The following is a 72089-nucleotide window of genomic DNA, read 5'->3' on the forward strand; positions in this document are numbered from 1 at the left end:
GCAAAGCTAGGTCACTCACCCAGATGTGCTGATGAAGTCTATTTAAAAAAAGGCAATGTGAAGTAAAGCGTCTGTTTGCGTGGTTGCAGCCATTGTAGTTGTATTTACTCAATGTCTTGACCATTTTGAGTTTAGTCCTCTAATGGGATCTAAATTCTCCCTCTTTATGCTGCTTCCTTGTGATTGAGACCACTGGCAGCCAGTGATAAAGAAAACAGAGTGAAGTTGACAGGGACTTATAAATCGTTGCACCTTTTCACCTAGTTTTCAAGAGGACTGTAGAAAGAAATTTGTTTGTGTTTAAGCAGGGGTTTAGGTCTAACTCAGTTAACTGTTTGCCCTGTCAGCTATTAAAAGTCGTTCACCATCAGAAACTTATTGTTACCATCTTCATCGTGCAAGTACTCCCAAGCTTTGTTTTTCAACCATTATGCATATTCTTCGTGTAGAGCACTAGGTATGTGAGCTGATTTGTTTTCCTTAGTGGGGGGAACTGGATCTTTTTTGGTTTCCGTTGTACCATGACAGCCCCACAATCCCACGTGGGGTTTCTAGCCCACAGGATGGGCTCTTAGGCAGGAGATAAATGAACTGTGCGCACATATACTACATCTAAACTCTCAGACATCTGTTGGCATGTATGTGTAGGGTACAAAATACCGTCAGGTAGAAAGAGAAGAACATTGCCACTTTGAATTCCTGCCTAGTATACTTAGCTGTCACTGATGTAATATTTCACCATTGTAAAACTTGTCACACAGTTTGGTTCAAAGGATCAGGTGTTTCCTGATTTCAGTGCAGGATTTATTTTAAGAAGTTTCCGCATGTGATACTTGCTTTACAAAACTTGGTGCTTATCCTCCATAAGCAGAATGCACTGTGTTGTGAATTTAGGACAAACACTAAAAGTCCTGGTTTCATCTTTTCATTACAGGCTTGTTGAAATGTTTTTTAAATGAGCTTTCTTTGCCTTCTGCCCAGCAAGGATCATGCATCTTCATATAGTAGTACACCTCAAATTCTGGATTCTCAGAGCTCAAGCTTTCCAGCTGCGCAGGTGTCTGGAGAAGAAGCTAAACATTTAAGCAGCATAAGTAGGCATAAGTCTTTGAAATATATGGGAAATTGCAGTCTTTATACAAGCTCAGGTTCTGGCCTTTCAAACTTTAGCCTTCAAAAACAGTAGAAAGTTTTCATATAACTGTGGCTATGAAGTTTGTGATGCTGTTATTTGACTAAGTTCCCCCCTCTTTAAATGGACCATGAAAACAATAGTTGGCATTTCTCTGTCCCTTTATTCAAGGGCTTCTATGCATACATACGGGTCAAGGGTACACAAGATACAGGTATTTCTACTCTTTCCATTGCACTTTGTAAGGATTTTTTTGCATTTCATTTTGATTCTGACCTTTTTCAGAGACACTGGTTTATGTTGTGATTGTGATTCTGATAGATGGTGACATTTTCTAAGTTTCTTGGTTGGGTCACTGAAGGGACACCTTCTTTACGTAAACATTATTTATTTATTTATTTATTTATTTATTGCTGTTATTGGTCCTACAGTACACTCTTCCGGAGTGGCTTCCAAGAATGAAGAAACATCCCAAAGCTATCAGAATAATTTTTTTTTTTTTCAGATAGATTAACATAGCTTTCCACTATCAAGTTTCTAACGGATGGTCACATCAACAGTACTGCATCAAGTAATTTATTCAGGCCGGTGTCTGTTTACAATCTGAGGATGATGTCCAACAAGACCCTTCATCCTTCTTTGTCCTTTACAAATTATTCAATATATACTTAATGGACACATCTATGCATTAGGCTATCAATATGTTAGTACCATTGTTTTGAATCAATAGTGCAAAATTTTCAGTATTTTTAAATGAACACAAAACCTATTCCGGACTGCAGACTTCTGTAACCTTGGAAACTATGATATATGTTCATTTTAGAGACAATCGATGTGTTACAGCAGTGTCCAAATGTTTTGGATAGAAAGTGAATTACACTGTTTAATTTGTTAAAAATATATTTATATGACTCATCTGCTGTTGTTGTTATTACTCTTAAATTATTATTAATAGTAACAGCATATTTAATGAACACTTCCCTGTGTTTTTAGCACTTCAGAACTTCATTGTGGAGTGAAGCATGAAGTCTTGGATTCTCTTTAGAAAGAGAGCCGTTGCTCTGGAGAGATCATGCTTGAAGGCCTAATAGAGACAGGTAAAGTTGTTACTTGTTAAATAGATTTCAGAGGGCTTTATAGGAAGGATCCCATTTATAGTCAGCTCATGGGAGGATTAAAACAATTTTGAGAAGGCCGTAACAAGTAAATAAATGTAAAGATAAATTGGGAATTTGTTTTCCTTTTTTGTTTGAAATTACAAGTATTAATATTGCATAACATTGATTACACTATTCTAGAGAGCATACTTTCAAACTTAATTAATGACATTAAGTTTTAGCATTTATTTAAAATGGATGCGTGTGAAAAATCACTGATCTTTTGGAGGAGTGCCCCCATCTTTCAGCGTTACTCATAGTTATGTATATTCGGCGAGACACAATTATTCCATGTGCAGACAAGTAATAATGATAAAAAATCAATTAGCACTCTTTCTGTCTGTTTTGAAACAAGAGTAAAATATATTTATAGTTTTCCTTAGTTGTAATAATGTGTGTATATCAGAGATGGAGTGTCATCGTACTGCTCGTTAGCACATGTGGAGCCACACGCTTCTAAAATCCCAGCATTGGTTCCTCACTGTGCTTAACCTCTCTTTCACAGCTACGTATGGCTTCTGGCAAGAGACTGAACTTTAGCAGGAACAGTAAAAGCAGCTATGTGGGAAGACTGGGGTCTTTTAAAATATTTTAAGAGTTATTTTATAGAGGTTTTGCAAAGCAAGTGTGAACTTGATAAATACTAGAAGAATACAGTTGTCACTAGGTGTACCGTTGTAATAGATGTGCTTTGCTATTCACTCCCTTAACTCCGTGTTTTAAAAATGGGTGTTTTGCCATTGTCCCTAGGGAAGGCTGAGTTGGACAATAAGTTTGTATACAAATGCTTTTGACAAAACCCTCATATTTAATTCCTCTGGAGCTTTTATTGAAAAGTGTCCCTGACACTGTCAGCAAACTTCTTTAAGCTTTTTTCTGTTCTTCCACACAACAGCTTTGATTTGATTTTTTTTCACACTGGACTGAAAATAAAGCATTTTGAATATTTTCTTGCAATAGAATTGTGTCAGAACAGATGCTCTCAATTCAGAAGCCTTGATTTGTCTCTTTCTCTTCAAAAGTTTCAAAAGATTTCTAAAACTTCTCTACTAAAAAAGCATTGTAGGAAAACAAAATGTTTCCATTACAGTTTTGATTTCAGTGGAAGGCTGTAGCACCACCTTCTATGAATTTTGCAAACATTTAAAAGCTTTGCCTGGAACAAGAACTTGCTTCTTGGAAAGACTTAAATCACTGTGGCACAAACAAAACTTCTTCCAGTAAAGATAATGCCAAAATTCATATGGAAAAGAGAAAAAAATTATTATCTCAACATATATTAGTAAAACAAAAATTAGTTATCACAAAGAAAGACGGTAAGGCTTAGTAGTGGGATATTTTGTTGTTTAGTTCAATGTTATTCAATTTATTAAATTCACATCAAATACAGTTATTATCTAGCTGATCTAGCTGAGCATCTTGTTCCTCTAAATTTCTGGATATTGAAACAGGTTTTACCACTGGGAGTAATATGTGACTCAGCCTAAGCTCAGGAAGGCTGCCTGTGCAGCCAAATGCACCCATTCTTTTTGGATTCACGTGTTTAAGGAATTGTACCATGCATTCCTACTGCATGCCGTTGGAAACAAATGCATGAAAGTCCATGTGCCATGTAGAAGACAGAGCGGGAGAAATATTTGAAAACCTCCCTTCCTGTTTTAATATCACGTAGAATCACAGAAAAAGGCAACACACGTGAACAACTTAAGTACTTAATGGTTTTCCCTTAATATTGTAGCTTGATGTTAATATGTCTTGAAATAGCTTTTAATTCTTCATTGTACTTATGCAAATTTTTAGAATACTATTGTTACGTATAAATATTCATTTCCTTATATGAAGGTATTAAGGTACATAGAAGTCAGATTAGCATCCTGCAGTGAATCACAGCTGAGAAAAACAACAGCATAGCTCAAAGTGTTTTTACTGGAAATGGGCAGTGAGAGCCACTGTGGACTGAAAGGGCAGCTGGCATGACAGCATTTGACATCCTGTGTGTAATTGCTTTTGAATGCTTGACAGATTTTTATAATGGTACAGAGGCACTTAGGCCAGCAGGTAACTGCTGGGAATAGATTGAGTGGTGGTGAGCCCATTTTCATATTACTCTTACTTGAGAATCCTGTAGACACTCTTGACATCGAAGATATGTTCTCTTTTAACTTCAAGTGCTTGTCAACTGTTACACCCCTTTTCATCAAATTCAAGGGAAGCAGAACAACTTAAAACACCTATATGTTACTTAAGTGCTCATTGTTAAAGATGAAATTTAAAGTGCAGTTATATATAGTAGGGGTGGGAAATACAGTATTGGCTGGGCAACCAGCCTTTAGATTTTATGTTTGGATTATTTTTGTTGGCAAACCCTGAGCAGAGGATCACTTATGAAATTGATGTCTGATCAACCAGCCCAACAACTACAATCAGGGACAAGACAAGCTGTTACTGTCTGTTGGAAGTGATGGCATTTCTAATATATGCTAAGTGAGCTGATCAAAACAACGTAACAGTTCTTAGCTACTGGTTTTGTTTTCTTTTGCCTTACGTGTGACTGCAGATTTTAAAGTAAATAATCACATCTCTAAGTAGGTTTGATTTTTGCATTCACTCTTCCCATTGTTTTTTTTTTTCCATTTGTGTTCCTGATTGAATGAAAGGGTTCACCACCAGGGTTTTAGAAAAAGGATTAGTGGAATGGGATACCCTTATTCTGGGATACTGAATTTACCACATTGTAAAGGAGTTTGCATTGCAAATAGTTACACATACTGTAGTTTCTACAAATCAGGCTACCTGGAATCAAGCACCCAGGTACTGAAGAGTCATAAATGACCGGTTGCTGTAAAAATCTAGGTCATACGTTTCTAGACTTCTGGTCTTTAAACTGGTGAAAAAGTATTTTGTTCTTCAAGGATATTTTTTTAACTCTGTCATCATTTGGTGCTAAAAGTTTGGCGTTTCACGTAAAGTCCATTAAGGTTTGAATCCAGGTGGACATTTGAATTTGGGACAATACAATATCTCACACAATACACTGTAAATATCCAAAGCAACTGCTATGCTAAATTTAATAGACTGTGCCAAGCATTGTTCATAATATTTTATTAATGGCCGTGAATTGGATCTAGAAAATTTTACGGTGGTTGGACTAACCATTCATCCAAAAGATATAGGCACTTAATTGTGTCTAAGCAGCTGTCAATTTTGTATGCCCTTAAGATGTCCCTTTCTCACTTGGCTGATCACATCACGTTCGGAGCCTCTGAAATGTTCAGACTTGAACCTGAAGGGAAAATTTTGCTTGTGACAAAATTGCAATGGCTTAACCGTTATGGTGTCTACATCTTTCTATTTCTCTGAAAAAAATATTCAGAGTTACAGGAAAGGAAAAAGACAGTTAAAGAAAACTGTCACCAAAATCTAAATATTGCATTTTGTGTACTCGCAAAGTAATTTGCTCAGTAATGAGATGAGCCATTTTGATAACAGATGAGAAGTCCTTCCAAACTGAAAGAACCAGCATTGTTGTGCTCCTTAAAACCCTTAATTTCACCAGAAGTTATATTTTTGAACAAAACAGGAAAGGATGTCCCACTGGTGACCACAATTTTCACAGGAATAGAGCTTAATGGCCTTTGCATTTTAATTTACGAAGTTAATCGGATAATTTCAAGTCTGGCTACCCAGATCTCTTCAGTTGTACAAACCGTTCTTCATTTTCTGTTGTAAAGATCTGTGTGATGTTTGATGTCAGAATAAAGATGCAGCGCATTCTGTCTTGGTGCCATTTGCAATTATCGGGGTAGAGGACGGAGGTGAGAAAATTAAATCAGGAGACAGTCTTGCACTAGAGGAGCATCTTGGGTGATCCTATAAAAATAATAAAGCCTGGCAAAGCTAAAAAGTCATATGGTTCAGCTAGTAACTATAGCAGCTATTACAAATTACTTGAGTGATAATACATTTTTACCTGTTCAAAACTCATTAGTTTAGAGCTCATAAATGGCCACTTAAGTATTGCAGTTAATCTTATCAACTCTACTGTCATCATTTTCTAAAGATTATTTGGATACTAGAGGCTTCTCAACCCATTGGAGATATTTCACTGCCATTAGGTATTTGTTACAAATATCAGACAAAAAATTGATTTAAAATTTCTTCTTTAACACTGAAGATTTTTTAATTATTTTTTGCAGTTACTAGAAATTAATTTTGTAGTAATTTAGGTTCCCTAAAAAAGACCCAGAAATCTCAGCTAAAATATTGCTGTAAAATCCAAAAATCTGCATGACTTGAAGAACATTTATTAAAGAAAATATGTATTTGAGACACCCACTAATCTCCTTTTGGTTTAATGTTTCCATTGTGTGCACAGAAGAAAGTAGCTGTGTACAGCCCTGTGATTGTAGATGAGAAAGATGATGCTCTGGTTAAGCCTAGGAGACAGTGCACAGAAAATTAGCCCAGATTAGCCTAAAATAGCATAAGGTAGATTCGCCACTAAAAGAGTCACTACTAAGACTAAAGAATGCATTCCCAAAAAACATGTAACAATAAATGCGCATAAAAGGCAAAATGTGTAGACGGATGCACTCTAAACTATGTATTGCTGACCTCATTCTTAGCTATTTTCGGCTCTGTTAACATATACAAAATGAATAATTTTTTTTCCCCTTTTTTATAGCAGAAATATATGTATATTTTCTTCTGGCTTTTTATTGTTTAATTTTTTTTCTTTTGTTAAAATCAGGGAAATCTTACAGTTGATCATAAAAGCAAAAAACTGGGACCTACTTGTCTTCTACAGTTAAAAACTGGGAAAATCCTGTGAGCGGAGATACTGTCTCTTGCATTAAAATGTGACAGAGTGGTAATTTAAATTATGAAGGAGGGCCAGTTCCCACTGAAGCCTATCTAAGCAGAATTTAGCATACCTGTCATAGTCCATTTCATTTTCAGGAGCATTATACATCTGCTGCCTCCCAAAAGATAATCTTGGAAAACCAATTTGTATCAATATTTGACTTACATATCCGAAACTTCTATCCTGTCCTAACCACTACACAGACCGATTTAAATATACTCGGTTCTATCAATATTGCAGATGTGCATTTTGGATGATAAAAGTAAAGATTGTCTAAATATATGGCTGCAAAATTTCTCAGAAGCAAAATGAAATGTCCTAGATCTTTTCGAAGTTATTTTCCTTTGCTATCATAAAATGAAGGTGAAGATTATTTAGATCTTATTTACATTTTAAATTAGGTGTAATTTTAAAGGATTTGAATATCCCAGTGTCGATGGGAAATTCTTACATATAGTTCTCTTTCTGTATATAACTATATATGATTGTATTTCGTACAGCTATAGAAAATACTGTAGCTCCTTAAGGGAAAACTATGAGTGCTGGCTCACGGGAAACACTTCAGACCCAAGATAACTTTTCCTCTGAGTGATGTTATGACAGATTTATACTCTTCCAGACACGCAGTCAAATTTCCTGTTTTCCCCAAATGGTTTACAGCTATCATATATGGCCAAAAGAAAGAGTTGAATCCACTTACAGCAGGTGAGAATATGCCAGATAAATATTTATTTAAATCCATTTTAGAAGGTACATCCCATATAGTTCCTCCCATGTATTTGTAGGTCCTGCAGGCTTAATACTGTGAAAGTGATGTCTTATGATTCCAGACGAGTTCTGGTGAAGAGCGGTAACTTCCTTCCAAACGGCCACGTTTTCTGTACTGCAAGACTGCGCCTGTTTCTTAGTGCTTTTGCTCTTGGCCAACGGAAGCTGGAAACTATAGAAATAATAGCTCTGCTCTTCCATCCCTTTCCCAGAATTTTTGCAGAAATTAAAAACTAGTCTTTTTCTTCTTCCATTTGCACCTCTTTGCCCTTAGTGTCAAGGAAGGATAAACCTGGTGTTAAACCTCCTACCCCAAACTCTCTCCTGGTTTTTGTGTCAAGATAAACAAATGTGTAAAACCCAGATCAGCGGTATCAGTTAATTTTGCTCTTTCCTACCTTCTACATGTTATTTTTTTATATATATAAAAAAGACACGCAGTTGTCAGCACTGCACAGGCTTTAGTATTTATGCAGTTTGTATGTAAATAACACTTGTAGCTATATCCATGAATGCGGTTATTTTTAATTGATGTAAACGTTCTGCTGACTAATCCTTGATCTTAGTCGGAAACCTTTTGTAGTTGTGAAATGGAATTTGTTGCAGTTGTATCGGTTGTTATATCAAGGCAATAGTTGCTTTCCCTATAAAAGCTGTTAAATGTTCCCTATCAGAGTGGCCTTATGCCACTCTGGTTTCAAAATTGTTTACTTCACGTGATTACAGCACACTCATTACGGTTTGAGGAAATGTGAATTTCTGCCATGCCAGATGGTGATGGATATCGACGGCTTTTTCAGTGAAAAAGACAGGAAGCTTCTAAATTCCTTTTCTTCCAAAAGTCATACCTTCCCACTGAACTTTATTCCCACCTGCCAGTAAAGACAGATTTTTCAGAAGTTACTCCCTATCTTGTGCCAAAAGAAGCGGCCATATTTTAGCAAAAGTTTACTGTAATGGAAAGTTCACCTTCATTTTGTGTCTAAAGATTTAAAAATCTCTCTGAACATTTTTGGGCAAAAGCTGTTGCCTGTGATTTTTGTGTTTATATCGTGACCCAAGTTGTTGGCATCCGGCTGGTTTGGGATGTCGGCTCTCTGTGGGCAGCCACCAGGAGCGACCGTATCAGCGCAACTCACCAAAGAGCAGCAAAAGCTGCTCCGGGCTGTGCCTTGTGCAGTCCTACTGGCAGTAGGGGAAATCACAGGCTGTAGCAGCTCAGCCAGTCCATACTAGGGTTTTACAATTTGCACGGCTGCTTGCTGCTGTTGTCTGTAGTGAGGGCAGCTCCTCAATGGAGAACATGTCCTAGCTTTGCACATGCTAACTGAGGAGGCCCAAGATGCTCTATGTTAACTTTAGTTTAACATCTTTAACTTCTTCCTATTCAGTCTTTAAGTTGCAGTTTTGACAGTGAAATCTCGTACTTACCCTGAGTGAATCAGAGGCCTTTTTTCACGTTAGTGATGCTGTTGGTGCTGTTTCTTAGACTAGACTAAAGGAAATCTGACCACCTTTGGTATATAGATCAATTAATGTAATTTACTACTACAAGTACGTTTAACCTTGAACATTTGACTTACTAGCATGAACAGTTGTTTAATATCAACATCTGTAGAGGCTAATTTATTTTTCAAAAAGCTGAGCTGTGCTATTGTTGTAAAAAATCTTCAAGCGTAAAGCAGCACTAGGAGACTTTCTACAATGTAGTTTTCATTCAGAGAGAACAAATAGATTTGTGTCTGTTCCCAGAACATACTGGATAGGAAAATGCTGCTTTTTCAGGCGATAAATGAAGGTGCTGTATACTATATCAAATGGTCAAAAATCCAGATGTATTTGGAAAAGTAGCTGTAATGATAAAATAGGACTTCTGGGGGCTGACGGGAGTCTTCAAGCAATGCATGAGTTCAATGATATGCATTGCCTACTTGATTTTCTTTAAAGTACAAACGTAGTCATGCTTCAGATCTTCCAGAATGTGCCGAAATCTTTGTTAAAGGAAATTGTATAATGGGCAGCAGAAAAGAATAAATGTACTGGGTTTTACTGTAATAACCTGATGCTTAAGGTAGAAAAGAGAGACTGTCTTGTTTTAAAATTTGATCGGAAAAAAAAATATCACAGAAGACAGTTACTGATCAGATCTTAAATATCTGTTGAAACTTGATTAATTATGTGAAGTAATTTTAAAAAAAAAGTCACATGGTGAGAAGGGATCTTGAGTTAACAGAAAAGAAAAACATTTCTACCAGCCTAAGATGATCATCAGAACACAAAATAATGGTTAGAAGTGATACTTAATTCACAAATGAGTAGTTTTCCAAAATATTCTTTATCATCACCTTCTTTGCTTTCTCAAATATTCCTAGAAACTGAATCCTTAATTTATTTGTTATAACATTTTTTGTAACAGAGTAACTCACCCCATCAGATTGACTAGGCTTCTGGTGGTTTTCTCCCCATTCTTATAAGCTGTGGTAACTCCAGTGAAATCAAATGATTTTGTTTCATTTATGTACATGTAGTGATTTTGTTTCATTTATGTACATGTAGTGCTGCTAAGTTCTGTGGAGAAACATTGATGCAAGGTTGATATAATAAAGTGATAAATGAGGTTATGAAAGTTAAATTACTATGTTAATTTATTATAAGCAAGTCTTCCTCCCTAAAGGATACAGTACTGGAAATTTTCACATTCAAATAAACAAACAAAAACCCAGCCCAAAGAACTAGCAAATGGGATGGCAGTTATGAGTTTATGAATCAATGGACTTAACCCATTCAACCCAGTAATCTCAGGGTTATTCTTGCATATCTTGATGAATACACCACAGGAGCTGAAATTATACTGTACGCTGTAAGAGTGAGTGTTTAAGTAACGCTTTAGATAAAGTAGCCATTCTTAGTAACCAGCTTTGACCAGTGATCAATAATACTTGCTTTTTTATGGTATGGTTATTCCATTTATTTTAGTCTATTAGTTGTTCATAATTATTTTATTTAAATAATGTTGTTACTGAAAGAAAACTAAAATGTTAATATGAATTCTCTTGTCATTGTATGCACTGTCTGCGTTATTGTTGCTGTTATGTAGGACCAACACGTTAAGATCACTTCTTCTGAACAAGGATATCGCTACGTCAGTAATGACCTTTTCTAATGTAGAAAATGGATTATGCCAAGCAGAATATCTGTTTTTATTGTCTACTGTAGGGGTTAAATGATATTGCTAATGAGATTTATCAGGTATTTTTTGTCTTGGAAAGCAGAGTGAGATCCCTGTGTGGAGTGATGCTCTAAGGGCCGTTTCCTATTCGGTGTGCACATGTTTGACCTAGACAGAAGCCCCAAACTGCGTTAGGAATTTTTGTTTCAGTTGCAGCTCTTCTCCCGAAGCTTGTGTTTGGCAAATCCTGCTGTGGCAGTCACAGTGGTGCTATTGGTGGGATAATTATGCTGCCTTTGTACACCATAGCAGGTATATATTTTGTGCTGATCTTCCACGAGTTGAGTTAATTACAAGACCTGATTACAAGCACACAGGTCAGTTCAAGGTTGTACATAATTCATTGGCATAGTTCACCATTGCGATGGGGAATTCACCTTCTGGGTGGGTGGGAGGCTGAGTAGATGGCTAGGCATGAGTTTGTGCAGCTACCACTCGAGCGATGTTAAGTGCCCAGAAATTTGTTTGTGGAGCAGTTGTCTCTGCGGTGAGCAACTGCATGGACTGTTTGTAATCAGTCATGTGCGGCAAGGCTACAGTTGGAAAAAGCGATGTCTGAATGACCTTACTGTGGTTAAGACCTGACTTTGGATTTTGAAGCAGTCTTGCTTAAGCCCAGCTTACTATAATGTTGAGAGTGGACAATTTTTTTTTTTTTTTGAGTGCTGAATGCACAGAGAGAGATGCAGATGGATTTTTCAGAATACTCACCGGTTTTGTGTGTTATTCTACTCAGCTGTGAGGAGGCTACATATTCTGTCTAGAGCAGTCAGCAAAGGTAATTGTCTTAACTTCCATATGGAGCGTGACCGAAGAAGCGCCAGCACCAAAAGTTTCATTTGTGTGTTGCAAATATTAAGGGCTGTGTGGAACAGAATGGAAGAGTCTGGCTCTGCTGTTACCTGCAAGAAGAATCGCTGCAGACTTTTGTGCAATGTCTGAACTTTCTCACCATTTTTCATGCAAATTCACTGCAGTGATCAATCCTCCCATAGGAAAGAGAACAAAAAACCTGTTTTGTAACAGTTTTGTGCATTGCTGCCCTACACCATTTCCACGGTGAGGAAATGATGTCTAAAGAGTTACTGAAAAGAAGAAAGGAAGCTCCTAGAACTGGTGGTTTCAATTTTCATTTATTTTTTTGTATATTCTGTTAGTACAAGATTTTATTTTTCATAGGAACTGAATTTTAATCAGGAAAAAAAACTGCACTAGGGAATAAAAACTGCCAATGTTCTTTAGTCCTTGAGTTAGGAAATTACATAAGCCAGCAGTTTTACAACTGAATGGGCGTATGGCAGCGTGGGTGGATCTCTGAACTTACAAAGGAGCGTCACTGAAGTCAGGTATAGGATCAGAACAACTTTATGAATGCAGTCATTCCCACTCTTAAAGGCAGTCTCTTAAAATTATGTAGGATTTCCTTCCCACATCCTCCAAGCGGTATTTAAGAAATAATAAATTCTTTCTTGTTTAAAAAAAATATTAAAAAAATATTAAGGAATCAAAGTGGTTGGAATCAATTCTTGATATGTAAAGAGGTTTAAGTCACATGATACTGTATGGTTATAAATTGTATTGTAGACCCATCAGAAGTTGCTTCTGTATATATTCCTTACTCATTGCTAACAGATGGCCAGCAATTTAGAATTTTCTTTTAATGAATCCTTATCCAGATCACCAATACTGATGAGTTTGCTATCAAAAGTAGTGCCTACTATGTTTGAGGGTTTTCTGAGTACACTGAACTTTTATCTATTTCTGACCCTAAAAACTAAATTAAATAATCCATTTAATTCAGCCAGCTGTTAGCCAGCCTCCTTTGAAGCCTAAATGCCATGCACTAATTTTTCTCTCTTAACTGTTGAAATTTGTGAGACCACAGATCTCTTAACTGAACATGACTCCCAGTGGCCAATATTTTAAAAAGTAACCAGCATGAATACCAGCTCTGTTTCTTTTTCTGTCATTAGGAGCTAGCACTGCTGCAGTTGGCATGATGACAGAGCATCCACAAAACTGAGGAATTTAATTACATATGTTAAAGCTGCAAATGTTCCTGAAGAATCAATCTCCCAAAAGAAAGTCCCTAATTAATTCACTACTATATATGTGGGTGGACCTCGCAATACAATCTCCTAAGAGAAGTGCATCCCATGGTAGTCCGTTAAATGCACACTTTAGTAAAGGTCTTTGAAGGACTTGCAGAAATCAAAAAAGAGATGCTTGACCCCCATTTAAACTGGCTGGACGATCTCAGTTATTCATGTGTTATTTATGTACTGTAATGACCGTGTTTGGAATAAGAGGCTCAGCAATATTTGATTTTGAGAATTTCCCCTCCCCTTGTTGGAAGGGGACTCTTGTGAGACATGAGTAAGGATCTTTTCAACCATACCTCTGCCCTCCCTTTATTCTCTGACCGTAGTAGGGTAATTTTACTTCCACTGCCATTCTGACCATATTCTTCTCGGCTTGTCTGTAAAGTCGTGACGTGCTCCACTGTGTTGTCTCTCTTCTTCGTTTTCTCTTGTTCTGCCTCTGTAATCCCTTTAATCCCTAGCTTTAATTTCCCCCTAGTTCTGGTAAATCTAATCTAGCCAAGTACTTGTTTTATTTTCCTATCATTCGTCTCCCTGATATCTGGAAAACTTAAAGCTTTTCAGCTTGGTTGCAATAAAAAATGTGTTTCATCTAACCTGAGTTTGTCCCTGTTGCTCCTATTTCCTGTCTTGTATCACTTCCATTGTGGTAGGAAAGCTAATTTAAAAAAAAAAAAAAAATCAATTTAGTGTTGGAAATTAGGATCTCTTTGGTCACTGTGGTTGCTCTCAGGGTCTGCCCAGTTGTTTCTGTAATCTTGAATTCTGAGGCTTTGGCCAGAGATGATGGTCTGTTCATACAGAACTCTTGAGTTTGAGCAGAATTCTCCTCTGTAGAGAAATAAGGTCTTCGTCTTCTCACAAAAAGCTTTATAGCTGCATTAATTCTTGGAATAACCTTCCATTTCTGTATATCAGTTTCTCTTCCATCTTACTTTAAGTCTAGTAAAATTACTTTCTTCCATTATCATCCTTTCTTGGCTGTTAAAATGGTCAAATCCTCCACTTAAGGACTCACTGATCAAATCAGTGATGATATACCACAAATGAAAGAAGTTTCTTCCCTTTAGGACCTGACATCTGTACCATAGTGAAGGCTGTCATAGGATATCAATGTTTCTTAGAGTTATGCTTCTGATCGCTAAGCTTCAGGTGAAGCTTTCTCAGTACTTGATGAGCCTCAGACAGCTGGAGAACTTTGAAGACCCCCCAGCACTAAAAATGATCTAGCATCCAATACTAGTAAGATGTGTTGATCTCTGCTAATGAAAAAATTACTATAATCTTCTACATTAAAAACAGTTTCAAGGGAAATTCAGAACAATAAAGCATGTTGGTTTTTTTAAAAGAAATTACTTTGTGCTAAGAATTTCCACTTTCAAACATACAATAAAAACAGGATAGCGTTGAGTGAAAAATGTTGTAAAAATATGGAGATTTCTCATATTTGGATCACAGTACTATTTCATAAGAAATTATTATAAGCCTCCAAAATGAATATCCTATTCAGCCATTGAAGGCAAATTAAATGCAAATGAAACTCCTCAAATGAACGCATATTACTTACTGCATTGAGGTTTCAAAACACATTTGTGATGCTGAGTAGAAAAAAAAATCAAAGTTACATTGAATGTACTGTGCAAATGCAAATGTCATCAACCATTTCTTTTTATGCTTTTCTGGTTTGTGTTCTTTGTTTTGCAAATATGGTAATTGTAATGCAATTGTATTAAAATTGGAAGAAGTCATCAAAATTCACCCAGCAAGCATACTCTTCTTCCAAGGTTATTTGGCTCAAAAGTATAAAATGGATTTGGAATTTTAAGTCATCAGTTTTAAAGCTTATCATGTTACATTTATATATTCTACTGGCATGAATGACATCAGAAATATTGACACATTAGTATGGAACTAGGAAAAAAATGTATGTGTTAATGTGTAATTTATTTTTTTTTAATAGGAGGCTGCCTCATGACATGGGTTTTTGGCAAGACAAATGTTTTACTGCATATACTGAGGCCTTTACTTAAAACTTTGAATGGTGTACCTATATTTGGATGTTTATTTTTTCCTTCCAGTATTTTAATTTCAAGAGTTACCTTGACATATCAATTTCTCCATACAAGTCCTGTAGGAAAGAACTTTTTAAGCCTAAAAGAATTACCTTTGACTTCATGCATTTTACACGTTCATTTATCCAAATATCACCCTATCATTAACACTGTATGCTGACGACTTACTGGTCATCAGAGAATATTGGAACAAGCTGACAAGCTCAAGACAGCTAGGATGATTCCACAATGCTGGCATCTTAACATTTATGTTTTTGCACAAAAATAATACATTTCTAATGTCAGATTTCCTGAGGTACATGCTCTGCAGATTGTTATTCTGCACCGGCAATCAACTAGTGAGGAGTTAAATGCTACTGTCCATCTGGAATAGCAAATTAAGTCCATTAAGAGAGAGAAAGCTGAATTACTCTAAATGACTGATGCAGACTTTTATTCTGCAATGGTTCAACTGGAAGATGCTGGAGCACAATAGCAGCATGTCAAGTATGTGGCCTATAGTACTTTGTCAGAGATCCTCAGCTTTGTCAAATGCAAAAATAAAAATAAGTTTGGAAAAAAACACCCAAACCCCACAGCTTGGACAGGTCATAATTAGTGACAAGGTGTGCAGTGCACAAAGCTTGGATAGAAGACTTTGGAACACTGACCAGCACGAAAGGTGATTATCACATAACTAAACAAGAAGCACAAGAAAAAAAATCTTCGTTTCATGCACAATATCTGGTGAAGAAGAAAGGTGGATGGACTTTAGGGAACTGTCAGAAAAAAACCTAAGGGATAGCAGAAGTTAAAACATTTTACTGGAGATTGTATTTACACCCTCTGGTGAAAAGGGCATCCAGTCAAAGAAAAAATACCTGTGTATTTTCATTTTGCAGCATAGCAGCAAAATTTGTTTTGATGTCATTTGTCATGTTAAATGTTTCAACCAACTCTGTATGCGTTGTCTTTATGCCCTATGAGAAACAGATTAAGATCCTGTGTGCTGTTTGTCAAATCTTAAGGTGTGAAACAATGCTCTTGGAGGCTTACCAACTTCAGTTAACCACGGCAGCATTAAGGTATGTGGTTGAGAGGCTGATTGAATATTAAAAGGCTACACACAAAGCAGATCTTCAGTGATGTGGCATTTGATTAGTGGGGAACTGCAAAGAAAAGACGTTGTGTGGCTGCAGTGTTTCCATATTTGCCATCAGAGCCTATAAGTAAAAGGAGCTTGACTTCTTGCCGTACACTGGTACCAGAGGAAAGTATTGTGAACAGTACAGGCTACATCATAATAGAAATATTGCTTGCCATAATTGTTATAAACTACTTAATCATATTTGACAATGAATTAAAACATCAATAGAGGTGATCAGCCTCTCAGCTGATACAAATCAGGATAACTGTCAGTCAGTAGAGTTATGCTAGTTTGCCCAGGTAGACTTTGCAGAAAATCTGTAAAAGCTGATGTGATTTTTGATCTACGTTGGTCAATCTACTCAAAAGCTTTCTGCCTTTTTTTTTTTAATGGAGTAGTTGTTGCTATGTGACACAGATTACAGCAAGCACCAAAAGTGTTTATAAGTGAGGTTAGTTCAGGTGCTACATACGCAGTGGTGCTTAAAGACTCATAATATCTTTCATAACAAATTCTGTCATCAAGTGTGCCAGCTGCATCAATATCAACCAGTAAATCACTGCCAGGCAAAACCAGGTGTTGACCACAAACCAGGAAAAAGTTTGAGGCTATGCAAGCTACGTGCAGGAGGAGATAAGCACTGTGCCTTGGCAGATGCAGTGTTTGCATAACCACAGCCTGATGGTTTTCAAGGAGTCGAGTAAGACCTCTGGCTGACTGTTCACTTTTGATAATGTCTTTGCTTTTTGACTCTGTGTTCCTTAGATGGCTGTTTATGTACATGTCTCTGTCTTAAGGAGCCTGCGCATGTGGGGCCTATAAAAATACATTCAAGGTATGTGAATTATGGAAACTAAATACAGCTGGCCTTTCAGTCCGTATGGGTTGGAATCACTAAAATGTGTAGCTGCTGCAAGTAGCAGTTCTTCAGTAGATGAAGTTTTTTCTCTGAGTCACTGTGCGTTAATCAGTTTTCCAGCGTGGTGGGTTATAATTTATCAATGATTCTGCTGTCTTTAGAGGAGTTCTCATTCAACTGAGATGTAAACATCAGGGGAGTTCAGTGAAAGGTTTACTGCATGGCTTTCCTCTCAACCTTTTTTTTTTTTTTAGTGGATATATGAACGTGCCAGAGGTGTTTGCAAATAAATCTATATAAATATAGAAATTAATGAGATAATTTTTCCTGCTTATACTGGATAAAACAAAGAGCTTTCAGTTTTGTCTATTTCTAATGTTACTATTTTGTTCCGAAATCTGTTTTTTAACGGCTAAATTATATAAAATGTTTTAGGTTCGGTTGGTGCGATTAATTTCAGCAAAATTCCTTTCAGGTCAAGCTGAATCCATAACTTGTCTCTGTCAGATTTATGCGGACTTTATTCATTTTTGCAGTGCTAAACCTGAAGTTGAAACTAATAGAGTTTAAGATTCCTAAATAGAAAACGGTGTGCGCCTGGCTTTATTTAGAGATTTCAAGTCCTGTTTTGCAGGTATGCTGATGTTTATGAAACCGTCAAGCTTTGATCGTACTGGTTAATCTAATTTAAAGACTTTTAGAATTCTTGTTTAACCTTCAGCTTGAGATAACCACCAGTGATGGTTTCAGAGAGAGGGAGTGATAGCATACTCGGGAGAAATACCATATGTGAGCATTTGCAGCTATTACCATTTAAATAGCCTGTGTCAACCTAAACAATACAAAAGGGTTTGGATGACATTTTTTTGTGGGAATTTGATTCCAAAGATCTTTACAGTATGATAAGTACACGATCCAAAATGACATATTATGGAGATATCCTGAGCTGGGGCAAACACAGATCTCAAGAAAGGATGATAGGCAGAACTGAAGGAGTAAGAAATAACAAATAGATGGAAAGCACTTTAAACTCTGTCCTCCAATATGTACAGCACTGTATTGTGACATTCATCAGAGAAATCTCATTTTCCCAAGCTTCTTCCAATTTTCTGCAACCTATTTGAATAGTTCCACTTCTATTAGAACCAAATTTAATGGACAAGTAGAGTTTTTGTTCTAGCTGCATCGGTACTGCCGGAAGAATATCTGTACAAGTCCTGAACTCTGGGTTCCTTGATCTGTACGTTTGCTTACAGGTACATGCCTGAATAAGTCATTAAAGTTAGTGTTTCAAATACAACTAGGAAAGAATTTTCAGGATTGAGGAATAGGGAAAGTTTTATTTTTTGGCTTTACTGCTTTTATTGCATAAAAATCCTCAGTAGATTTTTGAGAACCTCCAGAGGGATACATGTTATAAATAAACCAAGATCTGGAAAAAATAAGGTCCAGGGACTCTGAGTTATGAACTTGCACTTGGAATGTTAGACGGGAACGAAGAACGCTTGCAACCTGCTCCTGCAGTGCTGGGGTGCAGGGACCTGCAAGCACGGGGCTGGAGGAGTGCTGGTGCCCGCCAGAGCCGAGCAGTGGCAAATGGAGAGGGAGAATGCAACTTTTGGTATCAGAATCTGCGCTCTAGGTTGCTTTTTAGAATACTAAGCTTGCATTAAATTACAGCTTAACTTTCAATTGTTTAAGTGGGACACTTTTGTAATAAACACAGGCTGCCTGGGATCATCTGAAAACAATCTTACACATTTGATTCATTTTATTCATGGAGACATTTTTGTGTCATCTGCTGAGTGGGTTTGGCGCTTTCCCCCCTTTTTTTCCAAATCTAGCTTTGAGTGCTTGCAAGGAAAGGAGAAAACAGACACCAAGAGAAACCAAAGTTCTTCATTGTGGGAAGTGTGCCTACAAAATTTGTCTTAAAATTGGGTATTTTATTTTTGTAACAAAGTCTCAAAGATTGAGGAACAGATTTTTCTGCCTGTATTCTTTATCTGTAAAGTTGTTTAGATTCGTTGCTTAAAAAGATTAGTTCTCTCTTAATAAACAGACCAGAATGGATTGGTCAATACTAACGTTTAAGTCATGGCTTCTGTTTGCAAGCAGAAAGTTTTACTTAATGCTCCAGTCACATGAAGGGTGATGTGTGGCATAAAGCAGCATGGGCATCATAACATTGACCTTGCCTTCAGGGTGCCATAGGAGAAAAAATGTGAATGACAGAATTGACAATGTAGTTATATTATTGCTGTGAATTTCCGTAGATGTACTCTAAAGTGATCTATATCTGAGAAGCTCCATAGTTTAGTATATTGTCAGTGCTTTGTTTAACAGGGGTACACACTATTGAGATATATGTATATATACACTTATATAATTGTTGGTCCATTACCTGCGCACAAAGTACTGTCTGAAAAAAGATTCCTTTTACTTCAGTATTATCGATGGAGAGATGATATATGCAGAGATATGTATGTGCACTTACATATGTACACTCATACACACAGTATGTCTGCATCTGTGTGGGCTGTGAGAACGGTAGAGATGGTTGTTCACACTTCACCTACTTCCTATAAACTGATTTCACTTTTAAAAGCTCATTGTAATATAAAATATGCTTATGATGATCTTCCAATTGAAAGCTAGTCTGGCATATACTGATATCTTGCTAATAGATGGTGTATAACACATGTTCAAACAAAAACATGTACTGTTTAAAAAATGGCATCCCACGTTACTGACAATGTTCAATGATGCAACTCCATCAGTTTTGAATCAAGTTAGACTTTATCATCATTTATAATTCATTTGAATTCCTCTCAAGCTCTGCTTCAAGCATCTCCTAGGTGTTTAGACTGCAGAAAGATAAAATGCATAGATGTATATTGCTGCCTAATAAATCTCTTTCATGTTTTTCACTTGCAAAGACAGAGTACCCTGACCTTGGAAAAGGGCTGTAATCTAGTGTCTTTATAGAGATGAGGGAGCAGCTTTGACAAGTAGAAGTTAAACCCTAGATGGTCCAGGACTATCTAGCCATTGCTTAATCTTCTTAATATGGTAAGACAAATCCCACTTTTCATTTTTATATTAACATATTTCAATTTTATTACAGTTTTTAACTCTTGGGCAGAGCTGTAGGAGCTTGAATAGAAATGCCAGGCAAGCACACACATTAGTAAAAGAGAAAAAGAACTCAGCTCAGCAAGCTCACAAGTTTCAAAAAGCTTATTTTAAATGACTGTGAGTGAGGAAGAATTAGGGCATTGAGCAAGCCCACGTAACTACTGTAGAGACAATATAAGGAGCATAAGATGAGAATTAATTACTATTAACAATAAAGTACTTTTATTCTTGGTAGGACTTGCTGTCAAGATAGGATTCCTAAGTGGGCACAGGCTTAGAAACATCCACTTCTGATTGTTACCTGCATCATCAGCAAGTTTCATATTTTTGAGAGCAGGGTATGATTATCCCCAGTTGTTTCTTAAAAGGAACATATAATGTCAAGCTTAATATTTGTGAGGTGACTGCCTGTTATTATAGTCTGTTACAGTGCACAGAGACTGGCCAGAAGGATTTCACTTGAAAACTGTTTCTGGAATTGCAGCTCTCTTCTTTCCCACATCTTTTTTTTTTTTTTTTCATTTATCTGTCTCAAACTAGTATAATAGATATTATTCTGTATTTGAAGAAATTCTCTGCCAGTGAGTGTGTTACACATGTCGGTAAAGCACTCAAGTAACTGAGTCGCATTTGAAGCTGGCCAGATTAATTATGGATATAAATAATATTTTCAATAACCCATACCTTTTATTTGAAGAACAGTTATGGTTAACTTTAAAACATTTTAACTGCTTTTGCAAGCATAGGGGGAAAGAGTCTATGGTGTCTGCTCAGTGGATGCTTTGGATATTTGAAATTTGTGATTTGAGCTGTAGAGTTGTCCCTGTAAGTCATTGTTTGTGGTTGCTATCACTAGATTATATAACATTTTCTAGGAAACTTGTGCACTTCTAGGTTAACTTCTTCAGGAAGAAAATGTTTTTCTTCTAGAAAACAAACCAACAAAATCTACTAATAACCCAAAACCCAATATTTGCAAAGATTCTGTGTAAAAAAAAAAAAAAAAAAAAAAAAAAAAATGCAATGACTAATATATCAGAAAAAGTCCAAATTAAAATTGGTTCTGCTCAAGTGACTTGTTTTGCAAACTTTTCCCTTGTTTCACTAGCTCTAACATTTACAATCCCATGTGGGATAAAATTTTCATAAAGTGAAAGACTTGTAGTCCAAGTCAAAACACCCAAATCAAGCTTTGTACCTTCACTGTCAGGGTGCCACCAATCTTTGGGAACCTTAATCTCAAAGGAAGGATTTTCCATCTGGCTGCTCAGATATCAATTCTATTCAGCATACTCTTAAATAACCTTGGAAAGGGGTGATTAGTGATGAAATACAGGATATCGATTGATTAAATATTTTTGAATACTCAAAAGTAAAGCTGATTCTAAAGAGGTAAAACATGATTTTTATGAGGCTGAATGACGGATGAAATTCAATTTTGGTAAATGCAAAGGAATGCATGTATTTAAGTATGCATTTTTACTTAGTAGTTACTGTTCAGGAGGGAGACTTTAGCGTTATTGTGATTAGTTCAATAAAACTGTCACCTCAACACTAGTTGAAGAGGAAAATACGGTTTTACAAAACATCCAGGGAAAAATAAGAAAAAGAAAAGGATTAGTACAATCTTCTTGAAATCTAGGTTGCATTGTTACATTGAATATTACAGACAAGACTGTTAAAAGTCCCCAAAGGAACAAGAAGAGCTACAAAACCCAAGAACAATAAAGGCATGGAAGAGTTTCTTGCTGAGGACCAATTAGATGGCTGTATACCCTCTACTTGAAAAGAGAGGACTAGGATTGTGGTACAGGTCTAATAAATGACAAATAGTGTAGAAGACGTGGCATTTTTTATTAGTTCTTATAACAAAAGGATGAAGGTGTACTGAATAAAATAATCGTGCAGAAGTTTCAGAACCAATAAAAGGAAATACTTGTTTCATAAATATGTGATTAAATTGTGGAATTCTCTGTCAGAGGGTATGATGCAGATCTGAAATGTGAATAGGCTAATATGGGATTTGATTACATCATGCTGTAATGAATAGGCCTCATTTTGTGTATTTTAAAGAACATGCAATCTTCAGATATAATTCCTGCCTCTGCTTTCAGATATACTATCCTGCTGGAAGGATGCGCCATTCTGTATTTTCCTAGTTTCTTATAGTATTTCTCAACTGTGGACCTTTGTTCAAACAAAGTATGTCTGTTCTTGTGATCTTCAGACGTTTGCAGACAGGATTAATTTTATCACTATAAACAGTTTCTCTATGAAGTGTGATATTAAATGCTTGCATATGTTTACACTTTCATCTTGTGAAGTGCACCTGCAAGACATCCATGCTAAAATGTGCTGTGCTTGAAAAGAACTCATCGATGGTCCATGTGCTTTCTCAGTGTGTTCGTGCATATGAGCTTTGCTGCACACTGTCAGTATTTTTGGCAGTCATGAGTGATTGTAAGGACAAAAGTGCAGGTGCAAATTTAGAGACTGGGCTTTGCTGCTGTGTTGCTGCTGCTGCTTTTGTTTGGAATATTTGCTTCTGGTAATAGAGTCGTAATCAGCTGTCATCTTGAACAACTAACTTTGGACTAAGAATTTTGTTTACTGAAATTAAAACCAAAGAAAGAATAGCATGGAGCTTCTCTTTTCCTGTTTGGGGTCTTGTACTTCTCGCAGCATTCTGTTACCAAGTTGCAGATCGGTCCTCGATCAGGAACTGAAATTTACTCCCTTATGTGCACCCATGTTTTTTCCTTTCCTGTGAAGTGATTGAAATGATTTTGTGATGCACATGCTGCTAGCCTGTTTCACTCTGTGCTTATTAATTTCAGGACCAATTAATTATTTTAAGGTGGTTATTTTTTGTTCTTTGTTTTTGTAATCTATAATAAACGTTTTTTTGCTTTATGGTAAATGATAGAAGTTTGTGGATGTATGTTAGGTCTGTCAGTTTACATGATTCCTTTTCTTGTCAAAAGGAGTAAAAATGGAGCAAAATGGGTTAAGAAAGAAATAAGGTAACAAAAACAGAAGGAGAGAATAAATTCACTGGAATTTTTGAAATAGCTCTTGTGAGAAAATATATAGTCAGCAAATTCTACAAAGTTTTTTGGTACAGAATGAGGGAAAAACATATTTCAAACATATACAGGATGCAGCCCAGTTCCCTAAAGCCTCTTCTTTCTACTTTGGCCTAAATTTGAGATGGCTGGCATGGCCTTCTCACAGCAAAAATCCTGGAAAGCGAAGAGTGGTGCAGCTGGTCCCTGGCTAGTTCATTGCTAAGGGGAAATCTTAATTAAAGCCGCCTTCATTATGTATTACTGTGCCCTTGGAAGGGATCAGATGTTACATAGAATGTTCCATGTTGGGGAAAGCTTTAGAGGACACTGGGCAGGGAATACAAGTTCCTTGGAGGATGGGGTGTTTTTAAAATAGATAATGGTATGTAGAGGTTTTGGAAAATTTGATCTTTGCTTTGGATTTGCAATGGTTTGGGCACTCTGCCTGTAACTGTACACTCACATCCTGGAATTTCTGCCAGTCACCTGCCACTTGATGCGATAACATCCAGATATGCTTCTTGCCAAATCCCACAGGACTCCTTGTTGCTCTATGCTCAAAGATTTAAACCAGATTAAAAAGCAACCATGAGAACCAGAGCATGAAAAGAACCCTTAAATATCTGGGAAGCATGCACTGGCCTCTCACGAAGTCACAGCGCTCTTTGGCATCATACACGTGATGTAAGTACCAACGGGTATCAGCTGAGAGCGCGAACGAGCTGGTGATGCATATTTTGGACAGGTCCCGTGGAACGCACTGGCTGTATTGATAGCTTAAGCAAAATGTTATATTGACTCAAAAAGAGTATTTTCCAATATTCCAACTGCAATATTTCAAGCTGGGATAATTCTGCTTGAAATTTATATATTATTTCAATTTCCCACCTGGCAAAATGAAAAAAAAAAAAGTTTATCAAATATTTCCTTGCATAGAACACTGAAACTGCACTTTTTAGCAATTGTTTTAATAGAAAAATGCTCAACTTAGTATCGGGGAGTTTGAGATTAATATCCTTGACTAAAAATTGTCTCATCATCCAAACAAAATTTTTTTCCCTCTTTAAGTCCCTTGCAGGCTGTTCACATTGGCTCAGGTGTGTATTGACATAAGCGAAGGACCAGTGCTTTTATAGGCTTCTGAATTTATAAACTGTTGATTTATATGGGTAAAAGAACCCCCCTTTTCATAACCAAATCATAGGGGTGAAGGGCTTTCAGTAAAATTTTAATATTTTGCTAGAGAAGCTTTACAGTCTTCACTCCTGCATAGATTTAACTTTGAAGGATTTGTGTTAAGCACAAATGTTTGGCCCCTCTGTTTCGTTTCATGCATACCTAGCAGTGTCTAGAAAGCCCGGTTATTTCTTTCAAATGTATTTTGCACTTCCTTGGGCCTTTTCAGTCTCAGCTGTTTCTAAAATCTTGCAGCTACTGTATTTGGAAACCTTGCCTCATTATAATGGAAGACATGGCCGGTTAAATCACAGAATGTATCTGTCAGGACAGCTGAGTGAAGAGATCATTTCATTGTATACATAGATTTCTCTAAATACCATTGTCTCACGCTGAGAAACTGACTCTAGCCAAATGCATAAACAGATGATGCTATTTACGTGGTGTTTCTTAATGGTATCTGCGGGAATACTTTGCTTCTGTTTTACAAATAAGAAAAGTGAAATTCTTTGCAGAAATATTTCAGTAGCTGTTCTATAACTCAATGACGTGAAACATGCAGTATTTTAATCTGTTTTTTAACTAATGTATCCACATCTCCATAAAAAACAGTCCACGGGGTCTTCCCGACACCATTAACTCTTGTGAGAGTATGCTACGTATCAGCGAACTCAAAGGGAATTGGAGGGAGACAATAGTTACATTTTTAATTTATTCAGATAATTTTGAATTATCAAAATTATTGTATCAATCTGACAGTGCATTAAAATGTTTCTTCTTGAAAATTTTTGCGTATTTGAAAATGTGTTTCTGCTCAAATGTAAGTACTCTTGGCTGTATTTAGCTTATTTTCAGTATCTCCAAGGTCAAGCCAACAGCAACACTCAGGGACTCAAGAATCAGATTCTGATTTGAGCCTCAGTAGTGTGAACCTATGGTAAGATATGACAGTTCAGTGGTTTTACTTTGACTATATTTTTGAGAACAGAATATGACTTGACCAAACAATTTTGAATGTTAAAACAGAGAGGACAAAAAAATTAATAAGCTCAACCTACTTCAGAACCATCATTTAAGCCAAAATTTATTAAAAAGAAATTCCACGGAAGAAATCCTGTTGGCCTTTCAGGCACAGACAGTAATTGAAAAATGCTTTTATATACAGATTCCTACCAACAGCTTTCTGTCCAGCAGGTGACTTTCTACATTAAAAGCTTTGTAGAAGTGGAGATTGTAATAGGATGAACAACCTTGATAAAACACTTTGATTCTTATCTTTGAAATTTTTTCCCTATTACATTTGCCTTAGCTGGTGCTGCTGCTCTTAAGGGGATGTCAATGCTCCCATTGTAAACTCCTTTCACAGCGTTTTATGACTTCATGGTAAAAAATAGCTTTTGTCTGAAATACAGCAGATTTTTTTTTTTAAATAACTCTTTGTTCAGTCAAATAGGGAATGTTAACTTGAAAAAAAACATTTATTGTAAATGAAAGGGCAATCTTCAGCTAAGTAATGTCACCTCAGATTAATAAAAATGACAGTATTTTAAAAATCCAATTTTGTTTTCACAGTTAAGGTTGTTTGTTTGATTACCTTTTTTGCATTGCACTTTGTTTAGACAGGGAAAATCAATGAAGTTAGTTTCAGCGGGCTGATAATCATTGTCACTCTCAGGTTGTTAGTACCACCGTATTTAAGATGCAGTAGCTGCAAGGTAAGTTTGATGAAAACAACTGCATGTATTGGAATTTTCTGAAAAGTTCTAACATTGTATCCATCGCTTTTTGGGTTGCATCTATGTGTTATAACCCAGCAGCGTTCACCTACTCAGCTCTGATTTCTACCCTCTTGTCTATGACTCTTGCTGCAAAGAGCCTAGCCTTCGAAGATGCTATCTGCAGTTCTTCCTTCCTCCCGATTCTGAGGGGCTGCTTTTACAAACGAGAGCTGGAAGGTGAATGAGCTGGGAATTCAGAGGGGTGAGCTCCTTGTCGTGTTTCCTTGCAAGCCCAGGCTTTGCCCTTTCTCGTTGCCTGACTTGTGACAATGCATCTGACCTATTTGTTGAGTTCTCCTGGCTTTTGGGTTAATGTTCTAAGCAGTGACTTTGCTGTCGTGTAGCTTAGCAAAAATATGTTGTAATGGAAATGTCAGTCGCTTCTGTCACGGCAGCCTCAGTGTTGTAACAAATAACCTTCTGGGCAGAGCTACGAGTTTAGCGTTAACAGGTTTTATTTGGGATAGCTACAAGAGAACGGTGATGCTTCCTTTTAAATCCTGGGGGTTTGGAAGTACGCTTGTTATTGGATATAGGGATAACCGAGGCATCAGTTTTAAAGGCTTTTTCTTGTGAACCTACTGTAAGAATTCAGGACTCGGGAAAAGACAAGTCAGAGGAGCAGAGACAGCTTGGGGCACTTTGGGCAGTTAAATGCAGCTCCCTTCTGGAACAGGTTAGCATATGGAGGGGTTTTCTCTTCCAGTGAATGCTGGGAAACAGATACGTTTTTATCTCCTTGCCGAAAGCACGGCAGAACAAAGGCCCATGTTTACTCTTTGTTCAATATTCTGCAGCTCAGATCTTCAGTGTCCTGTGAGCTCATTATTTGTCTTTACGTGCTACTTTATGCAAGGTACGTACTGCGAAATACAGGAATGTGCAGCTAAATACTTAGTAATTTATTACTAAATAAGTATCTTATTCTTGATTATGCTATTTTCCTCTTGTTTACAAAACAGAATTAACTGCTGTTTTGTAACTCACTTAAAATAGTTATGCTGGAGTTATCAAATACTTTTCTCTGCTGGAGGAGGCCCTCTCAAAGGGTAACAGCGATAGTATAAGGGGTAGTCTGCAAGTACTTGCAAAGGCAGGATCTAATACAGCATGAAATTGTGTCACTACTATTGTTTGCAAACAGGAGCCATTAGATTTGACTGTGAAGTGTTTTTAAATGTGCAAATCCTTTAAGAAGAGATTTCTAAAATGCCTATCTCAGTTCATTGAAAACTACCCTCATTTGAAATTTGTAGACTGAATATATTGCTTTTGTAATTCAAAACATTAGGCAAATTTGTTTGGGTTTGTGTTAGGAAATATTAGAACCATGCAAAAGTGATATGAAAGCTTTAACTAGAAAAGGTTTAGATTTGTGATGCAAATGAATTAACGAAAATGATCCACTTGCAGTGGATGAATAATGGAGCTAAGTTATTGGAAAGTAAAGATAATAACAGTATCTCTGGGATCTCATTGTTCAAGAACTGCCTATAAATACAGTACATAGTTGCTCATGCGTTACCAGGTTATCTCCATATGGCTCAAATTTATGTGAAAGACTTGAGTATCTCTGGAAAAATGGTATGAGAGGACCTGGCTGTTTTGACTTTTGGTTGTTCATGTTTGCCACGTACAACGCAGACTGAAAAAATCAGAGTTGCATTGCTAGAGTCAAGTAACATGGTTATCCGAAAATGAGCTTCATACAGGGTTTCTCTGTTGTTCATTCCCTTCAAATATATTGTAATTAATCAGGAAATTCAATTCAACTGTGAAATTAAATAAGTGAGGAGAGAAACCTCCTTTCTACATAGCCTCTGCAATCCCTAACACCCCACTCACCTCTTGATATTACTTAAGTGAAGACTGTTCTTTGAGTTACAAACCCTGCTCTTTCCACCTGCGTTTTGAAGGACATGTTGAAGAGCATGTTGGGCCCTACCTACCAAGTACAGTCAGGAGGGACGGTGACAGTAGCCAGGAGTGAGTGTCAAGGGACAGGGGTTGACCCTCTTGCCTTTATCTGAAGAGGAACAGCAGAGGCACTATCCCTCTTCCAGTGGTTGCTTTATGGAAAATAATTTATAGTAGAGGCTGAGATGTTCATACATGCCGATAAATGCCCTGACCACTTTCCCTTCCTGTAGTCCATATGCCTAATTTTCTTTGTTGTGCAGTGGGACAATTGCAGTACCTTTGTCTCCAGTAACTGGGTAACCATGATTTTCTTTTCCTGATCAGAAATGCAGCAGTAAATCCTTCAGCAGAGAAAGTACGAACGTTTTAATTTTTCTATACACATCTATATGATCATATTAACTACAGACGTATTGACCAGAAGTGTGCTCAAACCCACTTCTCATCTGGCTCTTTCTTTTTTTTTTTTTTTTTAAACAAAAAGCCTAAGTTTTGCTTAGTTTTTTGGAGAGAGGCTGCTTTCAGGGAGGAACTTCAGACAGTGTGCTGCAAAAGAAGCCTCTCCTCAGCCATCAGTGAAGTGTGGTTGAGGACCCACATGATTTCAACCTTTCCCTTTTGCCAGGTTTCTCATGTCGACTGCAGGCAGCTCTGCTCGCTGTGCTGTACTGGGTGCTTTTGTGCTTGGCATGGGCCACTGTGACAAACTAGGTTTGGATTTAATGAGGGGAGATGGCACTTAACAGTTAGTAGTCACAGAATTTATTTTTATGTCATTCTGTTCTTTTTCCGTATAGCACTAGATGGCGAAGGCATTTGTTCTTTCCAGGTATGATTAGGTGACTTCTCCATCTTCTGTGAGGCTGAAGCTGCAGATATTTTGGGCTGTGTATGTGAGCCTGTATTCTTCAGGGAATAAAGTATAAGGGTCTGTAAAAACTCCAGCTAATGAGCAGTAAATTTATCTGGCAAGTTATTGTCCTTTTCCCTCGGTTTATTCTTAGGCTACAAAACTTAGTTTAGAATACAAGTGGAGAAGAACAGATTCCCTTGACTCTCTTGCACGGTCTCCACATTTCTCTGTGATGCAGAAGGGTTAGCATTGAATGCAGTTGTCCCTGTTTCAAAATAAAATATTGGCTGGTCTGTCAGGAGGGAAAGCATCATGGATCACGGGAGAGTTTCTTTTGATAATTTTGCTTTAGTTTCCATGCGAGAACAGGGTTTTTGAGGCAGTCTGGTATTCTCCAGCTCATGAAGTGTGACTGGTATCAGCCATCAGTAAACTCAACGCTTACTGCATCTCTAGTAATGCTCCACATGCTAGTCTTGTTTCTGGTTTTCAGGGACTTGATTGTCCTGAAACAATTTGAAGAGGTTGAAGTGGGTGGATGTTTTGTTTTTCAACCAGCAAGAGAATAAACAATATGACCAAACTATTAGAGTGAGAGAATGCCTTGGTTCATCAGGTGAAAGTATTACAGCAATACGGACTGTATGCAATAGAAAGTGAACGTTACGTCATATTACTGCTTGATTACCTCTGCATTGCTCCCTGTAACTGACTCCACGTTAATTATTATCTCCTTGTCTCTTCACTTTACCATAAAATTTCTGTTTCAGCAATTATTTACAAATATTTCAGTGTTCCTGTAATGTATCAATTTGGCTACACCAGAAAATGAAGTATTTTATTTATCCATAGAAGCGTATAACAGAAACAATTGAGCAACTGTTGTGCTAAGAAACGGTGCTGGTTTCTCAGTCCATTCTAGTTTTGAACTTTCCTCTTCAGGCCATTTACTGGCACGTTATTGTAGTCATGGCATGTGTTTGTTTGGGTTTTGGTTTTTTGGTTTTTTTAACATACCTACCTGTATGCAGTCCTATCATGCTGCACATTGTGACTGACAGGCCATCTGATAATCACAGAATCACAGAACGGTAGGGATTGGAAGGGACCTCTGGAGATCATCTAGTCCAACCCCCATGACTAAAGCAGGATCACCTAGAGCAGGCTGCCCAGGATTGTGTCCAGGTGGGTTTTGAATATCTCCAGAGAAGGAGACTCCACAACTACTCTGGGCAGCCTGTCCCAGTGCTCTGCACCCTCACAATGAAGAAGTTTTTCCTCATGTTGAGATGAACCTTCCTGTTTTCCAGTTTGTGCCCATTGCCCCTTGTCCTGTTGCTGGACACCACTGAAAAGAGTCTGGCCCCATCCTCTTGACACCCGCCCTTTAGATATTTATAAGCATTGATGAGATCCCCTCTCAGCCTTCTCTTCTCCAGGCTAAACAGCCCCAGCTCTCTCAGCCTTTCCTCATACAAGAGATGCTCCAGTCCCCTCATCATCTTTGTAGCCCTCTGTTGGACTCTCTCCAGTAGTTCCCTGTCTGTCTTGAACTGGGGAGCCCAGAACTGGACACACTGTTCCAGAAGTGGCCTCACTAGGGCAGAGTAGAGGGGGAAGATAACCTTCCTTGACCTGCTGGCAACACTCTTAATGCACCCCAGGATACTATTGGCCTTCTTGGCCACAGGAGCACATTGCTGGCTCGTGGAGAGCTTGTTGTCCACCAGGACTCCCAGGTCCTTCTCTGCAGAGCTGCTTTCCAGCAGGTCAGCTCCCTAGGTGGAGGACGCTACATTTACCTCTGTTGGACTTCATTTGGTTCCTCTCCACCCAACTCTCTAGCCTGTCCAGGTCTCACTGAATGGCAGCATAGTCTTCTGGTGTATCACCCACTCCTCACAGTTTTGTATCATCAGCAAACTTGTGAAGGGTACACTCTGTCCCTTCATCCATGTCATCGATGGAAATATCTTTCTGGCTATGCTTCTGCGGTCATTACTTCTCTTCTTATGTAGAAATCCCATTTTAGCACTCCTTGTTTCCCCTTATCTAAAACGTGATTGCAGATGAGTTGTATGGCTCTAGCAGCCCAGCAGAAAACTGTGGAGGTCAATTCAAGAAGGCACCAGAATGCTACTGGCCCAGAAAGCACTCCACATACTGAACAGTTTCACTTAATTGTTCATCCCTCCCTCTCTTCGTCTTAGTCTGACTGCGAAGTGCTTTCATGTATAGTTCCACGTTTTCAGCGGAGCTAAGGCACGTCAAAGCTGGAATACAAAAGGGTATGCTCAGAACCTGTGTCCTGAAATGGCTTTCGTATGGTTTTGGAGACTTGGTTGAGGTGCTGTGAATATCTATTCCTTATTCCTCTGTCTCAACCTCATTCTTGTCTCAACATTGTAGAACATAAACTGGCTAGTACCAGCAGGCCATACCGTGAATCTCATCATTCACTGAGTGCTATAATCTGTAAGGGTTTTTGCATTTGGTCTCACATTTTTAATATATAACCTGTTGTGGTTTAGCCCCAGCCGGCAGCTGAGCACCACGCAGCCGCTTGCTCACTGCCCCCTCCCCTTTCCTCCCTCTCCCCCCCGCCCAGTGGGATGGGGAGGAGAATGGGAAGGAAAAGGCAAGACCTCGTGGGTTGGTATGAGGACAGTTTACTGGGATAGCAAAGGGAGAGGGGAGAAAACAAAACAAACAGTACTTAACAGAATATACAAAACTGGTGATACACAATGCAGTTTCTCACCCAAGGACCGTACAACTCAGACCCATCCCCGAGCCGCGTGTCCTGGAGCTGCTGCCGCCCCTCCCTGACTAGCCCCCCTTTTATACTGAGCATGATGTCATGTGGTATGGAATACCCCTTTGGTCAGTTGGGGTGAGCTGTCCTGGCTGCGTCCCCTCCCAACTCCTTGGGCACCCCCAGCCATCCCGCTGGCAGGGCAGTGCGAGAAGCAGAACAGGCCTTGGCTCTGTGTAGGCACTGCTCAGCAACAAGTCCGCATAACAAAAACCTCTCTATATTATCAACGCTGTTTCCAGCACAAATCCAAAACATAGCCCCATACGGGCTACTATGAAGAAAATTAACCCTCTCAGCTGAAACCAGGACAAACCATAAAAAGTTAATTCAGTTCAAGTGCTAGAAATAACCATATTCTTAGCTGCTATTACAATGTACTTTTAAAATAATATAAATGCATGAAAAAAATCAATGCAGTGTTAATGTACCAGTCATATACTATTTAGAATAATTTATTTCATTTATTTCCATGTTCATCTGTTATTCTTTTTCTGTATCTGATGCAATTGGAGCCTGCTACAAATACAAAGCTCAGCTTTGTATTTTAGTGATGCTGTTAATATATAACACATACTTGCTTACATCTTAGCCCCTATTTCTCTCTGTGTGTGCTAAGACAGAAAGACTTGTGGGTTACTGTGTGATTAAATGCTGATATGTCTGTCCCACAGATCTGTTTTAAGACTGTAGGTTTATTAAAATATTCAATGTAGATTAAAACTTCATCATATAATAAACTACATTAAACATCTTCTTGGAATATTAAGTAAATGCAGATAAATGACACATTATCTAGGTGCATGTGTAGAGAAAAAATAATTTCAACAGTTTTCATCACCAGTTATGAAAGGAGAAAAATGCTTTATGGTACTTTAGATAATGCAGCTCTGAAACAGACCTTGCTGCCCCGCTTCAAGCATAATCCATATAATGGCTATATTGCAGTGAGGATAAGATCATCTTATAAGTACCGTAAAAGTGCAATCTGCCATGGTTTCCCAGTTTTTCCCTTTTCCAGTTCCTTTTTTTAAATCAGACTTAAATAGACTCCCAGCAGTAGTTTATCTGTGCTGCATCAGAAGATTGATATTTTGGGTTAGTGAGAACAAAAAGCCCTATAGGTAGTAATTGCTGCTCTCTCATGAACACTTAGCAAAGAGCATCTCATTCCTCCAAAAACAACAGAAAAAGAGAGGTTATTTTCAGGCACCCTTGCAAAAAAAATCATCCTAAACTATATATTTTAACAGGGAAAATACTGGCATGTGTAATTAGAAAGGCATTTACGTCGGTGAAGAAAGAGATTTGTTATAATGTTAAAAACCACTAGCGTTGACAAGGACAGCTTTAGAAAGCAAGTAATGTTCTGATTTAATATCATTTATGGCATTTATTAATATTTTAGCAGCCAGGGACCACGTCTGTAAAAATCAAATGCTATAAGAAAGCAGTACTTTACCACGTTTCCTAAGATGGACGTATCATCTAGGTATGTATGGTCTGGCTGTGCCATTCATTTGAAAATGTACACAGTGTATTTGTTATCAGCGTGTCCGGGTGCATTTAAATAAATGGTAATATAGCAAAATTGCTTTTCAAAGCACTGAGGAAGAGATCCGAAGCTCTTTTTTGTGTATGCTCCTTAACAGAATGATTCTGATAAGGGTGTCTAGAACTGTCCATAGCTATACGTCACCCTGATAAATAAGGGTACTGGTCCATCCAACACTTGCTAGGTATTGCTCCCCCTCCTCCACTAACTTCTGCAGAAACTTGTGGGTTGGTGGTATCTGTTGCATTTGTTTTCTAAGGATCAGCATGTTTTTCCAATCCGGGCAAGCAGGGAAGTCTGTTACGGAAAGTTTTTTTACCATTGTTGTTACCTTTAACAAGCAGTAGTGGGAAGGTAAGAAGGGAGGGAGGCTTTGAGACAGGTCTAGGAACAGGATTTGCTTCCATTGCTCTCTGCTGACCCAGCCAAACACCTTTTGTTCTTTTCGTGTCTTTCTCCAGCCATTCATACCAGTCCATATGAGTAGTACTTGTTGTAATAGTGTTTATTCCATCTTTAAAGAGTTAAGATTTCAGGTGGCTTTTTTGGTTTGTTGGGGTTTTTTTTTGTTTGTTTTGGTGTGGTGGTGGTGGTGGTGTTTTTTGTTGGTTGCAAACAGTAGCACTCAGAGTTGTGGTCAATGACTTCATGTCCAAGTCGAGACCAGTGACGAGCGGTGTTCCTCAGGGGTTGGTATTGGGGCTGGTGCCGTTTAACATCTTTGTTGGCAACAGGGACAGCGGGCTCGAGTGCACCCTCAGCAAGTTTGCCGATGACACCAAGCTGTGTGGTGCAGCTGATATGCTGGAGGGAAGGGATGCCATCCAGAGGGACCTTGAGAGGCTTGAGATGTGGGCTGATGCAAACCACGTGAAGTTCAACAAGGGCAAGTGCAAGGTCCTGCACGTGGGTCAGGGCAATTCCAAGCACGACTACAGGCTGGGTGGAGATTGAGAGCAGCCCTAAGGAGAAGGATTTGGGGGTGTTGGTGGATGAGAAGCTCAACATGAGCTGGCAGTGTGCACTTGCAGCCCAGAAAGCCCACTGTATTCCTCTTCACAAAAAACAGGATATGGCACATCTATGTTTCATCCCATGTGTTACCACAATACTTTCCCCCTGCAGTACAAACCTCTGCAACCCAAACATATAATTACTGCAACTCTTCATCTATAGCATTGTCTACAGACCAGAGATGCTCAAGAAAACTCATTTCAAACTGTGGACAGGAAGCACAAAACCAGAAAATAGCAGGAAGTCTTTCAAAAAGGAAAATACTACATTATAAGCTTTGAAATCTAACTGAAATTCATTTTGTTTGAATGAAAGAAGTGCAGCAAACGGTACAGCCTTCAGTTATTACAAGGTAGTGTTGTTGTATTCTGATATCTGACAGCAAAAGACCAGTTTCAGAGGCAAGTCACTGAGGAGCATGCATTGTAATGATGCTCCAAGTAGGAGTAACATTTTTCTTCCCATTGTACATGATTTTTCTTAGATAATTGTTAGCTTGTGTCAGGGAAATGTGACTGTTTCACACTACGTGGATCTGTGCTGGCCTGAAGGCAGTTTTAGAGGCATCTGAGTGCGCGTTAGATTTCTGCACAAAATTCAAATGGACTAAGACACATTAGTTGTTTAATTTCCTTTGCATACTCCTGGAGGACCATTGGCGTACCTGTCCAGCATTATGTGGAAAAGCCATCTTTCAAAGTAATTTTGAGAAGTTACCTGCTATGGTAGGAAAACAAAGTAAAAGCTGCTTCTCAGCTCAACTTCCTTGACCAGTTAACGGTGGCTTAAGCTCAGAAGAAGGTTACACCGAGTGTTACTCTCTTCAAGGAGTTTGTACTGAGCTTGAGGTCTGCCACCACTGATCTGTGTGTATCAGGATCATGTTTTGACCAGACTGGTGCGAGGCATTTACAGGTGGATAGTTTGGTTAGGTGCCCCTTTGTATTCATGGATCAATTTTCTAGGAATTCCTTCAGAGCACTCATGTGCAACCTTGAAGTACATTGAGGATCCTGAAGCATGCCCTGAATGAGTGCTGCTTCCACAGTGTGCAGGGATGCCTGATTGCATCTTGGAGACAAGAGAAGGTACTGGATGCAGCCCAGGTTTGAGTTTGACTGCTCAGCTCTACCTTTGGACTAAGTTGTTCCTGTGTCAATTGGTAAGATCAATTAGTCTAACCAGTAATGAGTTATGGAGCGTACCAGTATTGGTCAAGAATCTCTTCATCTCTTTATTGGACATATAACTCTCCTGATTCTTTTTAGTTTTGCATCAATAGTTTGCAACAAACAATCCTTTATTGGTTTAATTTTTACAGGAATTGTAGTTTGTTTCAAATTTCTGTTATTACTTGTGACTAAGTTCTAGCTTACTTCACTGATAATTTATCTTTGCATTGGGGTCAAAGAGTATTTAAACATTCCTCAGCCATTGTCTTAATTTCCACAGATTTTTCAGTTCTACTAGAGATTTAACTTCTCCCTTATTCCATTCAGCATTTTATTAGGTCATTTTATTTCTAAATCCTTTTCCAGCAATCAGTAAGAGGCAGGATGTTGGATAGGCAAGCTTTGCTCAGGATCTGAATTGTGGCCAGAGCCTCAACATAACAAAATAATTGACTCCAAATCAGCTTGGACCAATGACTCCGAAAGATACAGTTCCCCATCTGTGACTCCACTTCTGTTTCTTGTTCTCTTCCAGCTAAAATGCATTCTGAGACCATTTGTAGAGGAACTGTTATCCCTTAGAGATCATCTACACTGTTGGGTACTTAATACCAAGTCTATGACAAGTATGAAGCTGTATGTTCTAAACAAGGTAAATGAAACATGGAAACAGCACATTTCCTTCTCTGGTTTGTAAAACCAAGCAAATGGGCTTTGCATAAGAATTGACATGCTCATAAATGCAGTGAGGTGCCTTGTTGCTTTATTTTAAATTTCCACCCTTTCTAATAGGAGCCTCCTCTTTGGAGGATCCTTTCTTGAAATGACAGTTGAACGACGAGTGATTTCTTGGCCCCTTGGAGTGAAAACAAAAGCTCTATTTATTTCAGAGTGTCACTCGCCATTCTGTCCTGTTTCTTGAGCCGACAGCCAACCTTCAGAAGCCTGTGGCATTCCACATTGCAGATTTCTTGGCTTCTTGTGATTGTCCCTGGTTTGGCTTGAGAAGTGAGGAATCAGCCCTACAGGAATTTTCTTGCAGTGACCTACTGGGATAATAACCTAGGCACTGAACCAGAAGTTCTTGATCTCCAAATTGGCGATGAAGACATAACTGTGCCTCTCCTGAGTCCTCCATTCACCATATATCTTGTCTTTGCTTATTTAACTCATTTTCTCCTCATTGTGACGCAGGCTATGAATTGTGGGTAATAATAAACTTTGTGCTTATTTGCTACTGTTCTTTGTTTTCATCTTATTACTGTGGCTGGATGATACATCTTCTAGTCCCAAAGAAAATATTTTCTCGTTTGCATAATTCTGTTTTAATCTTTTCTCTTGGTTAGTATTCTGTTCCTTGGTGGAACTCTGTACCACCTAATGGATTTCTGTCTGCAAAGGTGAATCAAACCTGTAGGTGAATACAGACTTGTGCTTAGCAACCCCTCCCTTTCTCACCTGGCTTTTCACCCCAATTTAATCACTATGAAAGACCGATCTTACTCTCTACAATCTCAAAAAAAAAAAAAAAAAAAAAAAGTAGGGTTTTTCTTTTCATTAGACAAGTTGCCTTGCAAAAGCAGGTTGATTTCTGTTTCTTGAAGGGCATCATGAGCTTTCCACGATCTTGAGAAATCCCAACTTTAGCCATGGAGAGGATAAATCTATTGGTGCCCGAGGCAATACAAGTAAAGAACTTAGCAAATTCAAATGTTTGTACTTTTGGGAATATATCCTAACCACCATAATTTCACAAGATGATTCAGTTGCCCCATGGCTTATTTATAAAATGTTAAAACGTTAAACACAATTAGTATAAGCATCCTAATCTCTCTAGAGACTCTTTACTCATAGTATTGCTTGAAGCCTGTGTAAAATAGTCTGGAGTATTTTATCTTTTTTGTTTTTTGTTTGCTTTTATTATTTGAGACTGAATGAGAAAGGAAATCTCAAAGGTAAAGTATTTTTTTTTCTTCTTGCAGGCTACTACACTCTACTGATAAAGCTGTGGTAGGCTGGGACTTTGAGGCTGCTGATAGTAATTTATACATGGACTCTTACACACTTAATGGTAAGAAAAGAGTTATTTCAATGGATAGACACTAAAAAGGACTTCCTAGCCTCTCATCTTTGTGGAAGACACTGTCAGGTCATGGATTCAGTGAAAGCTAATTTCATTTGTTTATTTTTATATTTTAAGTTAGTTAAAAAATGTGGACAGGGCTTTGGAATTTGGCAGAATCCCAAATGAAAATAATACACGTAAAGATTTGTGGAATAAAGAAGTCACTTCCATGAAATCTCATGAGTGAGAGCTTAATGTCTATCGCAAACATGACATGGATTCAAGTCACTTTGGACATTGTGCTTGTATAGGAGGAAGGCCAGGTTAAACAGAGCTTGATGTGAAGGTGATTTGACAGCAACAGAAGCTTCTCCTTTGTCTTCAGTGAGTTTTGGGCTTACCTTTTTCTGGATTTCCTAAGTGTGCAACAGCAAAGGCTTGAATAATCTTAAAAATTCAAGGAACTATTTCTTACTGTTTTTATCCAATAAAAAGCGAATTTGAGTGCTAAGATCATGTGTGAACAGAAAAGCACACAAATGCAACCAAAAAACAACTATAGACCTGAAGGAAAGCTTTATCTGAGTCATTCTCTCTAATAATTGTTTGTGGATGGTAGCATTGTTTGCCGAAAAGGATTTCTGTTTCTGGGCTTCATGGAGGAAACCTTTAAGGATTTGTATGAAAAGTGGGACAAGATACAGTGAATTGTGATGGCTGTTAGAAACCAAGGCGAAAGAACAAATCGAGAAAATGGGAACAGTGGGAATGAAGTAAGAGCAGAGGCAAGTTTGGTTTTTTTTTTCCCTTCAGCTTCTCCTCACTATAGTTTTTGGTACTGATCTTTTCAGCCTAAGAACATCTAGTAAAGGGAACAAAGGCATTAAGACCTCTGCTGGTCACATTGATAGGGAGATAATGTCTTTTTAGTGAGGATGCAGGACATATCTGCAATATGTTGCTGCACAGAATCTGAAGAAATATAGTTTGATCTTCCTTTGTGTTATCACATTCCCAGAAAATGGTGATTTCATTATGCTGCCACGAATTTCAATAGCATTGATTATCCTTTTTTAATTTGTAACTGATATTATGAACGTAGCTGATGACATCTAAAATCCCTTCCATTTGTTTAGCTTAGGATTCTACTACTGTGCTTTATCTTTTGGCTTTTATCCTCACATCTGCAACAAAAATATGCATCTCAAAGATTTATATGAAATGACTTTGCCTATGACAACAACTATATTGTAAATGAGACGTGACAAGGCAGAGGGTGGATATTCCGGTTTCATAACTAGAATTAATCAATCGATCAATCACTCTGTGTCCCTAGGGAAAATGGTACTTTATGTGGATGCAGTTTCCTTATTTTATGATCTGTTGCATTGCTCTTGGGGAAGTTCAGGTGGTTCTATGTGATAATCATCTGCTCAGAAGTGACAGTGAATTTAAAATACCGCCTTTCCAACCTCCCTAGATTGGTGGATCATCAGATTGGACTATATAGCCATGAGTCAGTGTAAGTGATCTATACCTCTGTTCCACCCAAAAAGAGTAAGAGAAGTTTTATTGAGCTTTTCTGAAAATTGACTGTAATAGAGCAAGATAAAAATTAGTCCTTTTAAGATTTCCTTTATGATTACATACACTTAATTGTATGAACTAGTGAATACAGAAGGAGAAATGAACTAGATGGATAATTTAACAGGAAATCTATCCGGGTGTATCTTTTGTAGAAATCCCAATTTAGTCTGAATTACAGGTATGTTTACGTTTTGTTCTCAGTGTTAAGCATAGCCTTAAATCTAATTAATTGCCTTTGAACTTGAAGAGTGATTTCTTGCCATGACATACTGAAACCCTGCTGAATGAACTGAAAGGTTTTTCCTGACAGTGAATGTTTTGACCCTTCATCACTAACTCTAAACTCCCAGTTGTTTTAACATAACACAGACTCTCTTGTTTGAATGAACCTTGCAGAAAACAGTTTGATTAAACAATTCTGTCTGTATCACCTGCAGCCTATGTTCTTCTCATTTGTTTTTTTTCTATAGCTTTTTCACAAGTAACAGGATATTTACCCCTTATTACAGCTTATCTATTCCTGCAGTTTCTTCCCCTCACCTGGACTAATAATCCTCTATTTGCAGCAACGTCAGCATCCCCACAGTAACCAGCTGCGATGTCACAGCAGTGGATTACGATTTCTACTAAAGAATACAAAAAAATCTTAAAACCAGTGTATTTTCACGACCCAATGTGCATATTAATGAGAAATTAGTCTTGTTCATCTGGATAACAAAATTAAAATCCAGTTGCTTTGAATGTCATGGTGCATAAATAGAATGAAGAATTCTTCCCATGGTGTGAGCAGTGTGTTGTTGAGAAGATATCCTCAGTTGTTCCAGTGAGGAATAACTATTCTTTTGCTATTATTTAGCTCTGATTTTAATGGATTTAAATGGTAGATAACAAAGGTGAAGTATAAACTACTGTATTGCTTCAAAGAAGCCAAGATAACGTAGAGTATGGAAGAACTAATCCTGAACCATTCCAATTTAGCACTATTTCGTGTTCAGTAACACTAGTGGGTCTTGCGAAAGCAACTTGCGGTTATCTGCCTTTTAGTTAGGAGCACAGTTCTGAATTTTTTAGGAATTTATTTTGTCATATCTTTTCATAAAAAGTACAGTGTGATTTGAAAAATTAACCCATTCTGAATGTGTGAATTGGAAAATCTACACAAACCAGCATTTCAGAGGGATAGCGTTTTGTTAGGATAAAGTAAGAAATGTATATTGAGAATACAAAGAAAAGTATATTGAAATATTTCATTTTGTTCTTTCCTGCTTTCGTGGAATTTAAAGTCCACCTGACGTTTGAAACTATCACTGTAAAGTTAAAACCTACAAAGCTTTACTGTCACTCGTCAGAGAGTAGCTCAGAAATTTAAGGTATTCGTGCTTTACCAGTTATGTTCCTCAAAACAATCTTATGTAGTCACCAAAAAGGAGGTCTGGGAGGCATTTAATTTGGTCTATCTTCAGTGTGTTTTGATCCGAGCAAGAATCAACTGATAATTTGTAACATGGCTTTCCAAAGATGGAAAAATAGTAATAATCAGGGAGCAAATAAAAAAAGAAACACTCCAAAATAGCGTTTACTTTTCTGGAGCCTTCTTAAGCTCACATATTTACTGCCCAAGAATTGGTCTGCATTATGAGGCATACTGCACGTGAGACAGCCTGGCAGATTTGGTACCAAATACTGTTTCTGTAGAACACGTACAATCGCTTCAACGGGTGAGCGATCAGATGTGTCCGATGTCGGTGGGGCCATCTTGGCTGTCTGTTTCTTTCAATGCAGTGGAAGCATTCAAAGGTAGGGGAAATGTTAGATTTAATGGACACCTTCCAAACTCAGTAGGTATGATACGCTGGTTAAAAATTTTATGGATGACATCAGGTAATCACCATAGTTTTACTTCAGTAAGTTGAAATTTATACAATATGTTTGAAACCTATACAATACGTACAATAATTTGTGTTGGAATTTGAGCACAAATTATGTTGATTTACATCAAGAATGTGGTTTGGTCCAGGAGATCAATGAATAAACTGAAATAAATGGCAAACTGATTTTATTAGTTAAGGAGACATTCTCAGACAAATGATGGTAAACACTAGCAATATACCTGTTGGGTAGACGATCCGCCAGTAGAAGTGTGAACTCATCATTTCCACGCATGGAACGCACCAACTTGTGGCATATTAGAAAGACTTACGGCTGTCTCCAAAACAAAAACTCACTACTCTGTCAGGAGCAGCAAACAATTCCTCTAACTTGCAGAACAACTTACCTGTGTTGCCATGGTATTTGCAGATATAAGAAAAATACAGCTAGTTAGGGCTGAGAGGATTATTTGCAGAAAACAAGTCAGTTGATTATTTTAGCCCTTGGTTTTGTTTGCTTTGCAAGATACGTGTGTCAGTTCGGTGGTATGAAATTTTAACTCTGGAATTTTATTCTCAACTACTGGGGGATAATTCATAGTTGTTGTCCGTATCCTGCTAGTTAGGTATAGTTGCTTGGATACGCTGTGGGATCCTGCTTCTACGTCTCCTTGAGTATGTAAATGCTATAGGCTATGCAAGTATTTTTTAGTCATGAGTATTTGTAAATAGATCACTGAAATTCTCCTTCTGTAGACATTCATGAAGAAACACTTGGTTGTATGAGTGTTTTCAGAAAGTATCAACAAAGCTGTTTAAATGTAGTAAGTGAATTGCAATGGGTATTACTCTTCTGTGAGTGAAGTGATTCATTATGTTTCAGTAGAAGACTGAACAGCTGACGAGATTTTTTTGACTGGAAGATTTTTCAGGGCATAGAGTTCCCCTCCTTTACGAGTACAGGTTTTCTCTTCTTTTTAAAATAAAGTGAAATGGTGTGCAATTTCTTCTACCTTGAAGGATTTAAGAAAAAGCTTGTTAGGAAATCCTTATGATTCCCACCCACCCCCTCACCCCCCTCCAAAAAAAAAAAAAAAAGTGCTTTCCACAAGAAAATATCCTCTAGTCCATGATGAGAATTTTGGAACTTTGAAAGCCTAGTACTAAAATCTGTTCTTTTCTGTAGGTAGGAAATGTCTTTTTCACCCACAGTTTGTTCAGAAGCAGCAAAGCATGAAGTAGTTTCAGTAAGATATTTGTACATTTAGAAGACAAGAAGACCTCTAAATTAGACAGACTTTTTTGTGGTTTTGAATATATTTCAGTAGCCTATTAATTTCTCTGTCTTAAGTCTCTCTAATGCTGCTAAATGCTAAAGACGTGCTTTAACTGCAAAGGCAATAAAAGCTTCATGTTCATGCAGGTTTTTTTCTTAGATGAATCACTGCAGTTTCATTATTTTTATAACCCAAAATATCATTTTTGGATGCATATATTGAAATGACAACCCACTTCAATGTAATATCTTTGAGGAGAATTTTCATTGCCTCAGATTCTTTACCTGGATTATGGCACGTGCCTGGTTTTTAACAGCATATTTTTATACTCTGTATTGTGTTACCCTGCATGCAGCAGAGTTGTTATAAACAGGTCACTTGCTTTGGTACAAAAGTAACCAGTATCTGTGACCAACCAGAATGTACTGTGTATGTTAGAAAATCCTGGATTTACTTAATATGAGAACAGGTTCATCTGTTGGTCATAGCAAAATTTTCATTATTTTAAACTGTCTGTCATTTACATTAACTAAGATGCGCATAAGAACCATTCTTAACGACTTTGTGTTGTTTCAATTAAGTTGTTCTTAGATCAAATCAAATAATGGTAGGATTTGTTGATCTGCAAAACTGCCTTCCCCATATGGATTGGTATGAGATTATCCCACCAGGGGTTTAGTATACGGGAAATTAAAAAAAATATATCTGAATGACTGAATGTTTTCAAAAGGAGAAAACATCTATGATAATGAAACTGAGTCTATTTTAAAATGCAAGGCGTCCTCTTGAAAGCTGGTACTAAGCACACTCAAAGAAAACATTGTGCACTAAGCACTGTGCATTATGATTATGAAACTAGGTCTCATTTAATCCATCAATATTTTGGTATGTTTAATATTTAAAGAGTCTTTTTAAACCATTACTCAGAAAACCCTGGGATAAAAATGATTTTAGAAATAGCGAAGCATACAAGAATGGAAGATAATTTGACCTTTATCACTGTATTGTCATTAGTAACAGAAATTCAACTGTAGCAGTAGTCTGCATATATATGTAATCTGCATCTTTTCAAAACAGAAGAATACATCAGAGCGTTTTCCATAATTTTAAGACTTTTACAAATCAAGTGCATAATAAAACATGAGACTAATAAATGCAGTTATGCATCCCAAATATATTCCAAATGTGTTTTCTTATTCAATACAAGGAAATGCAGATGGTTGAAAGAAACTTGTTTTCGCTGTAATCAATAGAACCAATTTTAAAGAGTACTTACCAAGACAGGAACAGCGAGTCATCACCTTCGTTTTATCATAATACAGGAAACGCTCCCTTATCAACTTGAGTGACCTGAATATACGTTTTTCATGTTCTGGTCTTATTTTATAAAAGAAAAACTATTAGAGGGAAAATATATGTTTTTAAAAAGGTGATATGACTGTATTATATGATTTGAAAGAACACCTTTCTGTCAGAGCTTGCCTGGGACATTGTTTCATGTGGATCCTCTGTTAGTGCGTATCATTGTTACGCTGGATGCCGTGCGGACTGGAAGGCATTCTGGAGCTGCTGAGTTGTGTGAAGAGGCACAAATTGAAGTTGCGCTTCTTTTAGCCCTTGTGTGCTCTGCCGTGCAGTATTTCAACACTGTGTATTTCATAGTACTAACAACTTCCAAATAGCTGCTATATGTATACCTTATACAGATATTAAACCATATATGTAGAAGTTACGATCTGTAAGAATTCTAGTAGGAGGCTGATGATTATTTCCTTTGAAAGAGGTCTTAACTACATGGACTTGTGGCTTGGGTAGCTCTTAATCATGCTAAGTTGTGTGTGTGTATACTCAATTAGTTTCCATGTGCATACCAAATACCACCACAGTCAAATTAATACAAAGAGTTTGGTAAATCCTTTATTTGTGCATTGATATTATGGTACGGTCTTTACCTTAGAGGATCACATAATTTCCAACCCCTGAAATGTATGTTGTTTTAATCATTATGAGGATATATGACGAGGATATCAGTGCTTTACGTTGATGGGGGATGTTGAATGTAGGATGCTGTCACTATCTGTTGCAGAATGTGTATAGAGAGAAGGTAAAGCCACTGCAGTTAATGGTCACCATGGAAAACCTTTGCTCTGTCACATGGAGATACATGAATAATTTAACCTATAATAGAGATCTGCTTAACATAATTCATATAATTAGATAACCAAGTTCATGTCAATTAGATGGCTTGCTATTAGTTAATGGTTATCTCTCAGTAACCTGGTTTTTGTGCCCCTGCTCACAGGGTTTCTTTGATAGGAGTAGGACATTAAGCTTCTTACTGAATCCCGAGTCCTGTTTTGCAGATTTGTCATATACTGAGTTGTGTGGTATCAGTTGCATCATTCAAAGTGCCATAGAACGTCAAATACTCAAGTATTTACTTTAAAGCAGACTGCTCAAATGAATGTAAACCCTTTACATTTGTGGGGACAGTGAATTACAGGGAGGATTAAAATGCTATGCATAGCTAGCTTTGGACAGCAGGATAAATAGTTCAAAGTGAATTCACACGTCATAGACAAGCTGCTACTGGCTTGTTTAAATTCTGTGGATGCCTTTATGTCACATTGCTGTCACCCTGTGATAAGAGAGTAGACATGCTCTGTGCTCCAGTTCTACAACAGATATGAGGGAATACTACTTTACAACCTGATGGTAAATTGATTGGTGGCTGTTAGTCATTCAGATGATACAGTGGAAAGCTTCACAGAAAAATGTACAAAGACATTAAGAATAAGGTATTCAAAGCAGGTTTTTGAAGTGACATTAAAGATCTGTGGCATCACATTGAATAATGGAGATAGGATAAAATAAAAAACTTTTTTGCTCATTAAGTGAGCATCATCCGTCTTATTTACTAAACAAGGTGGAGTCCTGGGGAAAACCTAATATACCAGTCAATGATTGCAGAATGAGTACTGTCAAATCTGCTCTTGCAATTGAGTAGCAAGTTATCTGAGTTATTGCTGGTCACTTTTCCCTTTGGCTGAACATGACAGTAACCACTCAGATAGCTGAGACCCAGTTGCAGAAACAAGCCTGTGCCCTGCATCGCAGTGTCGTCGGCCATGCATGCTCTGAGCTCTCGTCCTCTCAGGCGTAAGAAAAGCTTGGTAGCACTGTCAGCATCAGGCAAAACAATGTCCAATTTTATGAATGTGCATATGGATTTTTCCAGTCACGATTAAGAACTGAAGAAGAAGAAAAGAGTAATTTTTTTTATCCTTGCTTATTTCAGCGCGCCATTAAAAATTATTACAATAAATTCAATTTATATGTTTGTAAATGTTGTAACATGAATCATGCTGCTGCTGACAGTCTGAATTGCTTGTGCTCTCAGCTGTTTGGAAGAGCACTACAGCCTAGAGTTTCACACGTGCTTCCTCAGTAGGGGATAATCAGCATTAATTATGCCCAAGTGTAGCTTGTTTATGCAGCAAATAATTTTGAGGTATTTCTTTCATTGTCACTCTAGCTACCTTCAGCAAGCTTGACTTTAACAAGCTCCCCTCGCTGTACTCGTTCCTTATCTTCAGTTTCTTTTGTAGACCCTGAAACTATTTTGTCCACTTTGTAAGCTTAAACCCGTGATGTGTCTCGCATACCTCTTCCTGGTTATGGTGGTGCATATTCGCTTTTCATTAACAGCAACATGAGGGGAAATAATGCAAACGAAGCCTGCATACAAGTTGTCTGGTATTTGACTTGTCCCTTCTCTCCACACCTGTGCACCTCCATTGAAGGCAGTCCGTCACGCCTAGCACCGGGCTGCTGGGAGAAAATACAAATATTTCAGCATGGCGAGGGGAGATGTCAGATTTTTGCGCTAGAATTTGCAGTAAGGGGTGTTTGTGCTGACCTGAAGGTAAGAGAGGGTTGCTTGGCCATGTGGGTCTCTTGGGCTTTATTTAATGAGAAGACATTACATGGCTCAGGCCTTGGGTTTTCCCTTCCACAGGGGCAGATTGCTGTGAAGCATTGTACCTACAGCTCTCAAGCAAGCTGTAGAGGGACGTTTGGGTACGCAGCATGGGGGTAGATAAATGCGTGCAAGTTCGTTACACGATATGAGATACAAAAAGCTTAAAAGAATATGGATGTCTAACAGAAACTTAACAGAAACCAAGCCAATTATCTAAACTCTGTATAAAGAAAACAAATAGTAAATGGATTTAAGCATGTTTGGATTTTAAGTTGCCATGTGTATGTTTACAAATACTAACATGAATATTGTTATGGGTTGTGACAAGGGTCACTTAGTAATTCCTTTGTGGAAAGGAGGGGAAAAAAAGATGTTGCGACCCTTTTTATATTGTGAAAGGCTTTTTTTTCTGCTTGACTGTTTTCAAATATTTATATATGCACCACTCTGTATGTGGAACTGAGTATTTATAGAGTAAAAACCTTGCATTTTAAATCACTATTTATTTTCAATTTTAATAAATGCAGGAAGCAGGAAGGAAGATTTGGTTGCAGAAGGTGGATTTTGTTTTAAACATTTTTAAAGTGAAAATGAGCTAAGCGTAATAAGAAATCCTGTTTGTCCCTTTACATTATTATCTGTTCTGTAGTGCATGGATGAGGAATAATATAACCCATAGAAAGATTTTAGTGATCTGGCCTGGGAAGAAAGACAATTTATGAGTGTGTGATGTTTATCAGTAACTTAGTAATCTTTTGGTAACCAGGCGTTTGATGTTGCAAAACACTGAAGAGCTTATGTGAGGGGTTCGTGCTGTTCTCTGACACCGGAGCTTGGCTCTGTATGTTTATAGGACACTGATTAAAGACGCAGGGGTTTGTGACAAGTGCCACTTTGATTGCAGCCTCTGTAAGTTCCCTTTGCAAAATCTGTAAGAGCTGCAAACTACGTGTGAAATGTTTGTAGTGGAAGGTTGGAGAGCCCACGTGTTATCTGATAAATTTTGAAACTCTGCTTCTATCAATGGGAATGTGGTAGGGTCTTAGCAGCTCTCGTGCCCCTCTAAACTGCAGGACGATCGCTATTCTTTTCTGTCTGGGCTTTTCTGTCTGACTGCTAATTGCTGGGACTCTGTCAATGCTTGTAACGCCTGCTGGAAGCAAGGGCATTCCTGGCACCTGAAGCATGTGTAAATTCTTTTCAAATTTCACTGAGATTCTGTATGAACAACCAAGAAAGAGGAGAAAATGCATTTAATTTTCGCAGTAGGCCACTGGAGATGATAACCATTTGAAGCGGCACAACGCTGCCAGATGATTGCCAGGGAAGACTATTTCGTTGACAGCCGGCGCTCTGAGGTAATACTCGGCACGAGTAGTAGTTAACACACCGAGAGGGAGAGGGCGTTCCATAGGAGTGAGTCGCGTTATTTTGCTGGCGTTGTGGAACCAAGTCAGTTGCGTCTGGTTGATCCTCCATTTTGTTTATCGGATAACAATGAAAACCCGTGTTTGAGTCCTGCTGCCGCAGGTTTTGACATATCACTTTGTGTATTTTTGTCTCTCAGTAAAGGAAGGTGATTACAGACAAAAGGTTGACTTTCTGAAGCAGCCTCCCGGTGCGCGTGAATGTGCGTGCAAGCTCGGTGTGGGATCTCTCCAGAATGACCAAGCAGCGAGTGGTGGCGGTGCCCAGCCGACTCGTGCAAAAGCTCACGTGCAGGTCTGCGGTTTCAGGAGCACTGAGAAAGGGGTGGTCTCTGCTGTGTGGCAAACTCACTGCTCAGAGTGTGTTTAGTTCATAGATATTTCCACGTTGCAGAGAAGAGAAGGTACCTTTGTGCCGTTAAAGGATGTGGCTACCTGGATTTTTTTAAAATATTTGGCCACAACTAGACTGAAATTGGCAGGTAGCACATAACTCATCAGAAAATGCATGTGTGTGTAAGGTTTAGCGGATTTTGGTTATTGGCTGGATCCATAGTTCTTTCCATGTTTGGCAATATAACAAAAATACCTTCTTTTGCCTGTAAAGCGGTTTGATTCTTGAATCTCTTGTGTAAATCAGCTGCCGGCCTTTTTCTTCTGCAATATGGATATCTATAAACTAGGCCATACCAACCACTACTACGTATTTCACTAGCTGACAGTCTTGCAGGAGAGAACAAGGTGAGGATGAACACAGAAAATGAATTTGTCTTTTATCCCTGTGGGAAGGTTGCCCCTGCCAGGTGTGGGTTTAGCTGTGTGGCAAAAAGTCTTTATGGCATGCTTTACCTTAATCTTTACCTTTGTGATGTGGTGATTTTTTAATTTTTTTTTCCTTTTCCCTTTTTAATTTGATTATTCATTTTTTCCTTTGATTGAATTTGACTTGATCACCTCTATGTCTCATCAAAAAGTGTTTTGGACCTGAGGACAGCTTGACTTCTCAGAGTTCTTCCTTTGAACTTTCAACTCTAGATTTTAATGAGCATCCATCTGATTCTACTCAAGCTGCAGCAGGTTATTATATCTGCTGTGGTACTGATTTAATTATGTGGCTGCATTAGTATGCTGAGATTCCTGGAATCTCTGTAACCACTTTGATTTAGTGAATGTTTAAAAATTAGGACAATTCTTTTTTCTCAGAATTAAGGAAAATATTTTCTAATTCAGGCTGAAATTATAGAAAGAAAAAGGAACACAAGGAGGTGATGAACATGCGCAGTCTTACTGATCCATCAGTGGTAAGAGTTTGCAGCGGCAGCGTTACAGATGTGCTTTTGGTAACGTGAAAGAATTCGGCATGTTCGGGTTTAAATTTTATTAGGAGTTTGTAGCCTCTTCCCCTTGGTTTATTTTAACTGGTAGCATGTCTTTTGACATCTGACGTTATTACAGCGTTTATGCTGCTGCAAGTGTCGTGACTTATGTAGCTGAAAATCACATGTCTTTGATAAAGAGGAATTGCTCTTAGGGCTGTTTTATTGACAAGAAAGCTACAAACATCATTACGATTCTTCAACACAAATATCTGTAGTTGATTTTAGCCTCTCAAACTTATTACTGTATGGAGGAAGAGTTCCCATTATTGCTGAATTCACTGTTTCTGTTCTGTTACAATAAAGTCTTACTTGGAGTGTCATTTATGTTATTTTCCTATTCGATCTTTGTGGTGTGTATTTTGTTGTTGCATTTTTTTGCCTTGAAATTATTAAGGGCTTCAAATTGAAACAATGATGGCATTAGGAAAAACTAATTTATGAAAAATATTGTTCATAGACATAGCATTGATAAAGCAACAGTATATAGGGACATTTTTGATAGCCTGGTTAAAATTATTTTTCTGTTGTTCTTTGGAAATAATGGAAGGAAGCTGGTATGTAGCACAAATTAAAATATATTTTGATATAGAAAAACAAATATGCCTTCCATTTGTGTTCTAGTGAAAGTTTGACACTCTGCCTAAGAAGAGGGGATCATAACTTGCAAAATCAAAACATTATTATGAAAAATGCTCAAATTTCTCACAAAAAAATCTGCAAAACGTGGGGATATCAATTTGAAACAGGAATGCTGTTGAACAGGAAAGAATGGTGGAAAAAGGTGATACTTTTTAATGGAGAGATTTAATTCCTTCAATGAAGTAATGAAATTGCTTTTCTGATTGAAGCATCTTCCTCCCTTTCTGTGTAGCCAGCCTGCTATGTTAACTGTTTCTCTGATATATTTTTAAAGCCAAGGAGTGGTTTTAATCACTTTGAATCTCACAGGACTAATTTTGTGTTATACAGTGATGTACACACAGCGCTCTTTCAGAAATATCTGCTTCCCCTCATTTAATATTTATATCTGAGCATCATAATCTGTTTTTTTTCTCTTCATGAGGATGATGTACAATTTCATTTGACATTTATCTTGATTCAAGGGCAGTGTTACTTCACCTCTGCTTGGCTTTGTAATATCTGTCATTCAGTGGAAGGGATTGTCTGCATCTTTGTAGAAAAAACCTAATTTGTTGACTTGTAATATGATGCTGTTTTTAAATTGAAAGATTTTCATCTTTCTTTACATGGCACTATGTTGCTGATGATTTTATTTCAGATTCTGGATTATGCATTGCCAGTTTATTAGCTGACATGTTCAAATGTCTTCGTTTACAAAACATCGGTGAGGTGTGTTTTCTCCTTTTACTTTCTGATGATCTAAAATTCAAATTTTCTAAGTCAGCTAAGTTTAGGTTTTAGTATGTAGACATGTGCACATACCTTTTGTCAATTAAAAGTAATTTTCTGTGGTAATTTTCTGTCTATGAGTTATGATGACTTTTAAGTGTCCCAAGTCCTTTGCTGGAAGGACACAACATTGATGGTTTCTTCCTCTTCAAACCTAGATACGCTTGAAGTTAGTTTCCTGTGATCACCAACACGGTCTATTGGCTTACTCTTTCTCCATTGGTCTGCAGTTCATGAGTATATCTGAGTTTATGAGAAGTGGTGTATTTTCCATATGTTGGACTCTTTTTTTTTTTTTTTTTTGCTAGAACTGGTTTTCCCCACGACTTCATTCTTTTTTGACCAGAATCTGACCACTGGTAAGTTGTTTGTAGCCATGAGACATCTCATATCATTCTATGTCTGATGCTTTCAAGACCTCACCTCTCATCCCATGCTGGTTCTCCTGGATTTTTATTGTAAGGTCATATCGATAGTTCATCCTGCACAGACAAAATTCTTGCTATTATCTATTAGTTAAAATCTCTATATAACAATAGATGGTACAATATACAGTTCTGCAAAGCAAAGCTAAAGCAAATAAGATAATATTAATTGGATCTTTAGAGAGCGCTGTTGCAGGTAAACTAGAGCAATGCTCCAGGCAGCCCCAGCAAGGTCTGACAGCTCCTGAAGCTTGCATCATTGGCATAATGCAAAGCCTGTTACTAGCAATAGCAGCACCGTATTTACTTGGTTGCAAGGCTATACAGAAAATATTAATTCATTTTTTATTTCCATAAAAAAAGAAAGATTTCTGGTGTTGGAATGAGTTTTGGGAAGAATCATTTGTGATGTCAGAGTAGAAGACAGAACATCATCTTTTTTGCAGGTCGCACATTCTCGAGGGTTTTCCCAGTCCTTTTTCAAACTCTTTCTCTCCCTGTCAGAGCCACTCTTTCACGGTCTCAGCCCAGGCTCTCAGGTTGGAAGCTGCTCGTAGGACACCAGCTGACCCAAGGGATCTGAGGAGCGTACATCATGGGAGGAACAAATGGGCTGTCCAGATGAGTAAGACAGCTCAGCTCTGCTGCTTGAAGCGGAAGCCATGGTTAGGCTCTCGTCTCATCTCCTCAGTCCCAGATTTAGGCTCTGTTTTTGTGCTGTGCTCAGGGTGTAACCACATCCTGTGTGGAGACAGAAAGGACTTTCTTGCCTTGTGTACCACCATATGTCTGTGGCACAGGATCCAGACAAATCCAGGTGAACGCGACTGTTCTTGCCCTATTACTTTGGAATATTCAATTACAAAGTAGAGTAATTGCAATTGCATGAAGGATTTGTGTGTTATTTCTATATAACAAAAATCTATATTATTTCTAATATCTAGAGAAAAATCTTGTCTAGAAATAATTAGAAGTTATAGCGTAAGGGAACTGGTGCCATCACTTCTCAATTTTTTGTGTAATAGGACTTTATTCAGAAGTATACTTTTTCTTTAGAGTTGCCAAAAGGGAAAATTGAATTTGGGTCTTTTGAGGAACAAAACAGGGAAAACTGCATTTTGTTATTTGCCATCTACTGAGAAAAATAGCCACTTCTTTCCCCTCTGAAATAAGCAAATCTTGGTCCCAGAATGTTTTAGGTTTGCATATGCATGCAAGTATGTGGGAAGTAACAGGATAATCCGAACTTCTCTTAACAAGAAGGTTGCTGTGTGGCCAGGAAATTACTCCAGCCTAGTAACAAAGATGAATTGCATCATTTAAAGTTCAAGGTAACACTTAACTGTATCTGTCATCAGATCATAAACTGAGCCGTGATGTGGCCCCTCTGTATACATCGTGTGCAGGAGGCACGCAGGAGACAGAGGCTTTATTCAGTTCAGGGGGCTGCCTCAAATATTTTCATTCTTTGCACTGAAGTGTGTTCTCCTCTTAACCTTTTCCACAAGTGCAACAATTAGGTGCTTAATCTCCGATGTTGTACAGTCCTTAACAATGAAGTGCCTGCTTATGATTAAATGCCTCTTTCTTTCAAAAGTCAGAGCTGGATATTCTGCTTTACCTTTTAAAGGTAAAAATTATGTTGGAACTACATTTTAAAATCTTTTAACGATTCTTCCAGTTGCTAACAAGTATCTGTACCCATCTTGCATTCAAATGCAGAGTAAGTGCTCTGCTTTTAGCTCGAGATATTTCATGTTACTCCTTTTCTAAAGCTTTTTCTTGGATTTCTAGTTTGCATTACCATTGATTTCATGGTTTCTCCACTTCATTTTGTTTTCAATTTATGCATTTTGATTTTAGATTATTTCGATTGCAGGGCCTTAAAAAGCTCTGAAATTGTGCTTCTTACCTATAATTTATACACCCAGACATGCTGTATTATAGAGATAAGTAGGGATTTTATTTTAGTCACTTTTTAAAATATGATGAGAAAATATGGCAACTTCTTGTGATTTTCTTTCCATTATTTCTAATTAATTGCTTAGACTTGCTGAATGATACACCTGTTGTTGATGCTTATAATTACATATCGATCTATTTATTTTCCAAAGTGACTTTAAAATAGAAGTTGCTGTGGAATACTGTGATGATGCTCAGTAAACTCATGTTGATAACTCCAAGGAAATTCTATAATTAAATTGCTAGACATGACTAATAAGTAACAGAAAATACTGTATTCTCCATTTACGTTTAAAAGTGGAAGATAAGAGAATTTTTGATACCACGTTTACCTGGAATGGTTGTAGTTACAGTTCTTTTATGTTGAATCTTCTTTAAATTTTAGACCTTCATTGCTATATAAGTAGTTGTGAATTATAGCTGTCAGTCCTGGGAATAAAAGAAGAAATTATGCAACTCATTGTAGAAACCACATAAGGGAAGTATTCAGCTCCTATTTATCGTGGATCTTCTTACAACAATTGTTGTGGAAAGAGAATAGTAAACTGAATAAGATCTTGTAATTTATAAAACATCTGAAATGTAGTTGGCCGTATGATGCATATAGGAGAATATATGTGTTTGTTTATTATAGTTATACTATAAACTGTAAGTATTTGTAAAAAATTTTGAAATGTTGTTTACTTAAAGGATGTGGGTATTCTTCCAATTTTAAGCATTCCTTCCTTAGGAAAAAAAAAAACAAACACCCAAAAAAAACCCCACAAAACCAAACCACAAAACCCCCTAAACCACAAAAAAAACCCAAACCCTGTTTGTCCCAGGCTGGTGTACTGTACCAATAAAATATGATCTCCATTATAATAACCTACTTTATGAAGATTAAATGGTTTTGCAATTCAAACAAGGTAAAATTGGTTTAAAGCAAAATCAAACAGTAGTTTGCTAGTTTAGGATTTGAATAGTGGAATGAGAAATCTTTTTTTATATTGCTATTGTGCACTGGTCAGCTAAGAAGTAATTGCTTTTTATAAGGCAAATTTGCTTTTACTTTTCCAAGGTAATGAAATGAACCTGAAACATTTCCTTTGAAATCAAAGTCACTATCACTCAAATGTCACCAGCAGAATTCCATCATATAGTTTCAGCAAACACATAATGAGAAAGTAGTGCTTGGAAATGATTGACAGAATTCTATTAGAAAGCTTTACTACACATTCATCCATAATTATCTGTGTTGTAAATCAATACTGATTTGATTTTTTTTCATATTTATATGTTACTAACATGTACAGAGAGAGACATCTGGCAGCTATTTGGAGAGGAATAGCTTCAAGATAGGAGTTGGAAAAACTGCAAATGCATTGAAGATGCTCTGAATTTCATTTTAATTTTTTTTAGCACCTAATGAAATTCTGTGCAAAAAGTGTGCTCGTTGACACAAGAAGGTCCTAAAATATAATATGCAAAATTATTCAAGGAAAAAAATAATCTAAGATTGAATCGAATCTTTAAACAGATACGCATAAAGGTCTAACAAAGAAATTATTCCTAAGAGTAAAGATATTCAGTTGCACAAAATCAAACCTTCTTAAGGGAAAAATTATGTCAAATATAGTTTAGCTTCTCTTCAGCCTAATCATCTGTTCAGAACAGGAGACTTTATCAGTGGCCCGGGAAATGCTTTTTAGGGGAAGAAGGACAAGGGATGCAAATTAAATCTCAGTGAGATGGCTGCATACTTTTAGCAAAATAGAAAGATAGTAGAAGGAATGTTGCAGTAGGCCCCTAAAGTAGAACAATTTTCAAGCCCATCCCAGTGATTCGGATATATTTCTTGTTTTAAACAAGAACAGAGTGAGAGCGAGGGCCGTAAAGTTAAAATGCGAATTAAACAAACATGGTTTCATGCTAATGTAAAGCTATTACGGCATTATCATGGGAGACTGTATTTAGAGGATATTCTAAAAGTTGCTCAGCAACAGAGGAGGAAAACTAACAAATATAACACCACGATGGCAACACTGAAGCCCAGTGGCACGACTCGCGTGATTCGATATTTAGCATATTGGGGAAGACTTAAGTGGCAGGAGGAGAATGATGCTTCATGCCACATACAGTTTTAGCCTTTTGAATTACCAATAGCTTGGGAAGTTTCCAGTGACAATGGATAAATCCTGCAAGAACTGAAGCGCAAAATGGTAACAGTGGGTGTCTGCTTTATAATGATCAAACCCAAGAACAGAATGACAGTTCTGTAAAGGCTTATTTATATGTAGCAAGAAAAAAATATACTTCACTGTGGAGATCATGGAAATTTTACATGAAGTTTTCATGCTAGAACCTGCATTCAACTAATCTGAATGTAATTTCAAAATGTCTCAGTATCCTAGAAGACAATTCCTGACTCAATTGCATGCTGAATATTACTAATCAAAAATGTTAATCTGGTCCTTATCCAGACTGAAAATGAAAACTCAGTCATAGCTCAGTAAAAACTGTCTGACAGGATTCTGCTTCCCTAAGAAATGTGATCAAATGAATTAGAAGGCAAAATTAAATTGAGATAATAGAATAAAATTGAGGATTGTATAAAATATTCAGTGAATGATATAGAAAAGCCTAATGCCACATTTTTTACTCTTTTACTTTTGAAAACAAGCAGCTCTATTTTAGGGAGAAGTTAGATGCAACTCTTTAATGTTAGAAAACTAGGTTTAACCAAAGTAGAAGTACAGAAATAGAGAAAATATAAAGTAAGAGCTAAGAATTGCAGAAAGTCAGATGATGGGAAAGAAAAGAACATAAAAAAATATCTAAAGCTGGAAGGTTTTGGTTAAATGGGTATAGTCTGATAATGGTATTGAATCAAATTAATGTACTTGAAATAGTGAAACTAACCTGTTATGTTATATTGAACTGGAATAGATGCGTGCAATGACCAAACCTCAGCTGAGGATGAACTAAATTAATCATCTGTATCACACTTGTGATTGATGATGCAGTTAAAAATACATGGAATGTAAATATGTTAAGAAAAGGATGCATAAAACCATTGTATGGCAAATAGCTGAATGAATATAACAAACGTTATGAAAAAGGGAAAGACATTCAAAAACCCACCTAATTTTCAAAGATTTCTTTCTAAAGTGTGCCTTAAGAAGATCTTCAAAGTTGGCATTTTGTTAGTTCCTTTTTTTAGACAAATGAAAAATTTTTCAAGAGATCAAAAGAAAATTAACACTTTTTTCCAAGTGTTATGACCCACTTTCAGAGTTTTCATCTTTACTTCAGTCCATGCAAAATAATGGAATGATTGAGAAAAGGCTTGAATAATGAAGAATTGAAAGTGGGAAGTATAATTAATGACTCCTGAGAAGGCTTGATGGAAGACAGATCTTGCCAAGTTGGCTTGGTATAATTTTTAATGTGATTTAGATTGGCTGATACATGCAATGGTGTTTTACATGATAGATTCCTGTAAGCACTTAAGATTTTGGTTGAGAAAATGGAAGGATGCTAAGTCATGTTGCAGACCTTGAGTTATAAAGCTCGTAAGTTAGTTTTAGCAATATTTGGGCTAGTAATAGGTTTTTCAGACTATTATTTGGAACACTTTTCTCAGTGACCGGATAGAAAACATAAAACAATTAAAAGTGATAGTGCAGTGACAGAGGTATGTGGAGGAATGATGAATAATGATTATGAAATTGTACTGGTGCTGATCCATAGTCAGTTGAATGTATACTGCTAGGGTGGTGTTATGGCCAAAGGATAACATATGTTTAGGTGTTGAAACAGAAAATCTAAATTAGAGATGTTATTTTCACTGCATTTGTCACTTTTATAATCAAAGTAGAATACTGTGTTCAGTTTTGGAGTCAAGAGCTCAAAAAAAGATGCCAATAAATTGAGACAGGTTCATAAAGCTGTGACAGCAATGGAAAACATGCCTCACGGTGAAAGATAAAAAGTTTTCCACAATGAGTGTCAGCACAAAGAGCGTTAAGGATCAACTTGACCAGTGCGTAAGCATTTCCCGAGCATCCAAAAATATACAGTGCTTGGGATTTAGTGCTACCCGGATGTTTTTGCTTTACTTTAAATTGGCATTTTCGACAGAAAAAGTAATTAGCCATCACAGAAACTACCAGGCATTCCTCTTTACCCCCCTCCCTGCCCCCCCCCCCCATCACTGCTGATTTTAAAATTAGAACTGGATTAATTTTTTTCCAGAAGATGCGCTAGTGCAAAAGTTGGGCATACTGGGACCTATACTGTGCAAAAAAACGTGCTAGAGGACCATGGTGCCGTTTATATTCCTATTTTGAAGCAACTTGTAAAGGATATTCTGCTAATAATATTCTTGGCCAAATTTGCAAATTACAATAATGTTGTTCCAGTGTTTGGTTAATAAAGTACAATGAACCCTTGTACGTCTCTGTAGTCTGTAGAATGGGTGGGCACCTGGAGAAGCAGGAGTGTGAGGCCTGATGCTCCCACATGTGCTCCTTTCGTTAGAAAATGCTGCATAGTGTTGTTCCATTTTCTTTCTGGGGTGCCAAAGAGTCTGGTTTGTTGAAGCTGTCTGTTGCCCAAAGAGAATAGGTGACTGGTGGTGGCGTTATCCTTGCTTTCTCCAGACACAGACTATGGCAGTGTGGAGCAAGAAGCATCCAAAGACGCTGTGCTGAGGTAATGAGGAAGACCCACCTGTGCAGTGGCACCTGTAATTGAGCGCTCTGCCCTTCACAGAAACATGTGTCCTTTCAGAAATGAAACAAGTTTCCATGGGTGTTACCGTGCATTTAGCTGGATCAAGTTCAGTGTGGAGGGAGTTCTCATGTGGATGAATCTTCAGCTGATTCTGAAGTTTGTTAGCAGTACACATGGTCTTTCTGAAGATTAAGAAAATTTCTGGAACCTTTCTATAAATGTCCTGATGCTTTTCCTCCTCCTTGAGCGTGGCCATATCTCCTGGGACAGATTTTCTTTTGATGCTTACCTGAGGCCTATGAAAAGTAAAATTACATACTGATCCTATAGGAATTCACAGTGCTGTTTACTTACTGGAATCTTCTAGTTTGCAATTAAATCTCACTGAAATTATTTATCAAGCATACTTCCATCCCTCTTGCTTATATTTTGCAGGAAAAGGAAGACACAAATCTGGATCCTTTGAATAAATTTGCATTTTTTCCAGTAACTCAATGAAATGATGCAGATTTAAACCATCTGTCCTAGCTGTCTGCAAGGATGGAAATTGTCTGAAATTCACCTCCAAGACAGTTTAAGAAGTGTTTTGTGCAATATCAAACCTCCCAGATTTGTCGATGAGGGAAATTTTTCTACTAGTATATAGGTAAGATTTTTTTTTTCTTTCTAACCAGTAGTTGCAGTTAGACTATTATAATTTGCCAGAGTCTTCTAGGAAGGTGGCATTTTTCTTGTGCAATTTTTTGCTTGGGTGTCATTAAAGAGAAGCAAACAAACCTTTCTTTGTGCTGGAGGTAATTTTTTAGGTAGGCACTTACAAGAATATGGCAATAGAAGTGGTAAAACCTCACCTACATTAAACAGGTCTTGATTTCTGCAATAGAAGTTTTAACTGGGTTTATAGTAACTTGCGTGTCTTCTGCCCTTGATAAAATTCCATGTGTATTTACATACCAGAAACCTGAAGCAAACTTACTGGTGTATGTGGCACTTTGATCTTCAGCATTTTGTTAGCATATTTACATTTTGGTCCAACTGTCTTGGAGATCAGTGAGCTGATATAATACTAAAGCACTGGAGTGCTGAGTCAAATTATCACTGAAATAGTTTCTAAAACTATCAATTTTTAGAAACTTTGCATTGCTCAAAGTTTCTGTTTCAAAAATTGTATTTACAAAATCATTGAATACACACTCCACTCAAGGAGACAGGCAGTTATAGTATATTATCGTTATTAACATTGAGTAAATTGAAGAAAACATCTTCAACATAGAGGATGCTGCAGCTCCTGTTGTTAGGATATGTCACAACTGATTTTTCTAATTAGAGGCATACATGACAAATTGATACAAGGCATAAATTGGATTGACTCATAAGTAGCTAATATTTTTAATTGTTTAGTATGAAGGAAATGCTGTTGTTGAAAGGAAAAAAAAAACCAGACCTTACTTAAACTGAAAATAGCACTCCTGTCACTTAGAAGTGTCTTTAATGCATGATGCTGAAAGCTCAAGTATTCCTTTTTTGATGGCGTGGTTTACTCTAATGTGGTTTCATGATGAAAATTATTGGCTACTTTCAGTAATGTGCATTTTCCATAACTGCTCTTAGTCTGGCAGGAAATGTCATGCTCTTTAAAGGTGAAAAGGTTTTCCTTTTCATCCTTTGAAATCTTTGAGTCTTTAATAGATGAAAAAAATCCCACCCAATCAACCAACCAAACAAAACCTACTCACTGGAATTAGGCCTCTTGCGGTTGATAACCGTCAGGGATATTTTTGTGAACCACATGGGGTTCCCACTGAAATTTTTCATTGTTGCCTAATTGATAGGCAGACCAGCTAGGCAGTAGGGCTTGAACCACCATGCTGTGGCACTTGGGAATGGTGCTTGCGACTGGGCACGCTTGGAGCTGTGTGTAATTCTTCTGGTTCAGTAATATGCTGTCGATGCACTTTCTTTATGTGTAAATATGGTGGAAGGCACGAGGCAGTGAAGAAGTGGAGGAAACAGATGCAGAAAATAAAGCACCTGGCTCACTTGCCAGGTTTATTTTCTGAAGTCAGTTGTTGTGGAAACTGTTTAAAAAAGACATTTAAGCTGGCATTTGTGAAACACGTTTCTGAAGTGCAGGAAATGTGCAGGATGGACTCCTCTCAGTACTGCTCTTCATCAAGGGACTCGCTTGTGATTTAGTCAATTTGGATAGTTTAGAAGCAGTTCATGCCACGTTCAATGCGAGGGTCCATCTATATATAAAGAGATCTGATTTAAATGATGGTTTATTTTGTTTTGATCTTACAGAAATCTGCATTGTAGGTAATATCAATATAAAAACATTTAAATATACAGTGAAATGATTGGATCCATGTTTTCTACTAAAACTAGAGCATTAATCACAAAATAGGCCAGAATTTTAGTACAGTATAACACTTCCTCAGAAGAAACAGAGGAATCTGTTTTGCAACTCAATAGGCTTTTTGTGCACAAGTAGTAATGTGCAGTAGAGATTGGCATCAGCACCTTTCCGTTCAGTCTGCATCCTTTTGTTTACAAAGGAAAGAAACAAGCAGCAGAGTAATGCAGGATATATGCATTAGGAAGTTTGGGCCTACTTTGTGACGATTTGATTTCCCCATAACGTTGTGGGGGTTGTACCTAATGTGTAGTTGTGTGTGATTTCTTAACTATTTTCCACCTAGTGGAATACCATGGTATTGAAGAAACAACTGAAATGTTATTTTACAGTTAATGTTTGTATGGTCCTTTTACTGTTAATGAAAGACATTGTTGCCTTTTAAAGCCTTTTAACTTTGTTGTGTATTTCATAAGTATTCTGATCAAATTTAATTTTAATATATATTTTAAGCTGAAGTAGTGTGCTTTTTGCCCTTGTAAGTAGGAAAGGCTAGTGACACTTCTTATCTGTGGTATGTTATCTTACTCTTGTCTTGTGCTCGTGTAACTATTGACTTCAGAGTATAGTAATAGTATGAGTCCTAGTTTTTTGATGTCTAGTCTCTAAAAGGGCAGAACGAGAAACAAAGGTGCTGGCCAAGCATCGCAAAGAAAGAAAAACAGGTACGGTAAAAACAGCTTCTGCACAATCCTGCCATTATCAGCAGAGAGAATGAAGACCTGTGCCAGAGTCTTCCTTTTGGCAAAGACAGGGCTGTATGCTGCCCATGTAGCTCTTACGTTGTCACTGTCATCCTTGTACTTCTCTTCACTGACTGAATTGTCTAAAACAGGCATGAATCAGAAGACAAAATTTTTAGGATAAAAAGTGTAGATGATTATCGTCTTTCTTGTGGCTTACCGTTCTCTCTTGTGCTGGTTCAGAATCTAAGCGTGTTAGTATGAAAATAGAGGAAACTCTGGTCTTTCTTCCTTTGGTTGGCTTCTTCATTTGAGAAGCTCATCAAAATCCAGTGATGTTGTTGAGAGTCTTTTACATTTTGTTGCCAACTGTTAAGCTATGCCATAGGTCTACCGAAAATATCGTGTGTCGTATTAATTAATTCAGTGAAATTTCCCATACCCTGTATTAACCTGATATTTACTTCAGCCTAGAAGATACTGTTCATGTGCTTTGTGAGAGAGAATAAGAAAGTTAGTCAGCTTTACCGCCAACTTTCAGGTAGTTCTATTTTTACTTTCCTTGCTATGCTTTACATATTTACCAGCTGTATTGCATTGAATCATCAGAACTATCACCCCCACATTTATGGATTTTTTTTTTTTAAGGGAGAGGTATTTTTGGCAGGAGAAAGTTGGAAGATAGTTCTGTAAGTATCCATTTTGATTTCAAATCCTAACCTTTCAGAAGGTTAGAAGGAAATTGAAAAATCAGATACAACTTTCTGAATAGAATTGCATGTTAGAGTTGTATTTGCTAAAATGCTGCAAAGAATTTCTGTAGGGTTTTTTGCTCTTAAAAAACAAAAAACCCAACAAAAACATTTCATGGTTACTGCATGACCTTGTATCTATGAAAGTCAATGCTGATTACACCATAGTTGAGAAATAAGATTTCTCTTTCTAAAGGATTCTCTAACATTGTCAGGTTTAAAATGATGTTTGTAAACTATAATTTAACCATATATGTACAATTACTTCTCTTTTGCCTATACAGTACTCATTTTGCACTTTAATGTTAAATAAACTATGGCATATTTCACTACATGTGGATTAAACTAACTTAAACTAAATCTTCTACAGATAAATACAAAGGCAATAACCTGGTGCAGGTAGAAAAGTGTGTGAAATAACAGTTCATGAAATAATAGTGCGAGATAGTAGCAGAAATTATCTGATTCACTAACATGTTTCCCAAATATATAATACCCAAATATATATGTGCTTCTTCTTCAAAGGAAGAATTAAAACATCAGTGATATGCCGCCATAAGCGTAGAAGAGTCTTCCCCTTCTGTGTTGCCTAATGCTGCAATCCGAATCGGCTCGTTTCCTGGAGTAATCCATCAGGTTGATTTACAAGTGCTCCTACTGTCTGTATCGTGCTAATAGAAAGCTCACGGCATCTGTCCTTGCGCTGAAAGCAAGCCAGCAGCATAAGACACATAATTACTAGATGATGTACAATCAGTGGATAAGGGAGGGGAAGGTTGGGCAAGATTCTGGACAATTTCTGGATCTTAGTCAATGAACTGGAATTACTTGATTATTTTTCATAAAAAAAATAGCTCTCTTCTCCTGGGCGAGACTATGCAATTCCTTAACGTTCAGGTTGATCGCAGTGTATTGCATGTTCTTGGCTGCATCGCAAACCAAACAGGAGAATTTCAATTGGTTGGTTGTTTCTTTCCTACCGCTATGTGTGTCTCTGCTTTCTGTGTGGGCCCGCTAATGCTGCCGAAGTTAGCTCCAGCCTCTTCACTAAACACTATGAAGATGGATGAGAGATGTTGTGCAGACTTCTCCTTTGAATCCTATTTTTTTCTGCTTCCTACTTGCTTAATGAATGGATAACTTGATTTCTGAAATGAAGAATTTGATTTTGCCACCTCAAAGGCAAACCTTTTTCAAATCTCTCTTCCGCTCCCCTTGTGGAAATTTTTTCCTTCTAAATTCAAGATCGTAGTATCTTCTATGGGAATGGGAAGCTGCATTTTACTTCTGTTTCTCTTCTGTCATTTCTCCACTTTTATTTCCATAAAAACCTCTAATTTTTAAGTTGGAACATGTTTGGTTTTGTTCAGTTGAAGATCTATTCAGAAAAGCCTTTTGCAAAGAACACTGCAAAATAACATTTTAGAGGACCTTATTTTAAGTTTCCTTTAAGGGATCAAGGCCATTATTCACTTCTCAATTCTGAATTATACCTATTTGATACAATGAGCGGAGAGGCTCCATTGAACCCTAAAGTGAGATCATCATTGTTCAAAGTTCTGTCTATTCTTTCAAAACAGGTCCTGATGCAGTATGTCCCTTTGGTAAATAAATGGCAGGATTAAAATATGTTTAATTCTTCTTTGTGTAACCCACATTTACAGAAAGAAGTCAGAAATGTTTGCTACCTTTTTGAGAACTGGAAACTGAGAGCTTGGTACTCCAGCATATGCCTGGATGAGTGCAAGACCTCTAAGAGTTGTTCAGTATCTTAATGACCACTTGACCAAGAAAATGTCCTTCTATTTTAGGCATTTCTTGTGTAGACAGGCCCACTTTGGACCTGGATTTTTGATGATCAGCAGTGTCAGCATCTGATTTTTGTAGCTTGAGCTTAAGTGACATGTTTTGAGTGATCTTCTCAATCATTTTAAATGTCTCTTTCTCCTAGTAGGCTGTAAAAGGGGATGGCCTTAAGGAGATCTGATGAGTTAGTAGAATTTATTGTCTCTTACTGTTCCTAGGGGCAGTAGTGAACTACTGAGGATTATGACCCATGGCTTTGCCTTTTCCAAGTAGCATTGTTTGGTGGCTAGGTTTTGGGTTATCACACCTTCCCCCCACCCATCCCATGTTTGCGATCAGCAATAAATGATGCAAGTAGGATGACATCTGGCAGTACCGGTGGCAAAAATCCTGGGGTAAATGCGACTGACTGTGACAGGGAGATTTCTTAATAACGTGTGCAATGGCTGTGCTGTGCTCTGTTAAAACTTAAGCAATTTCATATAGCTGACAGCTTGTTTAATCTAGATTCCCTTTTTCTGGGAATTAATTTGTGTAGTCCCACGATGAGGAAATGTCTTGTTTTGCAGAGACTAGTCTGCTCAAAATATCTGCAACTTCTATAGCAACGGGACGGAAACTTCAGGAGATGAGTTCTTTTCAATTTCAACCATAAATTGAATTTACTCATTGAAGTTACAGGTGTCATGTTCTGTAACAAAATCTGTGCTTTGGATTTCTGTCCAACAGCCAAGGAGTACTTCATTCTTTACAACACACACAAGTAAACCTAAAGACAGCAAAGTGGTGGGGTTTGGGTTGGTGGTTTGTTTTTTTGGTTTGGGTTTGGTTTTGGTTTTGGGTTTTTTGGGGTTTTTTTGGAAAGTAATGTTTGTCTGCCCTCTATTTAGTCATCTGTCTTGTTAGCTCAACTTTCTTGAATATTCTGGGACCAGTTAATTTTATGGTAGGAATCAGCTAAAGCATATGTGTATTCCTCATGTAGCATTTTGAAAACATGTCCAGGAGCAGTACAATTAAAATCAAATGCAGGAGCTCAGCAAGCAGTTCATTATTTTCTGGGAAATACTCTTAGTAAACTGCTAAAGGCCAGGATCACACTGGGGTTAGGTAACTCACTTTTCTGATGAAGCTGAGAAATCTCAAGCTGCAACTAAAGACTGAAGTTAAAGCATTGGAACATTTTTTTTTAAAATTTCATTTCATATTGAAATACTTTGGATGCTTTTGAAGGAAATCATCTTGATCCTTTTAATTTAAAAACCTAATGATTTCCGTTTTCTTTTCTATGACAAGTTTCAGAACTAAAACAAATCTTGAGTTTTTCTCATGAATGAAATCATACTTTCTAACCTTCCTTGTGTTTCAGCCTTCCATATTTGGATAAAACCATGTAGAGGTGTGTGAAGGTAATCTGTCATCTGTCAGATGCTGTCTGACGTCTGTCAGATGCTATTTACTAATTTTGGCAGGACAATGTATTAAAGCGGCTTAGTTAACATTAAGATACAGAGCATTTATATAGGAAGACTAAAGGAGGTGATACATGACTCCAACTGGATTGAATGGCATAAGAAAATTAAGCATCTTACCTCTGAACTCTGTCCTGCAATGCTGCAAATAAAAGAGGAGGCTGGAATCGTTCGGGGCTTTTGGAACTATTCCCAAGGCTCAGGCTGTCTGAAAATTATGAAAAGATTGCTGCAAGTAACAGTCTTAGGTAAAAATGGATACTGCCGTAAGGTATCACCAATAGCTACTGGGATCTGGCACATTAGAATCATTATTGGAATCCTAATTTATTTACCCTCATTTCATTTGTGAATTAGCAGAAAGCTTGAAAACAAACTTGAGCATCTCCTGCGTGTCATTTAGTTTAGATTGCTAAGAGGAGTAAAGATGCTTTTGGATAAAAAATGTGTACTTGTTAGATGTGTGTGTTTTTAGAAACATGAGAACTAAATGTGAATGTGACTTCTACTCTATTTTTTTGAAGAATAACTACTTACCCCAAGAAAAAGAAACAGACCACAGTAAATAAAGTAACTATTTTCCTCATTCTTTTATTTATTATATGTTTCCATTGACAAATTGCACCTTATTAGACAATATCTGGAATGGGCAAAGCCTAAAAAATGTATGAAAAGATGCATGAATAAATCAGCCTGCTTACTTTATCACTCTTACTCTTAGATTTTGATTCAAGTGGCTGAAATTACTGGAGGAGTTCTGGGGTCAGAACGTTAAAAAAAAAAGAATCTACACTACTGATTGCAGACCTACCTTATCTGAATGCCTGTGTCCTGTTACTTCACACTTCAGTCCAAACAGCTCCACCTATCTTGCATCTTTTTATAAAGTCATGTTCTGCTGCTAAATAACAATTTTTGAAGAAGAGCACAACTTAACCTAGGAAACTGATGTGGTTGGTGTTTAATGAACTTGAAACCTCTACTTGCTTAAAGCTTTATTGAAAGGGAGTGACGACATAGGTTCTAAAATTTCTCTTTTGCAAGTCTACAAAGTTTTGGGTTTTTTTTTTCCAAATATGCCTTTTATTTGCATGACAAAGCAGATATTTGCTATACTTAAGAAAAAAATTGTACCTTAAAACATTTTATGTAGATATTTTCAAAGATGTCTTGCAGATATTGGGTATTTAGGACGATATTTTTAAAATTGTGTGGGAGCAGGCTTATATATTTCCATAGGCACCTGTGAAAGCCCCAAACAAAAGTCCATAATCCTTAGTTATATCAAGCATAATGCTAGTGGTATAAGTAGCATTACATAGAGAATTTGGGCTTTTGCTGCGAGAGAACTTGGAAAATATTTTGCTGAAGCTGCAAATATTTTTCATAATAGGCATTCACAGAATATACTTAAGAATAACAGATATCTAATATAACAGATCTTTTCTGAAGGAAGTGCTCTTGTTTCAAGAGCATAGAGTTGAAACTTTAGGGGTGGGTTGGTTGGTTGTTTTTTTTTTTAATTTGGTGCATGAAAGGGCATGTGAAGACAGGAGAATCCATAAATAATGCTAAGGTCCTAGGCAGCCTGCCATTCTGACAGCATATTTTATAAACAACAATAAATAACACTCACTGCGGCATATCAGAGACAATTATACCATGCCATCAGCACCATTGTTCTGATTTACCGGGGTCTTTGAAGAAAAGAAATACTCACCTGTCATGCCAAACTGCAAAGCTTTAGTATGGTTGATATTTTTTTTTCTCAGGGTTCATTATGTTTGGCTGTTGTTTTCTGTGATTTTCTGCTTGGTTTGTTTTTCAAAATAGTCAAAAGCAAACCTAGATTTTTTTTTTTCTGAATGAAAATGCCTGTATGGCTGAAAGCATAGGTGCAAATCCTGTACTACTGCTAAGTAAGAGTAATGCTCTTATGAGAAGAGTCCAACTGTTTTTCTTCTGGTTTTTCTGAGCAAAATCCTTTTGTTTTGGAAGTATGTCAAGGAGCAGTAGCAAAATAACACAGGATTAGAAGGATAATGGGAAAGCGTCAGGGCCCGAGGGCAGAAGGATTCCCAAGTAAAGATTCTCAGGTGCATGTTTCTGTGATGCACTACAGTGAGGCTCAGGTGCCTTTATAGAGGCAAAGTGATGTGATACAATGAATAGTGCAGGAGATTGGCTGGTAGGTTCTGCAACAACAGGTGCCAAATAGCTTCATTGGCAAAGGGATGACCCTGGGAAAGTTTTCTAGTAAGTGTTGGATTATATAGGGAACAAATTCCTATAGGAACTCAGTAGAAATTAGAGCAAACAACAGTCTTGGGAACCTTAATATTTTTCAACTGTAAGTAGAAATGCTACAGGTATAGCCTTGGAAATTTAAGAGGTCGAAGTTCTTAACCCACTTGCTTATTAAGCATCCTACAGCATTTAACAAGAGAAAGCTTAACCTGATAGCCTGGCCAGAACGTAAGTTAAACAATTTGTTTGGTCTACTTCCAGTTCCACAGAGTGATGTAGTCTTTGGCCAATGTTTTGAAAAGCTCTTTAATGTCATACATAATTTAAAAAGCTGTTTCAATTATCTTATCAATGCTTATAAATATCTAAAGGGTGGGTGTCAAGAGGATGGGGTCAGACTCTTTTCAGTGGTGTCCAGCAACAGGACAAGGGGCAATGGGCACAAACTGGAACACAGGAAGGTTCATCTCAAAATGAGGAAAAACTTCTTCATTGTGAGGGTGCAGAGCACTGGGACAGGCTGCCCAGAGTAGTTGTGGAGTCTCCTTCTCTGGAGATATTCAAAACCCACCTGGACACAATCCTGGGCAGCCTGCTCTAGGTGATCCTGCTTTAGTCATGGGGGTTGGACTAGATGATCTCCAGAGGTCCCTTCCAACCCCTACCGTTCTGTGATTCTGTATTTCTCAGGTGAATTAACTGTATTCTATAGTTCACAAACCTTTTGAAGAAGGGTTTTGGAAAACTGAAGAGTATTATCTAATAGCACTGTATTTCAGAGCTGATGCTATTCTTCTGGAGTAAAAAAAGAAACAGCATTATTTAGCTAGCCCACAGCATGCAAAAGTCAGAAAGCAGAATTTCATGATTTATGGACGCTTTTGACAAAACAACATAATCTTCTGTCTTGCAGGAAGTATGTGTCAGTAAGAAGTATAATTAAGCAAATTAATGCAAATAGATAGTTACTAGATGGTAGCCATCTGGAGTAGAAGCAATATTGCATGGAAAGTTTCATAAGATGAATTTTGTGTGTAATGGATAGCAGGTTACTCTAAATTGCCTGGGTTGTACAAAAGTGCCTCTATTTTCTGAAGTTTGAGCATCCTTGTAAACGTAAAACAATTATTTCACTTTGTAAATCAATAATCATAAAACTTCCTTGCAAATATTGTTTAATTTACCACTTGCTAAACATGTTGATTTCTTCCTAATTATTTATTTTACACACATTTCAGATTTCTCCAGTTCCAATAAAGTATTTGGGATATAGGCTGATTAGAATAAAGAGCTACTACAAATACTGTTTGAGGAATGATGGTGCTGGAAGTTAGTTTGACCCATGAAATGGGACAGATTCACATACCTTGTAAAACAGGAATCCTAGATAATTACCAAGGTGCACTTTGGGCTTGTTCTTTTGGATTCTTCTGTGATTATCGAAGAAACCCATCAGTTCTTCTGATAAGTAAAAGGCTTGGCTGTTTCTTGCCTTCACAGGCTGTTTGTTTACAGAACAGACTGATATAAATTGACAATATGCAGGATTTGGTTTTTGGTTTTGTTTTTTGTTTTGTTTTTGTTTTTTTTTTAATTCCCAGGATTTATGATTAAAGGGCTCACGTTGTGCTTTTTTTTTTTTTTCATTCTGCATGTTGCTTTGTGCACTAGAACACTAGCTTCCAATCGTGCAAGATATTCCCGTAGGATTTTTCCAGTATGCTCAGTGTTCAATCTTTTATAGGACTCTTCCAGCAGATGGCTTCTGCATTGTGCATATTCATTGTAATTTCTATGAACACAAACATTTAATCACTTATCTCTGAAACAAATCCAGAGTTCCATACCACTTTCTATTGAAGCTTCTAATTTAAGGAGGCTTTTGACAACTTCTTACTTCCCAAATGGCTCTTTTTCTGTTGAAGTCCAGGAGCTGACCTTCTATTGAAATAAAAGACCATCCAGATGTAACTCAGCTGAAAATTAGTTGTCAGAAGTAACCGAATAGAATCCAGTCCCCACTGGATTTACTGGTTCACTGGACTATATCTAAGTAAACTAAGATTGGGTAGGTACAGAATCACTAGGTCAATAATAATAAAATAGTAGTAAAAAATTTAGGCAGACATTGTCATTCTCTGTAGAATCTCAAAATCCAAATCTGAAACCCATACTATTAAAAATTATTCAATAGCTATTAAAATTAGTACTAGGAAACCTTAGGAGAAATATGTGATTTTTGTAGAGATAAAAAAATAACTTTTTTCCTTTTTTTTTTTTTTTACTTTCCCTGATTATGGCATTAGATTCAGGGAAAAATGATTCTAAAAACAATCTCTTTTTGTTATAGTGATGTGAATGATGTTCTAGTGAAAATTATGTGTTAAGGGGTGGTGTTGCCTAGCAAAAATGTCAGAACTGCCTGTGGGAAGTGCAAATCATTGAAGAAATTTATTGTAATTTTTTTGACAGATGAATTCTGGAGAAGAGGAGAAATACTAAAGAGGAAAAAAGGAGAATCAAGTGTGTCTGTGTACAGCAGTGTATTCTGGCTCAGGCATTTTCTCAGACCCAAGGTTACTCGGCTGATGTTTAATTAGGGGTTAAAAAAACAGGTTGCAATTCCAAATCAATGTGAGTTTACAATGATGCCTGGGAACTAATAATTACCTCCATTCCATAATTGAAAAATATAGGGAGAGCTTTGCAGATTAATACGACTCTGAGTTTTGTTATGTGCCGGAGCTGCTTGCGGCAGGCAGCAAACCTCTGCTCTGGCTGTGAAACAGGATACAAAATGCCAAGCACGCACTGGTCAGTACATGGCACAGCATAGCTGTTATATGCGTAGACAGAAACTTAGATCCCAGAGCAGGGTGGCTGTGTTAGAGCAGGCTTTTTGGCATGTTGATGTAGCTGGGTTAGTTTGTGGCTGGCAGCAGCTCAGGTAATCTTTTGCTTGTCTCCATCACGTGATGTAGACAGGCATCAGAGTTAGGGTTTTGGTCATAGTTTGTTTTGTAATAATTTGGACTCACCTCATTGACTTTGAATCATAGGAACATTTACGTATCCAGAACAACCTAGTCCCTGAAACATGAACCTCATATTGGCTGTGCTCACCCAGGGACTTGCATTTATTTCATTCAGAGACTTGCAATTTGAGTCTTGTCTTCAGTAGTTCTGTACCATTTTAATGTCTGCTGAGAACCTGGCTCATTTGAATGACTGTAATGGAGAAATCTAGTTCAGTAGGTTGTGAATTTGAGGAAAAAGCCCCTGCTATCCTGACAGCTGTTCAGGCAAACTTGTTGCCTTCTGCTTATTATTTATTGACAATGAGGACGTTCAGGACTGAAAATATTTTGAACTCTACATAGCCAGTCAATCACCTGTTGGTTAAAGACAGCTAACACATATAGATGACATACTGCATATACCTCTCGATAGCAGGATTCAGAGGTACCTGTGATGTCTGGTGATAATATACAGATAAGTGAAAGTTGTGTGATTTTTATTTTTTTTCCTCCCTCCATGTGTCAGCCTTAATAATTTAAATTTAACAGAATTGTCTTTCTAGTATTGTACTGATGTTTGCAATATAGTACAATCTTGGGATGACTTTTGCATGATTTTGGGTGCAATTTAGGTTAGATAAATAAAGCTGTTCTTGGAAATACTTAAATGTAGTATTTTGTAATGTTAATATTCATATACTAATGATTAAGCAGAAGATATAGTTCTGGTTATTATAAACATGCATTACTGGCAATATTATTAGAGCCATTAAACTCTGTTGGTAAAATGGAATAAATTAAATTAAAGTGTGTGTTCAGTTTTCTTTGTGTGCTCACGCTCCAAATTTAGCATGTTTTAAAGCCTTTTTAAATTTTGTTGCTGTTAATATTACTGAAGTCGAAGAAGTATAAATGTCAAATTATACTCATTTACCCTTGCTCGTAAAACCTAAATGTATTCACATTATGGTAGGGATGCAATAACTGTGTATGCTAGTAGCAGTTTTTCCTTACTAATTCTCTTTTTTTGGTTATAAAGATTCAAGATGGTCTTGCCCCAGCTGTCTTTGTTCAACATATTTTATTTATGATGGATTTTTTCTGTATTCAAAACTGGATGCAGAATTCTTAAAATATTGTATTGTTATTATGTCATCCCAAAAATAGACTAAGAAAAATTTGTGACAGATTTTTTTAAAAACTGTATTTTTGCAAACTGAAATGCTTAGTAGACTAGTAAACTTACAGTACTGATAGAATCATATTTAATGCCAGTCTTTTAAAGTTTATTTCTGCTTTTTTAGCTACTTTTCTTTTGCTTAATAGTGTGAATAAAGTTTGATATTTTGCTGATTTGAGAGTTACATATACAATTTAAGTTTATCAAACTTTTTAAAATTTTCTTTTAGTGGTTTAAGTAGAATCATGAAGTAGAGGGTAGAAAAGGAATTCTGTAATCTTATCCAGAGCATTCTGGGTTGTGGTTTTTGTTTTTACTACAGTAATGTCAGAGGATCCTATTTTTCAGAAAAATCTTGCAAGAGAGTGGGGCTGGCAAGTTGTGGCAGGAGAAAATAGAAGAAAATGGCTAAAATGTACTTGAATTAGACAAACAGAAAATCCCCTTCAAAGAATCAGGAGGCGCTTGTAGCAAGTTATTATGTGGTTTCTTTCTGCCCCCTATCCTCCGACTTCTTTTAGATATCCTTATCCGGGTTTACAGAATTTGTGGATAATCAGGGACATCAGTATTATCTGTGATGATGTAATGTGAGATTTCTCTCTATTGCTAAACACTGA

At 37.3% G+C, this 72089-nt stretch overlaps 1 long non-coding RNA gene across 1 annotated transcript; it reads left to right on the forward strand.

The window, feature by feature from the left end:
* Window positions 1-2126: 2126 nt before the first annotated feature.
* Window positions 2127-37840, forward strand: LOC129209591 (uncharacterized). The gene is made up of 3 exons (XR_008578118.1): window positions 2127-2229; window positions 36334-36450; window positions 37781-37840. It is a non-coding gene; the product is annotated as an uncharacterized LOC129209591 (long non-coding RNA).
* The last annotated feature ends 34249 nt before the right edge of the window (window positions 37841-72089 follow it).

The sequence above is a fragment of the Grus americana genome, chromosome 8 (genome assembly GCF_028858705.1).
Source record: "Grus americana isolate bGruAme1 chromosome 8, bGruAme1.mat, whole genome shotgun sequence".
In the NCBI taxonomy this organism is placed as follows: domain Eukaryota; kingdom Metazoa; phylum Chordata; class Aves; order Gruiformes; family Gruidae; genus Grus; species Grus americana.